We start from the raw sequence: 72089 nt of genomic DNA on the forward strand, positions 1-72089 counted from the left end.
TATTTCGACTCTCACACCCCTGGTAATCAATACTTTTTTCATCATTAGAGTGTTGTCAACAAGACTACCAGTAACTAACCACATGACATCCTCCTTTATTTCCTTCTTTTCATCCATGCCCATCCAATGCATTTTCTTCTGTGGTTAATTGAATTATTCCGGCCTCTCATGTATTACCAATCAAACCGTAGATCTATATCACCCCCTATCTATCTGGGTATTCAGACCTGCCCACTTGAGAAATATGTATAGCCAACCTGTGAGTTTTATCATTTATTAATGTTTCTTTAAACATAAATTATGCCAGTAACGCATGATCTAATAGTGAGTTAAAACAGAATCCAAAATGATTGCCTAATTATCTCAAGGATAACAAAATTGTGCCAAATTATTATGGTAGAAAAAGTTTAATTGCCGAGAAATGAGTGACAAACACTGAAAAGCATTGCATTCCTGCCAGGTGTTGGGTATTTTCCAAGCAATAATAATAGACTGTCCCATATGTACATATCTGTGTTAACAATATTTAGTGTTTTTAACTCAGATCTCATGATTTAAACAAGTAAAGATTAAAGTAAATGTACCAGATCTAGATCTAGTACAATTGTGACAATAAACCTTGAAGACTCGTGACATAATTTAATGCTGAAGAAAACTTTTGTTGAGCTTTGAAAGTTCAAAATACCTACTCATTTCCAAATTTACATATATCAAAAGAAATTAAAAGCTCCTATAATTCATGAGTGTGGTTTGAAATGTTCACATTATTTAATAAAATTAACATTCTTAAAACCTCATCTCACTGATAAATTGATAAAAATAAAAGTTAAATTCATTTTTAATAATAAACACCAAGTTACCTTTGAGAATTCCCTGTGATATTCTCTGATTTATTTATTTATTTTTTTACTTTTGATTTGTATACTATACATGTATTTCTTTTGGGGAAATCATTAGTTTCTTTGTACACTGGCAAAATACTTGATACTTTTCTTCATCAGGCCAGTGTGATTGCAGCTTCTGTTCCTTACAAGAGATGACGCATACTCCTCAGTCATTATAAAGAAGAAAAGCGCATAACAGCTCTTGTCATTTTTTCATGATCAAAACCAAGATCAATTCTTGAATACCACAATTTGAAGAGCTGCAATAGCATCTCGCCTTCTGCAGAAAGATGTTTATCAACCACTCTCTTTATTCAATGATGTCACAATAGAACTAGATGAACGTAAGAGCTAGTGTGACAAACATGTTGACGTCACCTCACTCACATTATTAATACTTACACTTATTGCAGAATTTGTAATTTGTTTAATTTCCTTCTGCTTCAAAAACCCATAGATATTTGGTAAAATTCAGACATCACAAATGGGGTCAATGTCAAATTGTATATGTATGCAGAGTACATGGTACATACAAGTAGGAATACTGGCCCATTCAACCCTGGTGTTAATTGCGTATGCCTCACATTTGCTGGAAAACTCCTCAGGGAGTGAAGAAAGCACCTAGAATTTAATGACGGAAAGTTTGCACAGTCGGTGTCACTGAGTGTATTCGTAGTGTTTCAGTCATTGGACTACTGGTAGATGTGTTTCACACTAGTAGAACAGTCAAATTTTAAATTGTGAAGATGATCTCACAATGTAGACACCTCTTTGGTGTGAGTATTCAGTTTTTCTGCATCTAGGGGACTATGTGAAGATATATAAATGTTAAAATGCTCACATTTAAAACAGTATGAAGACGAATTACACACTACGAACACACTGAGACACATTGTGAACACACTAAGAACACACTGTGGTCACGCTGTGAACATAATGTGAACACACTGTGAATTCACTGCAAACAAAATATGGGACACACTGAATACACTATGATCATGTGTCATTCCTGTGGGACAATGTGAGCAGACTGGGAACACACTGTGAATACTCTGTGAACACATGAACACACTGTGAACGCACTGTGAAAACTCTATGAACACATGAACACACTGTGAACGCACTGTAAATACTCTGTGAACACATGAACACACTGTGAATACTCTGAACACATGGACACATTGTGAATGCACTGTGAGCACACTTTGGACACACTGTGAATACTCTGTGAATACATGAACACACTGTGAAAGCACTGTGAGCACATGAACACACTGGGAATGCACTGTAAGCACACTGTGGGACACTGTGAATATAGTTATCACATTGTGTTCTTTCAGCATGTAATATTATATTAAAAGATAAATATTGTCCCACCATATCTACACTGGAAATAAACAGGGTCACACAGTGTGTTCACACGATGGATTATGTGAACCAAACTGTGAAAATGCTCAAATTTATCAGCGTTAAAATAATTTCACACCTTGTACACTGATTCATGTTAAAATACTAAAATCTATCAGTGTTAGGATAATTCATATTGTGTGTCACACTGTGAACTCACTCGATGGAAACTGTGTCCTTTCCAAAACACTGCTCCCCCCCTCATTGCTCTATAATTTCATTTTACACTGCTACATTGTCAAAAGTGTGGTGTTAAAGCTGAAACCAATTGACAACCTCATGCCCCTGACCCTGAGGTGTTAAAATTGCGCCCTAGAGCGTGAACAATCCGACTCCAATGAGTGTAATAGTAACAACCGAAGGTGTTGTAATACCCAACCAACCAAAATGTAACACCAAATCAAAATGAACGGTTTTGGTGCTCTATGCACACCATTTACATGTAACACCACACAGTTTCTTGCTGTGTACATGTATGTGTATTCACTCACTGTCATTTCAACACTAAAGCAAAAATAACAAACAACATCTCTTCTTCTGAGATAGATTGATGAGACCATCAAACCACACCGTCCACAATGCAATGCAAATGCAGCCACATTCAAAGTATCTTCTTTCTATTGGGTAGTGAAAATAAAGTTAGTCATAAAATATTGCATGTTGGGTGTCAAAACGTCATATCTTAGAATTAACCAATGTTGAGGGCTGCACAGAAAAAGCTTTATTTTATATGGCAATGGTGGAAATATTATTGTCCGAAAACAAGCGCCTAGTCCGCCTACATTTGTAATTTCCGTAAAAAATTATTCCTCAGAGGCAAATAAAAGGTTGTAAACGTGTAATGTTGTCATGAGTCTATTCTGAGCTGTCTTAATAATTTTCTGAAATTTGAGATACAAGCTTTTAACATTCCAACAATGATATGCTTCTCGTAACCTGAAACTAACTGCAGTGGTATTTATAGTCTTTTATGTGAACTACGTATACATGTTATGTACCAACATGTGCATCAGTATGAGAAAATTGTATTTCAATTTTTACCACTTCAATAAAATGAACATCATTTATAGAGAAGGAAGAAAAATTATTTGGTGCAATATAAATGCCTATTATCATTATTAGAGCCCAACTGAAGCAGCTGAGTGATAATGACACAATAAAATCTTTAACAAAAAGATGAATCATCAATCATCATAGATCTAGATTTAGAATATTCTAATACCGCTCTAGCAAGCCAAACATTATAAATAATAAAAAACAGTAAAATATCAACCTAAAATTGCATTATATTCCATACTCAAGAAGATATTCCACCAAAAAGAAGAAAAATCTATTTGTCTGGGAGCCACTCATATTCAGACATTTTGATTGTAATTTCAACCTAGATTAGCTAATACTACATCATATCTTTCACACAAATTAATAATTTTCACAGTATTATGAAATGTCTGATTATAAATTCAAAGTTTGAAAGTGAATACTCTTTGGATCATTAAACTAAATGCAGACTTGGGTACAAAAAAAAACATGGGCCCTGCAAAAAGAAGTAGAATTTGATAACAAGCTTTGAGACTTGGGGTAATCACCAATGATGTAATTTTGAAAAAATATGAAAATTGTCAAGCCTCTGAAACCAATCAACATTTGTTGGTATGAAGTCAAGGGAAATCAGGTCAGATATTTCAACAATAAACATCTTTTATAGAAGGGAGTGTCTGAGAAATAATGAGTGTTAGTTACACCCACAATAAAGAGGCATCAAGTGTGCAATTATACAGGATTAACTCTATTTAATCACATTCATCTGGTCTTGCAAGTCGCATTAGTGGTTTAAGCTTTAAATCAGCAACTTGGATGCACTCTACGTTGAGTCACCAGGGAGTTTTTGCGATTGAAATGGAGACGGATTCTGTTAAAATGGACACTGTTTAAAAGTTCTCAAATTTAACAGTGCAAAATCAATTTCACACTGGCTACCTCTAGATGGTGTGGACGGTAAGTGTGTTGGAATAGTAGTCTACATGTATGTGGATTCAAACTGTTGAAATGCTCAAATTCAACAGTGTAAAGATATTTTCACACTGTGAACACCTCGACAGTGTGACTGTCCACAGCGTATTCACAGTCGTCTCTAAGATTCACACTGTTTACATTCAAATTCAACAGGGTGCAGATATTTTCACACTGTGGACACCTCGACAGTGTGGCTGTTCACAGCGCGTTCACATAGTTGACTATGTGAATACGTGATTCACACTGTTGAAATGCTCAAATTCAACAGTGTGAAGATATTTTCACACTGTGGACACCTCGACAAATATCACTGTTCACAGTGTGTTGACATGGTCGACTATGTGAATATGTGATCCACACAGTTGAAATGCTCAAATTTAACAGTGTGAAGGTAGTTTCACTATGTGTTCCACACTGTGAACACACTGTGGGACAATGTGTTCTTTATGGCTCTATGCCCTTCTTTCTTCCCCTTCTTTTTTTTCTCCTTTCAATTCACTTATTATAATACAGTGTGATTAAGTTTGATCACTGGTGTATTTATGAATTGTAACAATGTGAATTAAATGGAAATTATAAACTGAACAAAAAACTTAATTTCCTGAATAGAATACTGTCGAGCTCATACCACATTATTTTTATTTTTTTTAATGTTTTTTTTTCTCAAGATTTTTTCTCTCATAACCACATTATAATAACAACCTATCTAATCAAAACAACATCCTGGAGACTGTGTTCAAGACTATTACACTCTAGAAAAACAAAGAGCTTATTTAGCTCTTAAAGAGAGCGTATAGTGACTGCACTTTGGAGTGCTGATTTGTCTAGTTCATGCAGTTACTATACACGCTCTTTAAGAGCTAAATTAGTTCTTCATTTTTTAGAGTGTACTAGAAAAGAGGACATACTGTACACATGTACAAGTACCATGATATTTGCTGTTTCTGGAATTGAAATTATGAATTCATTTCAGAGAAAAGGGCAAAATGGTAGGCCTACCCTTATCTATGGCTGTGGCATTTGGAATGTCATCCAAACCACCAAAAGCCACCGTTTGGATAAAACCCATTAGCATAAAGTAGAGATATTCCAGCATTGCAAAACTGTTAACCATTTTAAGAACTGAAATTCATTATAGGAAAAAGGAGTAGGGTTCACAAATGATATTGAATTTGTGTCTTTCACAATGCTTTAATCCAAAGAAATATCACCATATGTACATATATATATCCATTGAAATAATTTACATCATGAAGAGAAGGAGGCTTAGCAGAGGATATGGGATTAAGATGTATTACAAAGAAGAAATAGAGAGTGGTGGTGGGGGGGGGGGGGGGGTTGTGAGAGAGAAAGAGAAATAAAGCCGCAAATAAATGATGTGTAAAATATTTCAGTATATAGAATGATGCATTGAGCTACATGTAAGAGGTACAAACCATACATATTGTATTTGCTAATAATTTTTTTTAATTGAGAGCAAAAATATTTGCAAAACACCCCTCCCTCTCACGTCCCTGGTATGACAGAAGATATTTAAAATGAAACTACCAGTAGTGCTTTTCCAAAGCTCACAAGCAATGTCTTCTAATGTTAAAAAAGACTTTAAATTGTGTGAATGAATGGCCAGTCGCTCTAAAAGAGGGGAAATATGACCTCTGCTTTAAAATAAATCAAACAAACCTAATTTCCTATATCCAAACTAAATTTGTATCTCAGCAATCTCATTCAATAACATCCTTGATCTTCAAGTACAAAATATTCATATTTATGCCTTTTTACTTCAATGGCATGTTTTTTTTTAGAACAGCACCATCAAACCGAATAAACAACATCAAATTTTAAAACCATTCATCAATTCAGAGAGTACTTATTATGAAACTATTCAAACTTGTAGGCCTATATTACATGTATCAACATAACATTGACAAGACTATTAATTAGCTATTAAAAATTCAGCCAAATTTAAGGGTATCAATAATCTTTATTGCATGACTTATAGGCCTACACCTTATGTGTTTAACTTAAAAGCCCTGTGGAAATACAGCTGTCTATTAGAAATGGAGCTATTTTTGTTGTTGTTATTGTTGTTGGAGATGAAACATTATTTCAATCAGAAAGGTGATTTTACAGTCAAGTTCAGTTTTAACAAGTTTATAAAACTTATAAAAGGCCATCTTTAAACGTGTATTTAGGTGGGGTTAGGAGTCTTTGATTTAAGTGATTAAGTCAATAATAAAGGTGGGGGAAAGGGGGCTGCTCATCATTAAGGGGCATTAAGGGGCAATTTCTCATCAATGGAAAGGGGGGAGGGCTGGGGTGCCTCATCAACCTATACTAGTATTTACATGCTATTTCTTCAATAGCTGTGTAGTAGCGTAACAGCACAAAATGCTAATAAAAGGGATAATCGATCTTTGTAACATTTGATTTATAAGCCACCATAGCTTTTAACAATTATAATCAATTGTTTCTAAGTGTGTGACATACATGTACATGTATGCATGCATGGCATGTACAGTGTAATTGGCACATCAATGGCATCAATATAATTATTCACATGTATTTCCCATCCATGATTGCTGTTCAAAATTACTCTGAAAACTCCACTCACACAAATCCTGAAATTAATCAGCAATCTCTGAGAGTCTAGTTTACAATGAAGGAAGCTACTGAGAATGGTAATCATAACAAAACTGATGACAAAAAAGGCAACATTGCAGCAGCAACAATCCACTATCATGGCAGGCTTCAGCAGTTTCTATATCTGTAGTATATTACATGTATGTAATGCAATGCAACTATTTCTGTCTCTTCTTTTTCTCACACAAATTGTGTAGACCAGTCTTTATTAAAAAGCTCAGCTTACGCTAAACACAAAAGGAAAAAGGATGGAAAAAGAGTGGAAAAGGACCTAGTGCTGACAGTGTTTTCCATACTTATTAAAAATGCTGTCACTCCTAGACCATTTTCAAAGGAGATTTTCCACTTTCCACCCTTTCATGTTTGAGAGTGTACATTGTATTAACAAAAGGACATTAAAAATTGTTGAAGTGACAAAAAAATGACATAGCACCATCACAGCAAATTTCATCACCATCATAATCATCAATATTTATAGCAACTACAAATACAGCAACGTACCTTGTTCCCTGTTTGGACCTGCTATCAGAATTAGGTCCATTGGATTGGTCCTGGTCCTGGAACGAACTATTGGTCTCTCCTCCTTCAGTTGCCATGGTGATATTCACTATCCAAAGGTTACAAAATTGATGATCGAAAAGTTGTATTGCGAAGTAAAGCTTTTATTTTCTCTGTCCTTTCTTTCCCTCCTAATGCAGTCGTCTTAATGCTGATGTTTCAATAACCACTCAAATCTGTATCATTGTTACGAGATGTACATGTAAATGATGCTTCAACATGAAATTAATCCTTTCATATTCAAGCTGCATGCAATCCTCCTTCAGGAGTCTAGGTAGACGATTTCCTTCCAGGTAACTGTATCTACCGCAATATAGAGTAGTAATATATATGCCTCTTATGCAATAGCAAAAACTATCAACCTGTTTTGGGATAGTTGCTTCCTGTGCTATCTGCCCAAGTAAACTATAAACGTTTGGTAGCCAGATGAGAGGTTTTAATTGGTTTATTGAATCTCCTGGGTGGTTGTTATCCTATCCTAGCCAGCTCCTTGATTGCTTCATCACGACTTGCTTGAGAGGTGGAGAAACCCTTCTTGTAGCGAGGATGTGTGGCGTACACACGGGAGCCTGGATAACACTCGCAAGCACAGCAGCTCGCCTGCAGACAATATTAAACGATGACAGTCAACGGTAACTAGGTATAGACACACAGGGCCTACCGGTGTACAGAGTGCAGTCTGCTGCTACACGGTGGGGGTGATCAAGGGAGGGTGGCACTGCGTGGGTGTGTGTCTGTGTGGGGGAGTGCATCCGCGTTCTAACTGAGATGGGTAAATCAAGGAGCACATGTTAAAGCTCCTTTAAGGTAAATGTTTTGCGTCTGGGGAAGATGCTCAATTCCGGGATTCGGTGAAGGCTTCTTCCTCGAAGGGTGATGACAATCAAAGGGGTGTGTTTAGCGGCGGTACGAAGACACCCTGGAGAAGGTCAAGATTTGCTGTCTCCAAAACAAACAAACAAAGATGCTCGAAGCAACGCAACAGACAGATGCAAACATTGGTTCTTTTCCGCACCTGTCACTCAGCTCTGTGATTGATAAAGGATAAATGATAGACACAAATTAAAATCTTACTGAGTATTATCAAAATTAAATCTTCTATGAAATCTTCAAATATGATGTACATGTGTATGTTTTTGCAGGGGTTCTCTGGGTGTGTCAAGACAATCTAAAACCATTATCCTTTTTCCTCTACTCCCACCTCCTCTTTCTTTCTATTTCACTCTCTTTCTCACTATCCTTCTTTCTCATAAATATAATCATTTTTAATAGTTTCCAGGATGTCATCCTAAGAGAATATTACACATGAAACTACTACCCTTATAATTACATGTATGTCTATAAAAAGTATATAGGCCTATAATGCATACTGTGCATTCAAAATCATTCAAGGAAACAACAACAGTCAAGAGCAGTTTTAGTGCTTGGCTACTGGTACTAGTAATTGGTTTGAAATAATACATTGCATGATAATCATGCTTTCTCCCCCCTTGTTTTTCCTTTGAAATTTCTTATTCTCTGTAACATTTCCTCATTAGGTTCTTATTTCCTTCTTCATCCTTCTTGCTATCATCATCTCTCTGTGTGTGTCTCTCTCTCTCTCTTCATCTATTCTTTCCTTTCTCAGTCTCCCCTTCTTGTTCTACCTTTTTTCACCTTTTCTGTTTCAATTTTTTTCTCCCTCCTCCACCACCCCCTTTCTTTCCTGTCTCTCATTTCCCCCCTCTCTCCAATCAATTCCCTCCTTTCCTATTCTCCATCTCGCTTTAATAGTCCTATTCTCATCTTTCTCCTTGCTCCCATTCCCTTTTCCCCTCCTCCACATCCCCCTTTTATCTCTGTCTCTCATCATCCCCCTCTCTCTCTCTCCCCTATCTATCTATCTATCTATCTATCTATCTACATCTATCTATCCTATCTATCTAACTATCTATCTATCTATCTACATATATCTATCTATCTCCATCTCTCTCTCTATCTATCTATCTCCATCTCTATCTATCTATCTATCTACATGTATCTATCTACATCTATCTATCTACATCTATCTATCTATCTATCTATCTATCTATCTATCTATCTATCTATCTATCTACATCTATCTATCTATCTACATCTATCTATCCATCTATCTATCTATCTATCTATCTATCTATCTATCTATCTATCTATCTATCTATCTATCTCTCTCTCTATCTACATGTATCTATCTATCTACATCTATCTATCTATCTACATCTATCTATATATCTATCTACGTATCTATCCACCTATCTATCCTATCTATCTATCTATCTATCTATCTATCTATCTATCTATCTACCTGTATCTGTCTGTCTGTCGCGCTCTCTCTCTCTCTCTACACCATTTCACACTCCCATTAGGCCAAAGGTTATGCCAGTCTCTTAAATCTTGTGAATGCCAATAGCAGGTTCAAATTGTAATGGGAATAGTTTAAAACAGGGTTATCACATTGCTGCACCTGCTTCTATAAAGATTGATAGCTATGTGACAGAGGATGCTAAAATAAGGATTAAAGGAGGGTGGGTTAGTTTTCATTCTTAATCATCCCTGACATGCTGCCATATGGTTCAGTTTTGTTCAGTTTAATATCAATTGTATAATCAAAGAAGTAGGCCATATATAATAATAGTTCTATATATAAATGAAAAATAAATACAAAATTCATAATTTAATTTGTAACAAATGGACCACTCTGGATGTTTTTCCTTGGTGGCTTTGGATTCAGGGCCCTTGGAATACAAATTAGATGTAGATCTATAAACAATGAAAATATAAAAATGAAACAAACATACATGTATCAATATTATTTTGCATTATACTTGATTAATGTAAAAAGGGGGAAGCAATGACAATATTTCCCAACTTTTTTCTTTTGAATTTATACTTTTACAAAGATTGAAAGCTTACATGTATGTACATCTATGTGACAGGGGATACTAAACTAATCTTTGGAATAAAGGGGCATTTATGATCAACCAGGGCCAGGTTACATAAAGCTTTATGATTGATCATGGGGCAGATTCTTACAATTGATCATACACAATAATCAATGCAATCAATCACAGAAATCGGCCAGGCTGTAATCAATCGCTAGGCTTTATGTTACAGGACCTTGACATCCTCCTGTTCTTCACAGGATATTGATTTGTACATGTTGATGATAAAAAGGTTAGAAAGGAATAGGAGAAAGGAGGGAAAAAATACAATTTAGGGGAATAATTTTCCTTACCATATTTGATGAGCATTTCTTGAGGAAAGCTCTCAATTATGTTGTGTGCAGTCCTACAGTGTACATTGCAAAAAAAGCTGGTGTTAAATTAACACCAGCGTGGTACATGTATCTATATCGGAACACACCAGAGAGGTGTTGAAGCAACACCGGTTTGGTTTGAGGCTAACACCATTTGGCACATACAAATCACACACATAGATCCTGTTCTTCACAGGATATTGATATAAGTACATGTATGTTGATGATAAAAAGGTTAGAAAGGAATAGGAGGAAAAAATACAATTTATGGGAACTCAGGAAATAATTTTGCTTACCACATTTGATGAGCATTTTTTGACGAAAGCTCTCAATTACGTTGTGTACAGTCCCATGCTGCAGAACAGATTAACACCAGCGTGGTATCTATATCGGAACACACCACAGAGGTGTTGAAACAACATCGGTTTGGTGTTAGGCTAACACCATTTGGCATTTACAGTGTTAGCAACACTAATTAGTGTTCAGCCAACATTGGTTTGATTCTAAAGTGGTGTTGTGTCAACACTTCTTTGGTGTATTCCGATATAGATACCAGGCTAGTGGTGAATTAACACTATAGTGTTTTTGCAGTGTATGAATATATCTGATACACAAAAGTCTTTCCGTGTAGCAGTCTTTGAAAATTGTGGAGCTACTAGCGATGAGATACCAGGAAAATTATTCCCTGAAACTACAGAATGTGAAGGTATGAAAGAAAACTAAATATCACTATACAGTGCGTATCAAAAAAGTTTACACTTTGAAAAAATCCTGTAAAATTATACATTTGTAATATCCTGAAGATTTTTCCACATTTTGACATTGGTACAGATCCATTAAAGCAAATGACGATATAACTGTCGAAAAATATTTCCGCTTGAGTGAGCACTACTTACTTTTGAAAATTTAGTGAAAAGTGATTTGCGCAGAACTTTGAAATAGTTATGCAAATAAAAGTAGACCTTAATCATGAAGAAAACATGGAATTTAGCTAGTAAAATTGTTATCTCAACCCAGACAAAATACACGAGAGGCGAGTAAATGCATTTTCCGTGGAGTTTAATAAAAATTGTTTCTGAAAAGCATCATCCAAATGATGTATACCAAAATGCAAAATGATGTGTTGTCAAATAAAGCCAACATAATATAATGCAACAATCAAAACATAATAATATAAACGTAAAGCCTCCTGAGATGTGTCATATGCGAAAAATTAAAGTTATTAAACCAATCTCCTCAATTGACAATTAAAACAGTCCATCCACATTCATGACAAAGACACCAGTTTGTCATGTTGGCCAAATGTGGGCAACGTAAAATTCCATCTGCAAAGCTACGAAGCAAAGATTCCCGTTTGCAACACGAGCTTATGCAGGAAAACTTTTAAAACAGAAACTAGTGCTCAGAAGCCCCACCAACGGCCCTGAACTAGAATGTGAACGAGGCAACGTTAATGTTCGGTCCGAAATGGAATTCGCTGGTGGCCTCATCCAAATCGGGTGACGAACCAAGCCCCGTTCACATTATAACATGAGGAGTGGAATATACGAAATTGGTCTAAATAAATGAAAAATATTATCTCAGGAAGCCCAAAATAAGTGAAGAATCATAATGTGATAGGAAAAGGCCGAGCTCCAGCAAGGGCGAAAACACCCCCCTGAACACCTGATGATAAATTAACTAAACTGGTAAACCAAAGTAAAATACAAAAAGGTATCCAAAATTAGGTGAACAGGTTGGATGGAATTACCTTGCGGCCCACTTTGGGTGTGCGACCAGGCTTAAGGCCCGAAGCTCACATTCAGGTTAGAATGAATAACATGAAACAAAACATCTTGACGTTGAAAATTAGTGGGGGTGACAAGGGGATGGAGGAGGGAAAAATACAGGAAGTATGTTGCACAAGACAGGTGAATTGAGATGGAAGATGCTTTCAAATCGACTCCACGAAGAAGAATGCTAACTTGTTAGAAATTGGCTTTTGCCCCCCCCCCCCCGAAATTACCACGTCAGCTAACGCGACGTAGCATTTTTAGCCACGCCTCCTTGTAATGTCCGAAAAATACCAAAATTCGCAACGCAACATTTTTTGGCCACGCCTCCTCGTGAAGTCCGACAAAATACCATATTTGGCATCGCAACATATCTCCGCCAGGGCAAAGGAATTCGCCTGACCAGGCTCCTTCCTTGTAAAACACCTGTTACGTACCGCTGGCGGGCTATGTTGTTGTCCAGCTAGTCTGACCTGAGATAACCTCTCATTAACTCGCTTCGCGCGTTAAGAGGTATTATCTCAACCCAGACAAAATACACGAGAGGCGAGTAAATGCATTTTCCGTGGAGTTTAATAAAAATTGTTTCTGAAAAGCATCATCCAAATGATGTATACCAAAATGCAAAATGATGTGTTGTCAAATAAAGCCAACATAATATAATGCAACAATCAAAACATAATAATATAAACGTAAAGCCTCCTGAGATGTGTCATATGCGAAAAATTAAAGTTATTAAACCAATCTCCTCAATTGACAATTAAAACAGTCCATCCACATTCATGACAAAGACACCAGTTTGTCATGTTGGCCAAATGTGGGCAACGTAAAATTCCATCTGCAAAGCTACGAAGCAAAGATTCCCGTTTGCAACACGAGCTTATGCAGGAAAACTTTTAAAACAGAAACTAGTGCTCAGAAGCCCCACCAACGGCCCTGAACTAGAATGTGAACGAGGCAACGTTAATGTTCGGTCCGAAATGGAATTCGCTGGTGGCCTCATCCAAATCGGGTGACGAACCAAGCCCCGTTCACATTATAACATGAGGAGTGGAATATACGAAATTGGTCTAAATAAATGAAAAATATTATCTCAGGAAGCCCAAAATAAGTGAAGAATCATAATGTGTTGTGGCAAAAAATGGAATGCCGCCAAACGGGATGACTCATTGTCAGCCCGCCGCCACAACACAATATGATGCCAATAGTTCAAACCATGCTGTATTTACAAGGTCCACGCTAAGAAGCGGGGAAAAGGGGGGGGGGGGTGCATTAAACGAACAGGGACGCACAATTAAACCATCTAGGAGGATTCATGCTCATTCAGTCCACTTGCGAAGAGTCTAGTGCACTAAGATAAAGGAGAGGCGGGGGGGGGGCGGGGCTTAGTCAGTAAATAGTGAAGTTTGTAGTAAGGACGTGAGATCTGATGATACCACGTGTGAGTTCTGGATAAGGTATTCAGGTCATAACATCTGCTCATAAAAAAGTTCCAACTGTTCGCGACGTCCGAGCCAGCGAGTCCTCGACGGAGGTAAAACAGCTGTTACTCTAGTGATTTCGCTCCGCGACAAAGAAATCAAGCGTTCTCCTGTTCGCGGATGTATTGAGTTTTAGGACCCGGCCACGTGCCGAGTAGTGAGGGCCCGCCCCCAACTAGAGCGGGACTGCCCGCGTCAGCGAAACGTGAATTGTCCCCTTCCTCTCTTACGATTCCGTGGAATGCTGACACAACCCACGTTGAGACTCCAAATAACTGCACATGGAAGAGAGAAAAGGAAAGAAACAGCGGCACCAATTGTACATTCTAAAAAAAAAAAGGGGGGGGGGTACATAGTTACCATAAACACGATAAGTGTAGCAAAGACCACAATCTACTAACAGTGGGCGAGCAATTCTGCCTGCGCCCATGGAACTATTAACGGGTAAGATAACTATTGCGTCACCATGGCAACAAGCGAGAGAGAGAGAGAGTAAGGTTAATATTTACTGCTCGTTAGGGGTTGTCAAAAAACAAAAACAAATAAACATTAGGTCGATATTAAATTGTGCACAAACTGGTATTAAACATAGAAGGGTGATAAACATACTGGCAAAATTGCTTAAATTAAGGGGGGAGAGGTTGTCGAATATACAATCTGTGTGTGTTGGAAGCCCAGCGCCCCATATTTTGAATGCAAACATCGGGAACACCTGCCATGGCTGCAGAAGTTGCCGCCCCAATACGGAAAGAATGGGAAGAGAAATGAGCAACGGGTAGCCCGCAAAAACTAATGGCACGCTTTAAAACTTGGCCAAATTGGTGCCTCGTTAGGGGTGACGAGTCAAAGTGACGGAAAAAGGCAGAGCCGACCGAGCTCCGCAGAGCGAGGTAATCATTTACAGCGCGAAGTGGGCATAAATACGAAACAACATTCTGTGGAATTAGAATCGAGCATCCACGTCCAGTTTGATCTGTTTTAGACCTCGCAATCACAATGCGCAATTTTGCTTGATTACCCATCCCTTGAATAATAACATCTTTTTCTGATAAAGGAACGGGTTCATGTCTAGATCGAGACGTGAACTCCCCTACTCGAAGAAAACCAAAGAAAGCGATTAGAAAGGCAGCCCGAAACAATGCCAGATCATACGTATTAACGCATACGTGAGTCAATGACTTTAGGATGGATTTGAGAATAGGCAGGGTTATGGGACACCGGGTATCACGGCGAGCATTTTTCCGCCTGCACCCGTCTACCAGCCGCCGGATTACAAACGCGTCAGTCACATCAGGCCAACCCAATGTTTGCATCGTAAAAGCCAGGCCTGATATATATGTACTTATTGTTGCCCCCGCATACCCATTCCAGGAGAGATAAGCAATAAATTGAGCGACCTGCTCAACGTCAGGACGTATACTTATATCATAATGATATTGCAGCCGAAACTGCTTAAACACAGACCAAGCGTTCCTATAAGTATGATGAGTGCCGGGCGCCCGCGAAGAAAACAACAGATGCTCTCTCTCTATATGAAGCTGCTCCAAAGATGGGCGGGAAGCTTGCTGCCAGCCAGATCTGCGCCTGGTGCTAACCTGCGAAACCTGTCCATCTGAAAACGAGAGAGGGCATCAGCCTTTTCATTGCGAGAGCCTGGCACGTAACGTGCTTTGAACATAATATTATGTTCCAAACAAAGAACTACAAGCAAACGAACCAGTTTCATTACACTAGGACATTTCGAAGTTAAGGAATTAACAACATGAACAACTGTTTGATTATCTGACCAAAATAAGACCTTAGAATTAGCTAGAAGAGCCCCCCACATACGTATACCGACTACTATTGGGAAAAGCTCTAGAAAAGCGATGGAATAATTCTTCTCCAGTATTTCAGCTGGCCATTTCCCTTGAGCCCACTTATCCTGGAAGGATATACCAAAGCCAATGCTACCCGCAGCGTCAGTAAAGAACTGAAAATGAGCATTAGTTACCCATGTTGAGTGTGAAAACATAACTGTGCCATTGAAATCGGACAGAAACGTAAGCCAGGCCTGCATGTCCTCTTTTGCGCCGCGTGAAAGCCTTATCCGGTGGTTTGAGGTGCGGACCCCTTTAGTAAGATCGATAAGTCTCCTTAGGAAGGCTCTTCCGGGAGCCACGGCTTTACACACGAAATTAAGGCTGCCAATTAGCGACTGCAACTGCCGCAACGAGAGCTTATCTTTCTTAACAAAATCAATGAGCATTGCCTGTAACACGTTTACTTTCTCGTTGGGTACCCGAACTCTCTGCTCAGCCGCGTCGATTTCAAGCCCTAAAAATATGATAGTGGGAACGGGCCCCTCAGTCTTCTCCTCCGCTATCGGGACGCCAAAAACCTCGCACATCGCCTTAAAATGATACATCAAGGAACGACATTCCTGCCGTGTTGCGCCAACAAAAAAGAAATCATCCAAATAATGCAAAATTTGCTCTGAATTCGCAATTTCACGGCAACATGACTCAAGAAAAGTGCTAAAACGCTCAAAATGGGCACATGAAATTGAGCAGCCCATTGGCAAGCATTTATCAAAGTAATACGCGCCATCAATGCAAAACCCCAGAAGGTCAAAATCGGAGGGATTCACTGGTAGTAAGCGAAAAGCGGATTTTATATCGGTTTTTCCCATGAGAGCACTAGCTCCCAAGCGAGCAACGAGATCAACCGCCTTGTCAAATGAAGTGTAATTCACGGAACATAAATCGGAATCAATGTGGTCATTAACCGAAGCCCCCCGAGGAGAAGATAGATGCTGAATTAGACGGAATTCTCCCGGATTTCGCGTGGGGACGAGCCCTACCGGGGAGCAGCGAAAGTTATCGAAAGGCGGGTCTTGGAAAGGACCTGACATTCTCCCTAAACTAACTTCCTTACCAACTTTCTCCAACAGCATGTCCCTATGCTCCCTAGCAGATTTCAAATTACGCGAGAACACAGAGCGACGCTCGCCTGTGAAACCCAATGAAAAACCCAACCTAAAACCAGAAATCAGAAAAGCTGCATTATGTTGATTATGGTGCCGTCTAAGAAATGGGAGCATGCTGCCAAGTTTAATTGGAGTTGGAGCTAGGCTTCTGTTTGGCGATTGCAGCGGCAGAGTTGCAGGCGTGTGAGCCATGCGCTGCTGAGGAGCATTTTCCGCACCGGTGAGCATAACGACAGGCGGTGCGTTGGCATGACCCAGCGTTAAAGGCGAAACAGACTGGTGAGGAGCGGAAGGGGGCAGGCGCGGCGCCAGGGGCCCGAATTGCCCCTTGTCTGTTGGCATATCCTGAGGATGGGAAACTACCCCGCCGAAACGACCGGTCGTATGGCCGAAAGGGCTGGTTACCCCCAAAAGACGAAAACGCTGCTCGACCGGGCGTCGAAGCTACTGTCAGCCATAGCTCGGTGTCTATGACAGCCCAGGAACGATGTGGATGACGGGCCTGACGTAACCGAAATTGAATGTCATAGGCCCGCCAATTGAAACCCCCAAAACGCACAATAGAGCGAACGATATCCATATACTTGAGGAGCTCGCGCGCACGCATACAGTGTCGCTCCAAGTATATAGACGCGTAAATAATGAACGCAGATGTCCACTGTTCTATGCTGGCGATCACCGGAGCCTTGCTTTGGGGGCGAAGCATTAAAGCGGACCCGGTGGCACAAAGGCTGAAGGCCTGCAACTGGGAACTTTCCTCACTTAAGCTTTCCCTTTTTAGTAATCCACCTAACTCTACAAATTCACCTTTCCAAATCTTCTCCTTAACACTGGAAGGCACCTCCCCGCCCAAATCATCACACACACAGCTAAGCATATCTGGCTGCGCAGACAGCGTAGGAAAAGGAGGGTTGGGGGCTGGTGTAAAATTATCATGACTATTAAGCCCCTCAACTACATGGGCAGGAGGGATAGAAGGAGAAGCTTGGGATTGAATTTGGGGAATGACCGGATCTTGTGGAGAAGTCACAAGAGGCCAGGAGCCCCCCATTGTCCCGAACTCACCGTTGGTTGTCGACGCCGAACTTCCAGCAGCTGGGCTCTGCGTAGAAGTAAAAACTTGGCCGACGTCTGTCTCGAGGTCGACAGGAGAAGGCTGGCTGGCGGCATCTCGGACAGAACGACGAGTAGACTTCCTCTGACTTAACTTTTTGCCTGGCTTAACCTTGGGCATGATTGAATAATGCAGGGGTGGCGAAATTGAAAAGTCCTTAGAGCAAACTGTGACTCCTAACAGCTCAAAAGTCCAACAAACGGATATAACACAAATATACAGGTATGTTCCTAGATAAAAGAATAAATTCTCAACTGCGAAGCGTTCTTTAAGATATATGAATGGGTAAGAAAGACAATTAGAAGGATCACAACTAAAGAGTTCAACGAACGAATAGCAAAAATACAGGAAGTATGTTGCACAAGACAGGTGAATTGAGATGGAAGATGCTTTCAAATCGACTCCACGAAGAAGAATGCTAACTTGTTAGAAATTGGCTTTTGCCCCCCCCCCCCGAAATTACCACGTCAGCTAACGCGACGTAGCATTTTTAGCCACGCCTCCTTGTAATGTCCGAAAAATACCAAAATTCGCAACGCAACATTTTTTGGCCACGCCTCCTCGTGAAGTCCGACAAAATACCATATTTGGCATCGCAACATATCTCCGCCAGGGCAAAGGAATTCGCCTGACCAGGCTCCTTCCTTGTAAAACACCTGTTACGTACCGCTGGCGGGCTATGTTGTTGTCCAGCTAGTCTGACCTGAGATAACCTCTCATTAACTCGCTTCGCGCGTTAAGAGGTAATTTGAAGATATCTTTTACCTTTTCAAACTTGTTTCCTTGCCCAAAACACTTTGAAGAGTGCATTGCGCCCCACCCCACTCCCCCACACACCGAGGCCATCAAGACGATATTTGCTTTACACTGAGCTGTGATTTACATGAAATTGCTTAGGCTTGATTTTCATTTTGTTAATCATTGTCAAGCTTGGGGAAAGTGTGGAGAAACAAGTATTAAATGAAAAATGAAATGTAAACTCACTTTAAATGATAAAAACTCAGTGAAAAAAATGCTGGAGATGTCTGATATGAACTCTGATATGAACTTTTGTTCAGATTCAGTTATGTCCTCAGATCCAGCTGGCACAAAAAGGGTAAATGTTGTGTTTACTAAATGTTGAAATTTCACTTTGGGTGGCAAAATTGTTACAAAATGCTTGAATGTATCCGTTTTATTTCATTTGACTAAAAGTGCAAGGGAAATGTATGAGAAATGTTTCGCAGGGTAAGTTTAATTTCGCCCTTTCCCCTTGACACAGCGTGAAAACAAGCATTTCTGCGCAAACAGATTTCTGCTGGCTTTACAAAAATGGACAGTGCACACTCAAGTGTAACATTCTGTCAAAACCTTTACTTTCATTGGATAGATAAGACCCAAACCCAAGATTATATGTGAAAAAACTACCCACATGTATATTTTTGAATTCCCAGGGCTTTTTCAAGGTGTAAACTTTTTTTTGATACGCACTGTATATGTAGCACATCCATTGTTGTAAAATTTATTGACAGTGATTGCATGAAGATTGCATGGAATTTAATAGGGAGGGAAGTAAACTGGATACTATATCCATAGAGCTATTACAGTATTACAGTTACAGTATTACTGTAATAGCTCTATGCTATATCTGAAGATAGGTATGAAGAAGAGAGAGAGATGAATCAAAGACATGCAGTGGCATACCTTAAATCTAGAAATTAGTACATGTAGTTACTGTATTAGTTCAGAAAAACACACAGCACACTTACTCATCGCATATACATGTAGCAGGGAGTTGACTTCCTGCATAATACACACCAATATATCACAAACAATGAGTGAGTATAGGGTAAGGTTTTTCCGAAAAAAAATAACTAAAATCTAGAGAGAACATAGTCATAGAGAGAAGAATGAGTAAGAAAGGTAGAAAGAAGAAAACCACTTCACGCTCATTAACCCGATAAATACTGAATTCTGTAATTCCCAACTAGACTTTGTGCAGGTATCACCCAGTCCCAGTTGACAATGGGTTAAGAACAGACAAAATATGAAGAAAAAAAAAATCTCTGCCAATACAGCAGCTTGTCAAGAAAAAGCTGATACAATTGTAACAATTTCAATTGATTTTGTAATGATCATTTACTAGTAGCTCAATGCTGTATATTGAATTGACTTGATTTACTTTAGTAAGTACTGTAAGCACTTGATAATTTGCATTTGGTTGGAAATGAAATATACTGAAATGAAATGAAATCAAAATGAAGTGCAGAGGGGTACAGGTGTATGTCAAAAAAGAAATAGTTGAGATCAGTGGCAGATCCATGGGGGGGGGGACATATACGACCCATGCCCCCCCCCCCTTGGAGACTCTGAGCCATAATACAAACTTTTAATGTAAATATGCCGGTCTTACACATGTGTATCCCCCATTTTTTGCTTGTCAAATTTTACGTGGACGAAATGACCTTCAATTTTTGTTGAAAACCTTTTTTTTTTACTTGTCAATGTTTTTTTCTGGAAAATGTGCCCCTCCCCTTTTGGAAAATCCTGGATCTGCCCCTGGTTTAGATATACAGGATAAATGACAAAGACAAATACAATAATGAATTATGTTTTTCCTTTTACTTCATCTTTAATCATTATCATGATATAGGGTGAAGTGAGGAACAAAAGCCAGTGCTGGCTGCAGAGAAACGTTGTTAGCCTAACTGAAACTGAAACTTTATTCTGTCGACCCCTTTCGGAGTATGAGAATATACACAGTTATACATACATCATACATTCATACATAGTATGCATACGTACATAAATACATACATAACAAAACGTGAATAAATATAAAAAGCTATAACAAGATGGCAAAAAAAGGTGAAGAAAGCCTTGAATGCAAAAGATAATACTGTTGAACACATGAATAACAAAAAGAGATAGAAAAAGGATATAACAGATTAATATACATGTATATACATTTGGTACTTATCTACAAAACTGTGTTATAATAATATTAACAAACTTGGCAAGTTTTTAGTGTTTTGGGAATTTTGGGAATTAAAAAGACTGCATGTATGCATTTTTAAAGTGTTTGGACATTTGGAAAACTGAGAGGGAATATATTTGCTTCTGTCTAATTTGAAGTTAGAACTGACTCAAATAAATAATGAAATTCATCACCAATCTTACCCAGGTTACAAAGATTACATAATCTATTCTGTCTAGGAATACCTTCATAACGACCCTTCATAACATAGCGCTAACAGTAAGCCCAGTCACATCTTATGGATTGTGAAGTCAAAACATTTATTTCAATGTGTAAGTAATGCATTGTTGTAACATTAGCAGTGGCGTAGACAGGTTCGTACACCTGGGGGGGATGACTGGGCTGCCAACGCTAGTGAGGGCGCGAAGCGCCCGAGCGAGGGAGCGAAGCGACCGAGCGGGGGGAGGGTGTGGGAGGGGGGTGTCCCCCTCCCACGGTAGGGAGCTTTTGCAATTTTGAACTTGAAATCGTGCAATCTGATGCATACTTAATGAGGTAAAATAACACACACAAGCGCGCACGCACACACACACACACACACACACGGGTGCGCGCACCACACACATACTACGCCTTGAATGGACAGACATACATCGACAAGATCTACACACCATGGCATACGAATACAGAATGGACTGACACATAGTATTGCATATTGAACCACACTACGTATTTATTTATCTCTGTGAATTTTGCTGTTACACCTCTTCAGAAAAAAAACCAATGTCAACTGTGTACACGCAGGTATAGTCTTTGTTGTCTTGATATGGGTATGTCGTTATGAATGAAAACAGCCTCTGTGGCCATTTGTGAATAGAACACATAAACAACAAACAAATAACAATATGTCTGTTCATTATAAAGCATAATGAATACGTACATACTATGCTTTTTTTTTACCTCAAAGAAACATGCATAGTATCCATAGATGGATATTGGCTGGCGGCTCATTATCATACAGATACAAAAAACATAAACAGTATCACTATGATCCATGGAGTAACAATACTGCTTTGTAAGTTTGTGAAGAAATCGGAACCATAACGGCTAATAACAATAAACACAATTACAATAATGATGAGGATTATTATTATCATCATCATAATTATTATTATTATTAATATTATAATTGTTATCATTATTATTATTACTATTATTATCATCATTATGACTTATTAAGTAACCAAATATCATTCCCCAAAACCTGGGGGGATGATTGTACATGCCATCCCCCCCACCTTGTGAGGTGGGGGGGATGCATCCCCCTCATCCCCCCCGTTGTCTACGCCCCTGAACATTAGGCATCGCTGCCACATTACTGTAACACTGCAGGCCTCTGTTTAAGCACATTGCTAGCGCTCACAGCGTTTCTGTGCCGTCAGTACAGATAGACTTTGATCAGGATGGTTCAGATTCAGATTTCTGTTGGAAATAAATCAAAATCTGATCATGATGGTACGGTATAGTATTGAAAATCATTTTTAAAAATGGTTCACATGAAAGTAAGCAATGGGGCAGGAATGGAGAATTAAAAACAGAGAAAGATGAGGAAAAGGAACAGGAAGAGATTTTTTAGACAACAGATTGGATTTCACAGCTATGCAGGAAAAACTCAGTTCAGCACCATATATGCACTTTTTAGGCCTAAGTTATTGGATGTGGGAAAAACAGAGGAGAAACATTGAGTTGCATGCACATTACCCTTTCACACTTTCTTTCAGATTTATTTTTTATCATCTTTTTCTCCTATTCTCTCTTTTGTTTATATTTAAGTGCTTGAAAATTCTGGGCGGATATCCAGGATTTTCCAAAGGGGGGGGGGGGGGAGTATTTGATGAGCCCCCCCCCCCCACAACAAAAAGTGTAAAAGAGAGGGGGGTTGAAAGAGAAAGATAAGGGGGCTAAAACAGCCTACACAAGAATAAAGACTACCCCCTCTCATCCGCACCAAAAATGAAATAAATTAGATCTAGAGGTTAAATAAATGAATGAATAGTTCAAATAAAAATAAATATAACTAATAAAAACAATAGTAATTAATAAAGCTTCATTTGGTTATGCGGTGAAAGTAATAAATAAATAAATACTGAGGTTATTGTTGTTGTTTTAGATCTATAGTTTCAGAGCAGACCTCGGAATCGTAACTTCATGATCTTTATTTAAAAATAAAAAGACAATGACACTGTCTGTCAGTAAGGAATGAATTGAAAGATATAAAAAATTAAAAAGAATTTCGCACTCACACTTTAGTGTACTCCTCTCTTCAAATAGAATCTTTTTCGTCTGGATCAGGAAGTCCACGCTAATTTCTTCTTATTTCATGAGATTTTGTCAATTCTGCAAACTAATCATGCGGCAATTAATATAATTATAAACGTACGCAATATCACCACTCACTGCTGCACAAAGCTGTCAAATCATGAGCTAATAAGATACTTTCGCTGCTTCGTACCGTAGATACGTACCAGGCAAGGATGACACAAAATACAAAGCATGCAGTCATCGAAAGCACTCGTGCCTGGACAAGCCGAGGGGATTCCCCGACTAAACTTTTAGTGCCACGCCCCCTTCATGAAGTTTGGGAGGATTGCGGGAGGATTGACTCCGAAATCCGTTTATTGATACTCACACGTTTATTGATTCACACATGTATGAATAAATGAATTGATTATGATTTCAATTAATAACTTAAGAAGAGGTAAAGTGGTGATGTGACATCATCAGCACATCGGGTCAGCACACCTTCTGAATATTCATGATGACGTGCATATAACTGTTTTCACAAATTCCATTTAACTTTGTTATTTCTTCATCAGATTTTAATGAAATTTTTAGCATTTTGATCTGTTAATTTTACTGTATTTATTTAGATATGAATATTTTCAGCCCGGAGTATTCCTTTAACAAATTCTCCTCGCACCATTTTCAGGCGTCAGTTCCCATTCCCCAATATCATGTTAAATTCCAGTTCCCAAGCAACCCCATTAGCAGAGGGTCATCTAATTTGTGAGTTCTTAAGCCCCTCATTTCACTAAGCAACGTCTATAAGGGTTTGGTTTCAGACAGGGCCAGAACCCCTACCCTTAACCCCGGGTTTTAAACTGCCCACTATATCTCACTCTCTCGCACCTCTCCCTTTTCTTTCTTTCTTTCTTTCTTTCTTTCTTTCTTTCTTTCTTTCTTTCTTTCTTTCTTTCTTTCTTTCTTTCTTTCTTTCTTCTCCCTCCCCCTTCCTTCCCTCCCTTCCTTCTTTCTTTCTTTTTTTTTTCTTTCTTTCTTTCTTGCTTTCTTTCTTCCTTTCATTCTTTCTCCCAAGACAACCACCTCCCTCTCCCTCTCTTTTCTTCCCGCCCACAGCCCCTCATACCTAACCCCACTTGTTACTATACAAAGTCTGTCTATAAATTATCTCACGAGCTATTTATTCATAGATGGAGAGTAATTAGGTACACAGATAGTTTGATTCATCTCAACCCGTCCTTTCCAGCGCATTTTGAGGGGGAGGGGGGGGGGGGGGGGCGAGATGACCTAATTAAAGGCGACCTTTTTTCAATTTATACTTTGTTTCTATGTAATTTTTTTATGTTGTACTTGTTTTATTTACGTTGTTTTAATTGTAAAGCGCATAAAACTGTATTGTATTAAGCGCTATATAAAAGTTCCATATTATTATAATAATAATAATATGTCCATTTATATAGCGCAGTTACTATGTGAATATACTCAACTGCGCTTTAATATTTGGTATTATTACCCCGGCCGTAGCTGAGCCGCCATATTAATAGGCGCTCAAGCGTTCAAGGAAATAAATCCTACCGGGTACCCATTGACCTCACCTTGCCTATTATTATTATTTCAATAAAAAAATGAATAACAAGATAAATAGGGTACAAGACTCAGAACTCAAACTTTCTCTCTTTTTGCTCTGCTTTCTTCCATTTTCTTAGTCCTGTTTCTGTTCCCCTCTTTCCCCCCTTGTTTGTGATACTACTAAGAGGGGTGGCTAAATACCGCCCCTTGCCCCCCGCCCCCGCAGCACTGCCACAAATCTTAACAATCCATGAAAATATAGAAAGTGATTGATGATTGTTTTGGGCCCATAGGCGGTGCAATATGGGGCAGGGGCGATTGACCTTTGTGACTTTACAAAAAATTAACAGATAGGGAAAAATGGAAGAAATAAGGATGAAGGGTATAATAGGTGATGTCTGGGCTGTAAAAGTCTACAATATTTTTATGATTAAACTAAAAAAAAAAACAATGACGTCAACTTTAGGTCATCTTGACCAACCCCCTACCGAAATAACCCGACACCGCCCCTTTCTGGGCCGAATTATTTTTTTTTATATTTTAGTGATGAAGTGTCTAAGAAATGCATATAGTTATACACGTTTCCTGGGCAACCATTATACAAAACTTATAAGGAATTACAAAATTCAGCATGGGCCTATAAACGAAACTATAAACGAAACAAAACACAAATAACAATCAGATTCTAGATTTTTACCGTTTAATAAATCACACATCAGCCACAATAAAAGCGAATCTAAAATTTGCTTGATCTATAAAAGATAAAATCTCTGAATAATTAGTGCGATATTTTCATCTACAATCATGTATAAATGTGAAATGATTAATATTCGTTGCACTCTCAGTACGAAGTAGACGTAGTATACAACTAATCATCGATGTAAATAAAGTATGGAATGATTGTTTCAGCTTTAATAGATGACATTGCACGCGAAGAATTAAAAGTAGGCCTACCGTATAATTCACATTTTAGCGAATGGAAAAATAAGAAAGTTTGATTCAATCAAATACATGTAGTAAAAATATCATTATTTTATGTTTGACAATAAAAGAATGCTGTACTCCCTTATCAAATTATTTCTGAGATTGCAATTTTATAACAATGGTTTCCATGGTGCTCGTAAAATGTGGAAAAGTCAGAACCAGCAAGTACATTTTAGATAAATCACATCTCATTCGAAGAGCTCCCACATATACACTCTTTCTTTTCCATTTTGCAGAGGATACGTCCATTTATCTTCTTTAATGGAATTTTTTTTGACGAACTAAGATCACGCAACTGTCATAAGGTAATATCAGCAGTTTCATATTAAAACCAATTGACCTTGGTCACGTCTGATATAAAAATGTGACGATGACAATAATAATAATAATAGGCATTTATATACCGCCATCTATCTAGAAATATTCTATTCCGAGGCGCGTTGTTATTATTATTACCCCGGCCTTAACTCGAGCTGCCTTTCAGCGCTCATGCATTCAAGGAAATAATCCTGCCAGGTACCCATTCACCTCACCTGCATGGGTCGAGTGCAGCACAATGCGGATAAATTCTTGCTGAAGGAAATTACGCCATGGCTGGGATTCGAACGCACGACCCTCTGTTTCAAAGTCAGAAGATTAATCCACTGGGCCACAATTCAGATCAATCACATCTTCGACTTTGTTCTCAACTCTTTTGCAGTTAAGAAAAAAATCTGGAAATGATGTTGGTATGAATCAATCACAATTCTTCATAAAACTGGTCCCTATACTCATGCGCAGATAACATCTCCATGCAGTCTATTTGTTTATAGTACCCCTGTAAAATGTGCTGGCCCCCGTTTCATAAATCTTGTTGTCATTTACAAGTTAATAACTGTATGTTACTTACATCGTGATTGGCCGAGAGCAGATTTGTTATATTGTCAATGACGACAAGTTCTGTGGAACAGGGCCCAGACATTATTCATTATAATGACATGAGGAATTGTCTACAAAAAATGTACATAATTATTATTTTACTCTTTTTTGTACCCCCCCCCTCGAAGAACCAGTTTTTTATGTTGCTAAAAAGACGTATTTATTTGGTATAATTAAAATTTACATGAATTTAACCACTTCAAAATAAGTGAAAACATTGTAAAGTCACTATGGAATTTAAATTGAGACGTACTATACATGTATAAATACTTAGTATCTACGTACCCGGTTATTTTTTTCGCATTATGGAAAAACATCGAGCACATGCAACTTTTTTTAAAATTCAAACTCTTTACCCCAAAACCTTAAAATTTAATTAATCATTAAAGATTGTTTAATAAGAATCTAAAAAAAAGGAGATACGTTGTACTGAAAACTACAAATTTCGATTTACCAAGCTGTTAAAAACTATTTTGTGTAAGTGGGCATGGTACTTCGCCCCTAAATAGTTATAAGGATGAGAATATTGTTAGCTCGATGAACTCCATATTATTCGAATAGTGTATGAGGAATTATTAGTGAAAACGCCTGCTGCTACATTTATCAAAACTAAGTTCAAATCTTATTTAGTTCCAGTGAAGATCTTATCAAGAGACAGACATATCTTTTGAAGGTGATTATTGGATAGGTTACTTAATGCATTCAAATTTTATACAGATATATCTAGACCGATTAAGTTGTTATGACAACTCTTTATCTTACCACATGCTTGCCTGGTCAGTACAGTATGCAAACTAGATTCAAAGCAACCGCGCCTTTCTGAATTAAGATTTTAATCATCCTGGGTCCCGTAACACAAAGGTCAGCGATTAATAATCGCACGCTTGATTTATACGATTTATTGTACATTGTAGTCAATGGAATCAATCGCAGAAAAAATTTCTACGATCATTGCTAAGCTTTGCGTTACGGGCCCCGGATCATGATAGCTCGTCATTAGTTTTACTCTCTGGAATAACAAAAACAATTTTTATGTGCTTTTATGCTTTAATGTGTTATCCTGGTTTTTAAACCTGGCTTATCTTATTTCTGTGGGAGCATACCAAAAGAGTTTCCAAGTTCGATTGTTAACCACACTACATGTCATAGAGCCTTTAGTACCCTCTTTGTGGGTAGCAAACTTTTAAATTCCGACAAACTTTTTTGGCCATGACGCATGCGCACATGATCATTCAACCGAGACCACATGAATATTCAATACAGAGTGCTCTTCAACACCTGGGTGGAGAGTGGTAAAGAACTGGTATGTTGACCTGTGTTTTGTTCATCAATTTAAGTACTGGCGTACATATGGGGGAGGGGGCTTTCACGGCCAAGAAAAAAAGGAGAGAAAAGGAAAAAGAGAATGTTGAAATATGATATTTTCTGAATATTACGTCGTCGGAAATCTCTCACAAAATATAATTTTTAAAATAAATATGTCAAAAATTTTGCTCGCTCGCAGCTTCCTACATAAAATTTTAAGCGATTTGCCAATTTTTGGCACATTACGCCACTGAATTAAAGATATTTGCACCTTAATAATAATTATTGCACTCAAACCTGAGAACAAAACTTGTCCCAGCATAGTATAAACAATTATTTTACGTCATCAATAATTATTCAAATAGGATGCCCTGCATCACTTGATAAAAATTTTCAGCTATAAGAGTATTACATTCGGAATTATTAGTACACCACATCTAACTTATTTAATCAATCAAAGCATGCGAATATCTTGTAGAAAATATCGTATACGGTATGCTAAATTACTTTCATCTATTTTCTCTCGACATACCTGTACCTTAAAATCTAAAAGCGTTGTGTAAGAAAATATCCCTCAATAAATGGGAGGTCCTAAAGGTAGATGCCCTGCATCTTTTTATAATAATTCAGCTATAATAGAATACATTAAGAATAATTGTTCAAAAATATACCATAGCTCGCTTCTATATGTGATTATTTTATAGAATGTTACAGATATGCTGAATTTCTTTCATCTAATTTCTTTCGACAAACATTAAAATGTGAAATACTAATATCACTTCCGGATATTTTATTTACGTGAAGGTTTGAATACGAGGCTTACGCTATGTACAGTTACACAAAACAAAACCCACCCACACTGTAAAACGTTGTTTAAAACTTAAAGCGAGTTGTTTAAGCCAGTAGCTCAAACAACTATTGATTAAAATTTTAAAGACGTTGTGTAACAGTTAAACAAGTTGTCTAAAAGGTTAAAACAATTGAAAAAAGGTTTAAATAATTGCTAAAAAGGTTTAAACAATTACTTAGAATTTTAAACAAATTGTTAAGAGTGATAGGCTTACACAACGTGCTTGAAACTTTAAATAGGGTTTTTTACAGTTCAAGATTTAAAGGTGGATAAATCAATGCACACTTTTTATATCCGTTTTCCATTCGGTCAAACACGGACCACCTTGTTAACTATGTGAACAACTCTATTGTCATATCCCTCTTGAATATGAATATTAAAACAGTAAAATGTTCGTTATCTTATGTACATAAATATAAATAATTTCTTCTTCAACTGCCTTGCATTGTGACCTACGTCAAGTCATTCTATGCGGGCCGTGACCTTGATCGTTGATGACGTCACCATTTGCTAAGGCACCCGGATGCATGTTAAAAAGAACTCCAACGCTTCTTTAATAGCCAATAATTGTATTCGCCAGCCAGCAAAGTAAATTATTTGTTCTTGATGACAATAACAAATATTGAAACCAATAGCTCATACTAATAATAAATGTCAACCATGTTAACAACATAAGGTAAAAAGATCGAAGTTTATGATTTTGTCAACGATATAGGGGAGGGGTGAAAACAAAGGGAAAAAAAGAAGAAATTTTCGAAAGTTTAAGTGAAATGCTAATCTAATGTAATCAATAAGGGCCATTGTCGGTGAAAAAAGTTACCTTTAAATTGAAGACAAAATTTTCAAAAAAGATGTTAAGCAAATTTATTTTCATTCTTTAAAGTATAGCATATATAGGCTAGTAACACTTCTAATCAACTCTACTTAATGGCAATTATTCTTGTATCACCATATTAAAACACTAAATATCTTTGCATTTGTAAATTCGTTGTTTGAAAGAGAGCCTTGGTTTTTAAATCGCCTTTAGCTTTTATGATTTCTCATCAATATCCTCATCATAGCCAAAGGATTAAACCAGAATAATTTTCAAATGTGATTTGGACCCTTTATATAGTGTGTTTAAGCCTATGTTTCTGTGCCCTGGCCTTCTGTTCCTTTCACACACATACGAGTAAAGTCTTCAAACAGCAAATCCTCATCAGTGTACATGGGGGCAGCTCCTCTGTAAAAAATGTTAATTAAACCAAAATTAAAAAACAAAAATCATAGATATGATACACATTAAATTCGTTCTGAATTTACCACCAAATCAAAAGCAGATCCAACAAATCATAATTCACGAATCTCTGAAAAAATTCTAAAAAAAAAAAAAAGATGCCCCAGTGCCAACTTAATCTGGTACTGCGCCAAGTACTATTTCATTCAATATCAATGGTTAATCCTGAAATACTATGATCCCGGCAAAGGCGAAATAGCAAAGTTTATAAAATATCTAAACAATTACAAATTTCAATAACAATATTTCAAATCGATTACCGGCTATACAAAAATATTTAGATAAAGGCCTTCATGCAGCATGTTATATTAATGGTTTTTTTTAAATATCATGAATTGGAATCATCATGCATGAGATATCATATTGATACATATCATATTATTCTCTTCATTCGAGTTCTAAGTTTTCTAAATTTCTATTTAACTTGTGGTAGTTGGTGATGTGATTTGTTTTACTGGTCTACTTCAAGATAAAATGGACTATATGTATATATACTTACGATGTATCAAATTTGATGAGATTGGGATCAAGGACTTCTTGTTCATTGCCTAAATATAGTGGAAGGAAAAACAATTGTTTTGATGAAGAAAGTTTGAAACACACACACAAAAAAATACATACTGATATCCACAATTTGTAGGTGAACTTCTTCTCCCCTCTCCACTTCTTTCTCTTTCCTCTCCTCCTCTTTCTTTTCTTCTTCTCCTCCTTCGTCTTTTCTCCTTCTTCTTCTCCTTTCCTTCTTCTTGTCCTCTTTTTTCCCCTTCTTCTTCTCCTACTCCTCCTTCTTTTTCTTCTTCTCCTCCTTCTTCTTCTTCTCCTTTCCTTCTTCTTCTTGTCCTTCTCCTTTTTTCCCTTCTTCTTCTTCTTCTCCTCCTCCTCCTTCTTCTTCTTCTTCTCATTTCCTTCTTCTACTTCATCTTCTTCTCCTCCTTTCCTTCTTCTTGTTCTTCTTCTTTTAGAAGGGTTAACTGGCCTGTAGCCAGGGGGTTCCAGCGACCCCCAGATTTGTCAAAGGCAAGATAAAAGAGAGGAGGAAAAGAAGAAGACGAGGTAAGATATGGGATTGGGCCCCTAATTGAAAATCCTGGCTACGGGGCTGCGTAAACATCACTGCAAATGATTTTAAGGAATGTAGAAAAAAATATATGAATGACTTACCTGATTCGGGTTTCATAACTGGTTCTGGTGCGGGTGGTGGTGGTTGTGAGAGGACAAACGGCAACTCCACAGATAGAGGACTGCAAGATGTCAAAATAAACACAATTCCATTTTACATATCATTATTCACAATAATATCTAAATATTTCAAAATAAATATGCTGAGTAGGCCCAATCTTTACAGAACATCAACTGTCAAATATCCCTTTACAATTCGTTATTCATGTTTAGTTAGAAAACGGATCACATTATGGGTTTCACCTCGGTACAAGTTATCAACAGAAATGTCCTATTGAGATACCAGATGTTATTTTGCAGAGGCCACAAATTAATTTGTATTAGTGAGAAGGGAAGGGGGGGGGGGGTTAAACCATAGTCATTTCACGTATTTGTACTAAAAAGACCCCTTTCAGGTGTTGCCAATGGCGACTGATATTTTATCTGTAAAAACACATATTTTTCGGCCAGGGTGTATTTTTTCCTTGATAATAATCAAATACTTCGAAGCAAGATTGATCCCAATCACATTTTCAAGGTAGACCAACTAGGCCAACAACATTTAATCTGGCTTGATCAGATTGACCTGGAGTAGTTTCATGACGCTATTCGTATTATACATATATTTTGTTAAGAGTTTTTAGTCATCAATTATTTCTTTCTAGGAACCTATTTTTGATAGGTTCCTCATATGCCGCGCCATTCCATGTTGTAGCGGTTCTGACTCTCGCCTCTCGCCATGCTGGCATAGCGTCCTTTGGCAAGGCGTCAATCCACACTTTGCCACTCTCACCCAGGTGCTAATTGGGTACCGGTCCGTCATTGTGGTTGGTTTAGCAAGTGTGCGCCTAACAGGCTGCTTGAAATGCTATGAATCCAGTGTGCGGGTAGTAATAATTGTGAAGCGCTTTGAACAGTCGTAGATTGATAAAGCGCTATATAAAAGCAAATTATTATTATTATCATTATCATTAATATCAACAATTCTGAATGTAACTAAAACAGTCAAATTTCTAGGTATAATTTTAGATGATAAATTAACTTTTACTAATCATCGTTTACATATTTGTAACAAAATATCAAAAAGTGTAGGAATACTGTGTAAATTGAAATCCATATTACCTAAAAAGAATTTAATTATGCTATATAACTCTTTGATTCTACCTTATATTCAATATTGCAACATAACATGGGCCAGTGTTGGAATAACTAAATTGGATTGTATCCACAAACTCCAGAAAAAAGCACTACGCATTTGCACCAATTCTCCATATCTGACACCATCAGGGCCATTATTTTTTAGATTAAAAACAATGACAGTCTACGATATTCATAAATTTAAAATTGCTACACTTATGCACGCAGTTAGATATAGATACAGTATGATCCTATTAATATCATCAATCTTTTTCAATATAACTACGACTTTCACCGATACAATACTCGCTCTGCTAATAGCTTTCATTACCCTAAAACAGCTTCAACCTTAATTCTGAACTCTTTTAAGTTTACCGGACCGCGAATCTGGAATAATCTCAATGTATGCCTTTTTTCATGTTCAACTGTTTCTTCGTTTAAATGCAAACTCAAAAAGATCATTATTAGTACCTATTCCTAATTTGAATTCAAACTCACCTCATCTATATATGTATTATTTTTGTTAATGAATGAACCAAGATGATGGATGTTCGGGTGTGCTTTTGTGTGTGATGATGACGATGATTCTCGGTGGATGTGTCTGTGTGTGAATGAGCATGTTTCCCTCCCCCCTCCTCATCTGATGTGTACATATATTGATTACTGTATTCTTTGGAGGCTTCTTATTTTCAAGTGTAAACTTTTTGATGCCCTCCTTTTCTTGTAATTATATTTCTATATACGAAAGTACAATTTGATGATGTTTTATTATTATCAAGAATAACTTGAATTTGAATTGAATTGAATTGAATCATTATCATTATTATTATCACTTTGTAAACCTGTGAATGTGATTATCACCAACATGTTCTTGTTTGCTCAAGATGTATGCAATTTTGTGGACTTTGAAACAATAAATCAAATCAAATCATACATCACTTTACGCATGACTGGTAACCTTTCTGTGGTGCATGATTTTTGTTTGAATAACTCACTTAGCACCTGTCAAAATGTTCCAGTCATGCATAAAATAATTTGTAACTTTTTGAACAGCTATATGAAACACCACACAGGAGGGTGTTTCATATAGCTGTTCGTAAGTTAAGTGCGACTTTAAGAACGACTTGTGATCCTTCCTTACGGGCCAAATAATCACCAATGAACACTTAATGATGAATATCATTTACAACTAGAAAGAATCACCATTCATTCTTAACGTTACTCTTAACAAAGTTACAAACGGCGTTAGGAAACGGCCCCATGCAGGACGGATGTCGAGATCTAGTATTAAATTCTAGATGAAGAACATTAATCAGTAAGATACTCACGATGATAAGATTTCTGTTAATTCGACTTTGACTTCCACCTTGTATTTCACAGTGATACCCAGCTCCTCATCACTTAATACGTCACTTCGGTCACTATAAGATAAAAAAATAACACCAGAACTTACTTCATTCTGCATTTTATATTCGGGTTTAAATTAATAATAGGTCATAACAAGCGGAACGCCTCTGGCAGTCTCGCCTGCATTACGCGATTTGATATATCAGCAGTGCTTACTTTGAAAACAGCTATAAAATAATTATTCATAAAAGAAAACACTCATATGATAATAAATACTATGTCCATTTACCCAACATGACCTTTGAACATGATCATGTGACCTCAGACATGTGCAAAACAACTCGATTACCCTTAAGTCTATGTTTCATGAACTACATGTGTAGTTCCATAAACTGTCTAAGTTATGATGCCAAGTCAACAAATACCCCCAACACGGCCAAAGTTCATTGACCCTAAATGACCTTTGATTTTGGTCATGTGACCTGAAACAAGCACAAGATATTCAGGGATAAATAATTGCTCCTACGTCTAAGTTTCTTTAACTAGATCCATAAAATTTCAAAGTTATGATGACGATTCCACAAATACCCCCAACATGCTCAAAGTTCGTTGACCCTAAGTGACCTTTGACCTTGGTCATGTGACCTGAAGGATCTTTATTGATACACTTTTACCCTTATGTCCAAGTTTCATGGACTAGGTTTATATACTTTTAAAGTTATGACGACATTTCAAAAACTTAACCTTGGTTAAGATTTCGATATCGATTCCCCCCACATGGTGTAAGTTCATTGACCCTAAATGACCTTTGATCTTGATCATGTGACCTGAAACTCAGGCAGGATGTTTAGTAATACTTGAATATCTTTATGTCTAAGTTTCATGAACTAGGTTTATATACTTTCTAAGTTATGATGACATTTCAAAAACTTAACCTTGGTTAAGATTTCAATGTTGACGACGCCGCCGCCGCCATCGGAATAGCGGCGCCTATAGTCTCGCTCTGCTATGCAGGCGAGACAATAAAACGAGTGTATCAATAAACATACACTAAAATTTACTTCATTCTCATTTCTGCATCTAATGTGTTCGGATTTTAAGATATCAAAGGCGATATATGAATATATCAAACTAGAATAAAACTGAACAAACACCAGAAAGTCCTTCCATTCAAGATGATTTTCCTGGTTTGAGTTCACCAAAGGTAACAATCAAAACGAGCATAACACTAAGATTCTGTCAACATATGATGTAAAATAAGAGAGTTATAGAAATTTAACATTTAATTTACAATCACAAAAAGGCGGGGTGCATAGTATTACTGAGGGAGCATATGTCACTTTAATTTATGTTTGTATTATCAGATTTTGATGAAATTTGCAGCGTTTTGCTCTGTAAATTTTGCTTCATTTATCTAGATATATTATTTTCAGCCCTTTAGTTTCCTTTTGTGGCTCAGTCACATTTCCCCTAAGGTTGCCGTATGGGGAGTCAAAATCAGCCGCTTTTAACATTTTTGCATAGCAGCTCCGCAGCTGGTGGTTTGAATGAAAATAAAAGTGACTGCAGCATTACTCACCTCGTTGAGGATGCAAGATTTGTGTCTTCATGTTTCAGTTTGCCATCCAGAGCCAGGCCTCGCTTTTCAAGATTTTTGTTATTCTCCAGCACAGGTTTGACTTTGAACACCTTGGTCAGAACTTGATTCTGTCTGACTGGCATTCCGTCACTTTCGCTTCTGTTGATTAAGATAAACAGGAAATGGGTTTATATATCATCATCAACTCAAGTGTCATCTACATCGTCACCCCTATGATCGTTGTCCATGTCGTCATCATCATCATCATCATCATCATCATCATTCTCCTCCTCCTCCTCATCATCATCATAATCATCCTCATCATCATCATTACCATCATCATCATCATCATAATCATCGTCATCATCATCATCATCATTCTCCTCCTCCTCCTCATCATCATCATCATAATCATCCTCATCCCCGTCATCATCATCGTCATCATCATCATCATCATCATCAAAATCGTCATCTTCATCTTCATCACTGTCATCATTATCAACAAAACTACAATAATTCCCATCATCATCGTCATCATCATCATCATCAACCTCATCATCATCCTCATCATCATCATCCTCACATCTTCATCATTAGTACAGTCGCCATGGCGGCCGTGATAAAAAAAATTACTACGCCTAACTTTAAAACTTACGTAGCCTCGTATTTGGCAACATCACTTTTGAAAGACCCTGTCTCAAAGAGCTGAATGTCTGCAAACTGAAACACGGTCACTGTTACCCTCTTGACAGTTTTTGACGACTGGTTCGAAACGTGGACATTTACCGATATGGTTTCCCCGTGATGATAAACCTATCAGAATAAAATAACATGAATTAAAGATATGTAAACAGCAAAAATAAAATCAACCTGTGAAACAACATCGTTCAACTTGTAAGCAACAAATGTAAGAAAAAATGAACATGGCTATTTAAATTTTGTTCAAAATGTAAACAAACCTGGTGGGTGTTTCATAAAGCTGTTCGTAAGTTAAGAGCGACTTTAAGAACGACTGGTGAACCTTTCTTACGCGCGTAACCATCGCCAAAGAATATACCATTTACCACAATAAAGGATCACCAGTCGTTCTTAAAGTCGCTCTTATCTTACGAACAGCTTTATGAAACGGCCCCCTGATCAGTTCGTAAGTTCAAAACGCTTCTAATGTGTACTAAGAAATCTCATTGGAATGATTTACTTATTTGGAAAACAAAGTTATCGTAATAGACAAGACATACTAAACAATATATTGTTTGTCAATATATCACAACCATTTAATGTCAACAATGCGCTTGGATGCAAAACATGAACAAGGCCATCTAAATAACTTCTGTAGAATATTTTCAATGTATTCTTGTTCTTCTGCCGTATGGAAATACACTTCGAAATTGCTGCCGAGTAAAAAAAAAAAAAAAATCCGACGGAAAAGTTCATCTATATACGGAAAATTGTAGACTCGAACGTTATATGGCACCAAAACTTCAGCTTGATTGAGCAATTTTCGGTTTATTAAAGGGTATGGAACTAAGGTTCATTTTATTAAAAAGAGAGGGCGCCCTTTGATACTGTTCTTGTACCTACATCCTTATCTAAGGTTGCTTCAAGCCGTAGAGGCGCTTTGCTGAACAGGAACTCTTTGAAAACCTCTGCACTCGGTTGTACACCCTTTCGTCTAGGAGCATAGGAGACCTTGCGTACAGCTAGCTCTACTGATCGTCGCTTGCTTGGAACCTCATTTATATGATCTACACAATAAAAGGAAAAATTAAATAAACAAGGTATATCATTTTGATACAAACTTTTCTCTTTGAACTTACGGTCATTCTTCGAAAATTTAACTAGTTTTATGCTCAATTCTAAAGCGATAAATATTAAAAATTGATCATTGCTATTTATATTTCTTAACATTTTATTCAAAATTTAAATTTTATTCAATTTTTTTTTTATTCAATACCTCATTAACCGGTGTGTTGGCTCAGATGGTAGAGCCTCAGTCTCACAACCGGGAGGTCGGGGGTTCAAACCCCGGCCGTGTCAGACCAAAAGACGTTAAAAGATGGGAGTTGCTGCTACCCTGTTTGGCGTTCAAGGGATAGAGCAGGGATTATCAAATGGTGGCGCGCGCGCCACTTGTGGCGCACCGAGCCTTGCGGAGTGGCGCTTGGAAGCCGGTATAAAAAAGTAAAAATAAAGAAAAATTAGGGAGATAAAAATGTATCTACCAGTAACCTGGAAATAAGGATTTGGTGATCATTTTGATACAAAGAGAAAACAAAAACTCTTTACTTGACACTTAATTGATTTCCTCAAATTTTGTCCAATTTAGCACTCGATAACCTCTATTATAGAGGATCGAAGTTGTTCTTTTTATTTATTCTATGCTGTACAAAGTTTATGTGCCACACAAGTGATTTGAAAACCCCGTTTGTAGGATTTCTTTTTCAACGGCGAGAAATGTTGCATTTCCAGAGTATCCTTTTTGTTTAAGAGTTAAACATCAAATAATGTGATATTCAGAATTTGGGGCATAACAAGCAGAAAATTTGTTTCCGGAGCCGATTAAAATCCGAAGGTGTAAAGTGAAATACATGTATGCTCAGATGTATTGCCTGCCGTGATTGCCTGCATGCACTCTTGCTTAACACGAACTGAATGAATGATACTGCACGTGAGTTGTAGAGGGGCAGTTTGGGCGCTAGTGCAGTGCAACGCCTAATTTTCAGCCCTTGCAAAATCGGGGAACGTAACTTTAGCCACTGGCGTACAGATGGGGGCGGGGATTGGGGGCCCCAAAGTGTTTCACGACCAAGAAAACAAAAGGAGAAAAGAGGAGAAAAGGAAAGAAAAGGGAAATATTGTATTCTCTTAATATTATGTCAAAATATAGATTTTTGTATTGAAAAGTTCAATATTTTTGCTTCAGCTGCCATATCTAGCCCCTCATTTTTTTTTTACTCATTACGCCACTTGCTTCAGCCAATAGATCTGGTGCAGAACAGTCTGAACTAGTGGTATCATTGGTATGTTGTGAAAAAGTCACTGGTCATTTTTCTTTTAATATTGTGTAGTTTGTTGGCATTTGTATTTCTTCTTTTGATATCAATTAGAGCCCCTCTGGGCAATTTACAAGGCCTCATATTCCAAAACTTCTTGGGGCTCTGCCCCCTCGACCCCCACGCCACCAGGGGCCTCTGGGCCCCCCATCCGCGGATACATTGCTGGTTTGCGTAATGGATAGTGGAGCATTACAGATTCTCAACAAGAAATGTGGCGCTTCCAAAAAAGTAATTGAGAATGGCTGGGATAGAGCCTCGTCGATCTGGCGCTGCACAGCGGCTGACGGGCCCACGATCATTTTGGGCAAAGCAAATTTTTTGAGTTTTTCATTTCATGTCTATTTCGAACAATAAAATATGGATTTTCATTTTCATTTTTCATCTTTAATTAAAAATTATCCTTTGCATTATGTTAGTTAAAGAATGAACTTTTGACCTCTTGTGTCTATATCTTTATCTATACTGTATAGTATTCTCGAAATTTGAATGAGGCATCATCGGAGACTCGAAAATATATCGATATGGCTTAACTACAATTTGCACTAAACACTTCCAAAAAAGTGATGTCGTGTTTGTGATAAGGTAGATTAATGTTGTAATATTGTGAATCCGTTCTCATTGGACACGTGACCTTTCATGAAATTGAAAAATCTGATCTGACATCACATCAATCAAGGATCGGTATTAATATATATCAAGGATAGGCGGCAATCACAGGGAGAGAGATGGGGGGGGGGTGTCCAACATCTCCTGTTTTTTTTAAGCTTAAATTTTCACCCTGTATTTACAGATTTTGTATTCGCCCACCTGTCAAAAAGATAAATGTTATGGGAACAAACTATCTTTCTTTTATTACGCCTTAAGAAAAAAATATATATTTGACGTGTACCCGTCATTGATCAGCCTGACATTGACAAGAAGCTTCATACATAAAATGTTATCATTTTAAAAGCGATCATGTTCTTATTTTTTTTCAGCTAGTTTGGGAGAAAGATAATTGGTTCTATTTTTTCCCCTCAAATTGGCGAAATGATATTTGTTTTCTTTCACAGCTATAATTTATTTCTTGTGTTGGGAAATAGTAATTTAACGTTAAAAAACAATGCCAACTTTAATGATTTTTAAACATAAAATATATAATATATATGCCTACTACTTGACATGTTCATACTATTAACATGTTGAGTAGACGTATCCATACAGCTCTCAATCAAATAATCGTCAATTTCCCTATACTGCCCCCAACGGCAAACTTTTTTCTGCTCAGTAACAGTACTGAAAGCTATGGTTATATGGTGATGATTCTCGGAATACAGCAATTTATTGAAAGGACCTTACAAGATTAAAAAAACATGAATCCCGCATTAATTTCTTTCTCGAGTTTCTTTGTCAGTTTTCATTCTTTTTAGCGTTAAGTTAGGACACTGGTAATATTTTCAACAGTTAATTGTCAAAGTTTTAATACAAAAAAATCACATAAATGACGGGGGGGGGGGGGGAAATGAATCATAAAAAATACCAACAGTGGTTAGCATTCTCATCATTCGATAATGCAACTTACTATATTGAAGAAGGAAAAAAAAGAAAATATAATGCAAAATCTCAGGCCTATAAGCCGAATTATAGGTAGCCTGCAAGAATGAGAAAACGTACCAAATATTTTGTTACAATGTATAGTTGTTATACTCATATTTTTTTCTTGTTATTGTGTCGAAGCAACATTTTTTTTGTACTGATAGAAAAACAATTTCTCGGTAAAAGAGTTGAAGCAGGCACTCCACAAAAGCGTGGTCTATAAGTTAATCCTCATGTATGAAAGCCTTTTAATTCAATTGATTTATAGTGTGTATCATGTTTGAATGTAAATGAAGTATTGAAATGTCTTGAAGATCAGTTTACTAACATTTACAGCTACGCCTGCATTTACAACTCCATCTAGACGGGCTCATTTCAAATTCAGAAGCTGGAAGCAAAGGTGCCGGTAGACTTCCAAACAAAGAGATAAAAAGAGAGTCTGAAATTCTGAAGGAGGTAAATTAATCTGCAAATAATTCAACATGTAACCCAGTTTTATTGACGATCATAAAGCCCACGCTGTCGTGACCAAGCTGAAGTTTATTGTTCATGGTATATACAACCTCGCAGTCCTTTTTTATCATGAACTAGCAATAAAGCGTGACACCAGTGGGGTATTATAAGGTAACATAATTACGGGGGAGAGAGCTGAGTTCTGAAAACGACGTACTTATTTGCAAGCCCTCAATAATGATAATGATAAATGAATAATTAAATAAATACAATAAAAAATGAATAAAAATAATTATTATGATAATAAATGAATGAATTAAAAGTAAATAAAAAGAAGTGAAAAACAAGAAAAGGATTACGTTAAAAAAATAGAATGCCATGATGACAAAAAATCCCAGCCTAATTCCCTCGTGTGTAGCAAGTTGGGAATATATTAGGCCTATTCATTTGCGGTGAAAATTGATTATCATTTTACAATACATATTTTACCTCATCAGGTCCACAGAAAGGTTAGCGATTTTGAAAGAACAATTCTGATTGGTCCCTTTTCGGTATTCTGAGCAAAATGCGCATGCAACGATGATCTTGATAGGCTGTTCGATTTAGCGAATAATCTGAGGTTATTTATTGAGATGAAATGCATACGAAGATCCATTCACAGCCTTTTATGATGATATACTTACCGCCAATGAAAGTATGGAGTGAGTACTCGACCCCACAAGGCTTCCTGTCTATGTCAGACTGGGCTGGTTGAAGGCAAACTGAGAAAGGAGAGTTCTTTGTCAGCTAGAAAAACAAAAAGACGACAAAAACCCACATGTTATCCAATGATAATGATAATATTTCACTGTTATATGGCTTATTAACACATCGGAATAATGCCTCTAAGTGATTTAAATATATATATTACCCCAGTCATCAAAACCTGATATGGCTGCGTACCATGTATGCACTGTCTCCACTCCCTGCGGAGCATTCCAACAATATTTCCAAGACTCAGTTGCTAGGCTTAATACATAGGCTTTTACACCTTACCTGGTACCCTTTCAACAGATACAGAAATACTAGTTATATCAGAAGTAGATATGGAATTACTAGTTATATCAGAATTAATAATCAATCAATAAAAAGATAAATAAATATAAAAAGGAGATATGGAAATACTAGTTATATCAGAAGCAGACATGGAAATACTAGTTATATCAGAAGTAGATACTAGTTATACCAGGTGTACATATGGAAACACTAGTTATATCAAATGTATATAAAGAAATACTAATTATGTCAGAAGTAGATATAGAAATACTTGTTGTATCGGGGTACATATGGAAATACTAGTTATATCAAAATATAAAGAAATACTAGTTAAATCAAAAGTAGATATGGATACTAGTTATTTGTAGATAAGGAAATACTGGTTATATCATAAGTAGATATGGATACTAGTTATATCAGAAGTAGATATGGAAATACTAGTTATATCAGAAGTAGATATGGAAATACTAGTAATATCAAAATATGAAGAAATACTAGTTACATCAAAAGTAGATATGGAATTACTAGTTATATCAGAATTAATAATCAATAAATAAATAGATAAATAAATATCAAAAGGAGATATGGAAATACTAGTTATATCAGAAGCAGACATGGAAAGACTAATTATATCAAATGTATATAAAGAAATACTAATTATGTCAGAAGTAGATATATAAATACTTGTTGTATCAGAAGTACATATGGAAATACTAGTTATATCAAAATATAAAGAAATACTAGTTATGTCAGAAGTAGATATGGTCATACTAGTTATATCAAAAGTAGATATGGATACTAGTTATTTGCAGATAAGGAAATACTAGTTATATCAAATGTATATAAAGAAATACTAATTATGTCAGAAGTAGATATAGAAATACTTGTTGTATCAGAAGTACATATGAAAATACTAGTTATATAAAAATATAAAGAAATACTAGTTATGTCAGTAGATATGGACATACTAGTTATATCAAAAGTAGATATGGATACTAGCTATTTGTAGATAAGGAAATACTGGTTATATTATAATTAGATATGGAAATACTAGTAATATCAGATGTAGATATGGAAATACTAGTTATATCAAAAGTACATATAGAAATACTTGTTATATCAGAAGAACATATAGAAATACTAGTTATATCAGAAGCAAATATTAAATTATGAGTTATATCAGAAGTATAGACGGAAATATTAGTTATATCAGAAGTAGAAATAGAAAAACTAGTTATATCAGAACTTGATATTGAAACACTAATTTTACCAATAGTATATAAAGAAATACTAGTTATGTCAGAAGTAGATATGGACATACTAGTTATATGAAAAGTAGATATGGATACTAGTTATTTGTAGATAAGGAAATACTAGTTATATCAAATGTATATAAAGAACTACTAGTTATATCAGAAGAAGATATGGAAATACTAGTTATATCTGAAGTAGATATGGACATACTAGTAAAATCAGATGTAGCTATGGACATACTAGTTATGTCAAAAGTATATAAAGAAATACTAATAGTTATATCAGAAGAAGATAAAATACTAGTTATATCAGAAGTAGATATAAAATGTCAGTTATGTCAGAAGTAGATATGGAAATAATAATTATATCAGAAGTAGATATGGAAATACTAGTTATATAAAAAGTATATAAAGAAATACTAATAGTTATATCAGAAGAAGATATGGAAAAAATGTAGTTATATTAGAACTATAGACGGAAATATTAGTTATATCAGAAGTAGAAATAGAAAAAACTAGTTATATCAGAACTTGATATTGAAACACTAATTTTACCATTAGTATATATAGAAATACTAGTTATATTAGAAGTAGATATATAAATACTAGTTTCATTAGAAATAAATATGGTTATAGTTTTATGGATATATAGTTTTATCAGAATTAGATATAGAAATACTAGTTATATCAGAATTAGATAAAATACTAGTTATATCAGAATTAGATAGAAATACTAGTTATATCGGAAGTAGATATATGGAAATACTTGTTATATCAGAAGTAGATATGGAAATACTAGTTATATCAGAAGTAGATGAAATACTAGTTATATCAGAAGTAGATAGAAATACCAGTTACATCAGAAGTAGATAGAAATACTAGTTATATCAGAAGTAGATATGGAAATACTAGTTATATCAGAAGTACATATGGACATACTAGTTATGTCAGAAGTAGATATGAAAATACTTGTTATATCATAATACTAGATATATCAGAAGTAGATAAAATACTAGTTATATCAGAAGTAGATATGGACATAATAGTTATATCATAATACTGTTATATCAGAAGTAGATATAAATACTAGTTATATCAGAAGTAGATATAGAAATACTAGTTATATCTGAAGTAGATATGGACATACTAGTAAAATCAGATGTAGCTATGGACATACTAGTTATGTCAAAAGTATATAAAGAAATTCTTGCCATCAGAAGTAGATAAAATACAAGTTATATCAGGAGAAGATAAAATACTAGTTATATCAGAAGTAGATATAAAATGTCAGTTATGTCAGAAGTAGATATGGAAATAATAATTATATCAGAAGTAGATATGGAAATACTAGTTATATCAAAAGTATATAAAGAAATACTAATAGTTATATCATAAGAAGATATGGAAAAAATATGAGTTATATCAGAAGTATAGACGGAAATATTAGTTATATCAGAAGTAGAAATAGAAAACTAGTTATATCAGAACTTGATATTGAAACACTAATTTTACCAGTAGAAGATATAGAAATACTAGTTATATTAGAAGAAGATATATAAATACTAGTTTCATCAGAAGTAGATATGGTTATAGTTTTATGGATATATAGTTTTATCAGAATTAGATATACAAATACTAGTTATATCAGAAGTAAATATGGAAATACTAGTTATATCAGAATTAGATAGAAATACTAATTATATCAGAAGTAGATATGGAAATACTTGTTATATCAGAAGTAGATAGAACTACTAGTTATATCAGAATTAGCTATGGACATAGTAGTTAAATCAAAAGTATATAAAGAAATGCTTGTTATATCATAATGCTAGTTATACCAGAAGTAGATAAAATACTAGAAATGTCAGAAGTGGATATACAAATACTTGTTGTATCAGAAGTAGATATGGAAATACTAATTATATCAGAAGTTCATATGAATTCTAGTTATATCAGAATTATATTTGGAAATATTAGTTATATCAAAAGTAGATATGGAAATACTAGTTATATCAGAAGTAGATATGGAAATACTACATCAGAAGTAGATATGGAAATACTATAGTTATATCAGAATTAGATAGAAATAGTAGTTATGTCGGAAGTAGATATGGAAATACTTGTTATATCAGAAGTAGATAGAAATACTAGTTATATCAGAAGTAGATATGGACATGCTAGTTAAATCAGAATTAGCTATGGACATAGTAGTTATATCAAAAGTATATAAAGAAATGCTTGTTATATCATAATGCTAGTTATATCAGAAGTAGATAAAATACTAGTTATATCAGAAGTAGAAATGAAAATACTTATTATATCAGAAGTAGATAGAAATACTAGTTACATCAGAAGTAGATATGGAAATACTAGTTATATCAGGAGTAGATATGGACATACTAGTTATATCAGAAGCAGATAGAAATACTAGTTATATCAGAAGCAGATATGGACATACTAGTTATATCATAATACTATTATATCAGAAGTAGATAAAATACTAGTTATATCAGAAGTAGATCAAATACTAGTTATATCAGGAGTAGATAAAATACTAGTTATATCAGAAGTAGATATGAAATACCAGTTATGTCAGAAATATATATTGAAATAAGGGTTATATCATAATACTAGTTATATCAGAAAAAATATAAAACTACTATCAGAAGTAGATATAGAAATACTAGTTATATCAAAAGTAGATACGGAAATACTTGTAAAAGCAATGGTAATAATATCCAAGTCCCTTTCGAATCGCATTGAGACATAAATGGTATACTCTACCATGCACCTATTGAAACAATGGGTCCATGATTCTTCACAAGAACTGAGTGTTATTATTATCATCATCATCATCATTATTGTCATCATTATCCTTATCATTATTATAATATTATAATTATAATATTATCATGAATGATAGCTATATTAACCCTTTGCGTGCGACGGGCTTCCACAGAAGCCCAGCGAGTCATTCACTTAGCTACGACGGGCTTCTACAGAAGCCGAGAAATGTTTGGTTTAATTCAATGAAGTTTTTCAGCTTTTTCGTAATTGTTATGTACTAAAACCTCTGCCAATATTTACTTTATAAACCTATTTCGATAACAGATTGAAAAAAATATACAGCTACGTGGGGAAAAATCCCGAAAATAGGAAATCATTTCAACTTTACCCGATTTTTTCGTTGGAGTCGGACGGGAAGGATAAATTTTGTGACGAGCACGTACGCGCGCGCATAAGGCCTGATCACGTGATTTTTTTCCGATCACGTGATTTCATCCATATCGTTGTTCTGATAGATATACGCTAACATCTTTTCTGCAAGATCGTCACGTAATAAGCTACGCGTTTATTCACCATTTTCGTCTTATTTGTTTAATCAAGAAGATATCACTCTAGGTAGAATGATATCTCCTTGGTTTCATCGATTGATTGCATTTTCAGAAAAGCAAAAAGCTTGTAATGTCTTAGTACTTTGAGCTGATCTCGGTGCACTTTTGAACTTTTTCCCTCCCCATCATCCCTCTTCTTCTCATTATTTTGTGTCTACTATTATGAAAAAAAAGAGAAAAGAAAGCAGTTTAGCACACCATTCATCTTCTGCTCTTTTCAAAAGGGGAACGTCATGTAGTTCATGATATCGGCACTACCCGAACAAAAGAATGTCTGGGCGGCCACTCAAGCAAATTCCTTCCGAAAAGAGCAGGATACAGATGGTCAACGCCCCGAACAAAAGGAAGATTAGTGTTTATCCGCAGGATGACCCATTGAACGCTTTTCGTACTTAGCAATACAAAAAGCTTTTATGAATCTTTTTTTTTCGACCAACATACCGCATCTACAAAAAAAAGGTATCGTTTACCGACAACACAGGTGCTTATGACATCCGTCAGTGATTCATATTGCATAAAGGCGCTTCCCCTGGGTGATGATGCATATAAGGATGAACGAATAATTAGTTAGGGAAATTATCGAAAAAATATGTTCAAATGTCAGGGATAACGAGAGAGAATGAGATACAGTGATAAAAGGGGGATCAGACAAGTGCGCTTTTGCTAAAATTCCATGCATGAATATCTACTTAAACGAATTACAACATGACTTTATTTTTTGGTTAGATTACTTTAAAAAATCCCACAACGTTTATTTGTTGCAACTCGGTCCTCAGACCCTTGCCAAACTGATGACTGTTTATCATTGTTCTTGTTTGACCCCCCCCCCCCCCCTCCCCCGATGGAAATGTTCTGACCTACACTCTAATATATATTGCTTGTTTGTCTCCTCTCTCCGATTTTCTGTTTTTTAATTGCGAGTAACGCGGTGGAAAAGATAAGAATAAAGACCGTCCTGGCCCCTTTTTTCCCCGTTACGACCCCCCCAAAAAAAAAATCGCATTTGGGGCGCTTACCATGGTTTGCATCTAAACCAAAATGTTTGGAAAAAGATGTTATACAGGGACAGCAATGTTTTTTTTTTATGGTACAGGGGTTGAGCTGTGGGACGGGGATGAAGCGGCTAAAATATTACAATTTGTTAATTCATATCATTTTACAGAATGAATTTATAATAGGTTAGGTTTTAGAAGCTCTTCATCTTATTTCCTTTTCTCTCCCGGATGAAAACTTTTGCATTGAAGAGTTGACGGAAACATAATCACTTCAAATGATAAAACCAATAATGAACTAAAAGTTTCCTCGCGCGAACTTGGAGGAAATAGAATGATACAGGATGAGAAATTACGCTAAGGCACCCCCTACAAAGAAAACACGTTTGTCTGGCGTGTCACCCGATAGAACCCTCTCAATCCTACAAACTTTTATTCATGTGTAACCTACACCCCCCCCCCAAAAAAAAAAAAAAATAAAAAAAAAAATTTGATACCGACCCAAATTTTATTGAATTTCCTACTTTTTTTGCTGATTTCTTTCTCCCTTATTTTTTTTCCGGCGAATAGCGTGGTAGAAAAGATTCATAGAGGGAAAAAAATTGTTTTCGTTACTGAATGTGGGAGGGAGTGGACCGGCCGAAAAAAAATCAGAAATTTATATAGACTTCGGATTTTTTGTACATGTTTGCTGCAAGGGGTGAGGACTGAAAATACCTACCAACTCCGCCGCCTCTGTACTATTAGATTGAACGATTAAAACGATAGAGACAAAAATGAATTCTAACTATTGTGAATGGTTTTTTTTATGATTTATTTTCGGTTGTGAAATCAAGGAGACAATAGAACAGAACGAAAGAGACAATCGAACAAAACGAAAGAACAAATTTAAAACACTTATGATTGCGGATGCTATAATTTATTCAGGAAAAAAAAATAATTTCTGTTACTTTCAGTAATTACTTGGCTCTTTTTGAGGGAATAGTAAGATAAAGAAAGAAACGTAGAAAGTGACAAGAAGAGAGTTGGGAGGTATGATTTCAGACTTACAATTTTAGTCACTTTTATTCTTTTAAATCTTTGAAATAATTTCAGGATATTTCAAATCGAATACCGATGCGCAAACTTCAGGAACAAGATTATTTTATTATTATTATAATATCTGCGTGGGAAATCGAATTAAATGAGACATAACATTTATGAAAAAATCTAAAAAAGAAAATTACTTTTACTGAAAGATTGAGGCCTCTGTCTTGCCATAACCCTAAGCCCCAAGTTCACAAAAAAATAGTTCAGTCGTGCATTTTTATACGATGATGATGATGATCATCATCATATTGTCTTTTGCGAAAGATATCTACCCACGTTATCAATATAGAAAATGGAAGATGATATAATAATAATAATAATATAGGATATTTATATTGCGCACATATCCACCTTGTTAGGTGCTCAAGGCGCTCCTATATTACCCGGCTAAGCTAGGCGTTCATAGCGCACACAGCTTTTTAAGGAATTACTTCCTACCGGTACCCATTTACCTCACCTGGGTTGAGTGCAGCACATTGTGGATCAGTTTCTTGCTGAAGGAAATTACGCCATGGCTGGGATTCGAACCCACGACCCTCTGTTTCAAAGTCCGAAGACTAATCCACTGGGCCACAACGCTCCACCCGATATAGAAATTAATGTGAAATGACAGTTGCAATAGTAATTTTAAAAGGTTTTTCGGGACATTATTTGAGAAACAGGGGGGGAAAACACCAAAATGTTCGACATGATGACCACGATGCAATAGGATGAGAGGCCCACAAATGCAACCATCAATACAAGTTGCCAAAAACGAGGCATTCTCTCGGAACCGTTTCCGATTAAGAGAGAGAGAGAGAGAGAGAGGGGGGGAGACGTTAGATGTAATGTAAAATGACAGGTACTGAGAAGAAAAATCAGAAAGGATTGAGGGGATGGGGGCAGGCATATACCTCGTAATCCAAATCGGGAAGAAAGAAGACGATACAGATATAATTTAAATGAGAAGAACTTAGAGAAAAAAAGATGTAGAAGGGAGGGGATAAAGAAAGACGATAGATATAAAGGAATGAAAGCGATAGATAATACATTCAGTTACAGATTAGAAACCAGGGAAAAGGGAAAACGAGGAAATCTTTAATTGGTATCGTTTTATAAATACATTATACTTGCACATTTTATATTGAAAAATGCGCAATAATAAAAAAAAAATTACCATCCGCCAGTCAAATAGAATGGTTTCAGTAGCTTTCAAGTGCTATTGAAAATTTGTAAATAAATTTTATATAATACGAGCCCCTGGAAAACTTTTGAACCCCCACCCCCCGCTTTCTCTCGTTCTCTCATCCAATATTGCTCTTATTTTTGTCCTCTATTTCAAAGGAAACAAAATAAAGGAATTAATAACACCGTTTATCCTCTGCTCTTTTAAAAATGAACAAAAGAAAGTCATGGCGGACGCTCAAACAAATTCCGTATAAAAAGAGCAGGAGATAAATAGCCAACGCCCTGAATAAAAGGAAGATTAGTGTATTTCGTCAGGATGACCTAGTAAATGCTTCTCGTATTTAGCGATACAAAAAGCTCTTAGGAATACTGCTTTTTATATTACGACAGTAACAATAAAAAAGTAAATGTTTACTTATTTCAAACATGCAGGCGCTTAAGACATGCCAAGAACATTTTCTTGAGCATAACAGTGCTTTCTTTACAAAAAATACAATTTTCCCCTGGGTGATGATACCCATAGGGATGGAAGAAGATGCAAGTGAGATTTTAAAAAAGAATAGAAAATGCAAATCGAGATACATGTATAGGAGAATGATAAATCGACAGAAAGAATGGAAGGGAAAAAAAGAGGAAATAGACCAAAAAGGTATAATGTAAACCATTATGTGCGCTTTTGCTATTGCATAAATATTTACTTATAAAGAATTAGAATACTATAGTCCCCCACCTTAATTTGAAATTCACGTCATTTTATAGAATGAATTTGTCATGTTAGGTTTTGGAAGCTCTTCATCTCATTCTCTCTTTCTCTCCCATGTGAAAATTTTTGCACTGAAAATTCGACAAAAGCATAATTAGTTCAAACGCTAAAACTAACAATGAACTAAAAGTTTTTGCTACAATTTAAATAGATAATTAAATTTACTTTCTCTCATTGTGACGAACAGTAATCGGTAGCATCGTTATTTTGGAGGGAAAAGGGAGATAGAAAAATGAAACGTAGAACGAGACGAGGAGAGCGTTGGGAGGTGTGATTTCAGATTTGAGTCACATTTACCCCCTTCGCTCTTTGAAATTGCAACAGGAAAACAAATCGAACACTGGTATGCAATCTTCAGGAACAAAATTATTTTTTATTACAAACTATAATTTATGAAAAGAAGAAACCAAGGGCGATTTTTAGTGAAACATTGAGGCCACCGTCTTGAAGCCCAGAAGCCAAAAATCACAATCTAGTTTCGGACTTTCGTTGCGCAGCATCATCATCGTACTTGCAAGGGAATATATTCACCCTTTTTTATTCATTCTGGAAAATAAAGGTATTTGGTATGCTGTGATTTCACCCAAAACGGATTATCGTCGTAATTATACACTTTGCGAATGATCTGAATACAAGGAGGTAAAGAGACCATTCATGAGTAGCGTGACAATAGGCAATGAAAAAAGCACTAGAGCAGACAACAAAGCGGTATCGATCGAACCCGACTTGTCCGCGCGTGCTGATTGCCCTTACGCAATTTTGTACACAGTGCCTATTGACTTGGGGAAAAAATGAAGATTTTACAAAATAACACGACTTTTTCCTCGTAAATTTCTTAACTATTCTGTTGATTTGAGAAGCGAGACCTTTAATTCTAGAAAGAAAAATGTCTGATCTTTCATCTTTACATTTACTAAAAATCCTGAAAATACTTCAGTTTGGCGCAATTAGCAATAGATTAGGAAAACACCGCCACAGATCCAAATATCAGCAATGTACAAAAACGGCTCCGCCGCAGGGAGAGGTATCCGGTTTCGCGGGCCCGCACGCAAAGGGTTAACAATAATACCTTGCTTTATAAAGCGCTCTTTGCCTGAGGATACAAAGCATTGTTATTATTATCCTGGCTTTAGTTGTGCTGCCCATATAGGCGCTCAAGGATTCCAGGAATTTTTTCCTATTGGTTACCCATTCACCTCACCTGGGTTGAGTGCAGCACAATGTGGATAGATTTCTTGCAGAAGGAAAACACGCCATGGCTGGAAATTGAACCCACATCCCTCAGCTTGAGAGACGCGAGTCATAACCACTATAGACCATGACGCCCCCACATAAATTAATATCATTAATGTCATCATTTTTCCTATGATCATTATCATTACTTTTTATCATTATTGTCATTATCATCATTATTACTATTATTATTATGATTATTATTATTTCCATTATTATCATGTTTCATTATATTATTAACATTATTATCATTGTCGGCAAGCAGTAGATGACAGCTTCGAATCCCACTGGTTCAAAAGTTTTTCTGACTTATGATTTTCGTTACAGATCGAGCATGCGATCTTAAACACATAGGAGTAATGTCAAACATTTGTTTATATATTATACTTTCTCCTATTAAAAAGACTCTATATTTACCATTATTATCATAATTTTTTTTTCATTTAGAATGTGTTATTACAGCAATTACCTCGAAGACGAATGGATATGCCTTGTCGCCAAGTTTCTTTGTAAGACTAGTCTGTAGCCGGGTCAAAGGTCGTTCATTCTCTGGTAATGGTGGGTAGATTTGTCGCTGCGATAGGAACAGTTCTTTGCGAAATTTCAGACCTAGGACGTCCAGCTCCTCCCGGCCATACCGAAAGATGGCAACCAGTCGAGCGAAGACCTTCCGGTCCTTAAGGTAGTCAGGATCCAGTAAGACGACACCATCTAGTAAGGAATGAAAAAACACGACTTAAGGCCACCGTACACCTCACGACTAGTATACAACTGAAAATACATTATAAAGAATTCAATCTTTATGTTTGAGGTCCATCATAACTGTATGAAAACACTGATAAACATTTACTTTGGATCAAGTCCAAATTCGTTCCAAATCGTTTATAATACTGCTAGACGTCTATACGATTTGATATTCGCCTTTATTTTTCTACGGAATGTAGGATAGAATTTGAATGTAATATGTACAAAATTTGCAATTCAAGACATCAAATTATAGGGTTAAAAAAATGTCTCTGAAAAAAACTTTTACTGATTAGTAAGCAACAAGTTGAATTGAACAGCTGTTCTGAGAAGTGCAAAGGAAAAGTTCTCTTTTTTTGGAAGAAAAGCATCTTCAATTAGGGTTTCTTAATCAGGTCATTGGACTCGGTTGTAATCTATTTCACCAGGAATTATTGCCTGGTATAGATCCTAACACACATAAGACTTTCCTGCATAAGGCATGAATATTATTAATTGAAAGTATAGTGTGAAATTTTTATGGAAGCAAAATCAATTACAATCAAAATGTGGTCTAGTTACCAATAGGATCGATGTGTGTTTTATGGTCCACATAATCTCGCTTCCCGAGATACGTTGTAATCTGGATACAGAGAAAAAACAAAATAAACATTATTAATCACGTGCCTGTTCCACTAACATTTTCATGAAATGAATGACTTGATTATGGAGAGGGAGAGACAAACATTAAAGGGAAGAGAGAGGGGGAAGAAAGAAAGAAGGGAATGAGAGGGAAGAGAAAGAGAGAGAGGGGAGGGATGGAAGGGAATAGAGAATAATGAGCGCAAAAGAGGAAATGAAATAAGAATGTAGTATTGCAAAAACAAAACAAAATCCCGAAAATATAGATGCAGACGGAAAATTTGCGAACACAATTTTTTGGCATTTATGAATCCATACATCAAGCCATAATATAACGCCTTTTCACAGTGACATGTCCAAATTGCTTTCGAATAACATAACATAATATTTCTGCTCTCCAAGTGATTACAATTTTTCAAGAGGATATTGGTTTGGTTTGGTTTGGTTTTATTTACCGTATAAAAATCACAATAAAATACATTTCACAAGATATTAGATTAAATATAAATATATAAACATGCACATAAACATATACGGATGGATCACTCTATTCAGAGCCATTGATATAATGGCTCTGTTCTTCCTAGAGGTCCAGTCAAAGAACATGAGAAATAATATGTCATATATATATAATGACACATTGATGATAACACGTATTTAAAATATTATTAATTAAAAAAAAAAAAAAATACTACACAAAAGCGAGTGGTAAACAAAATAATAATTAATAATTAGACACAATTACACAATAACAGTCCTAAACCTTCCCTATTCCTAAGGATACCTTAAACCTTAACACCCCCCCCCCCGTTCAACCAAAAGTTTAAAGATCAAAGGTTTCTGTCCATTTATCAAGGTCAGTTTTAAATAAAGTGAGTGTGTTGGGTCTGCGAAGATTAAGTGGGAGTTCATTATATATTTTCGATCCACGATAAGAAAATGTCCGCTTACAATAATTAGTCTTTGGTTTTGGCAATACAAGATTTCCAATATTTCTTAGGGCATAAATTATGAGGCGCCGAATGTACCAATATTATATAGAACAATTATTTGTTATATAATCATTATTTATTAAATAATAACTATTATTTATATATAATTTACATTTTATTTGTAAATAACTACTATTATATAAAATATCATTTCTAATTATTTATATATAATTCCAAGTAATACTTCATTATTTGTAAATAATAATAGTTCGACATTCCATTATTTATAAATAATGATTATTTGTTTTTCATTATTTATAAATAATGATTATTTGTTTTTCATTATTTACAAATAATGATCATTTGTTTTTCATTATTTATAAATAATGATAATTTGTTTTTCATTATTTATAAATAATGATTATTTGTTTTTCATTATTTACAAATAATGATTATTTGTTTTTCATTATTTATAAATAATGATTATTTGTTTTTCATTATTTATAAATAATGATTATTTGTTTTTCATTATTTATGAATAATGATAATTTGTTTTTCATTATTTACAAATAATGATTATTTGTTTTTCATTATTTATAAATAATGATTATTTGTTTTTCATTATTTATAAATAATTTGTTGAGTTTTCCATTATTTATAAATAATGATTATTTGTTAAATAATGAAAACGTCTACTTCATTATTTATAAATAATTTTTTCGAGTGCACCATTATTCTCATTATTTATAAATAATCATTATTTAATGTTCGAGTTTTCCATTATTTATAAATAAAGATTATTTGTTAAATAATGAAATATCTACTTCATTATTTATAAATAATAATCTTGTTTCAATATCCCATTATTTATAAATAATCATTATTTATAAACAATTTTTACAGTTTGCCATTATATACAAATAATCATTATTTATATACAAATAACCATTATTTATTAAATAATGCCATTATTTATTAAATAATGCCATTATTTATTAAATAATGCCATTATTTATTAAATAATGGAAAACTCGCTATAACATGCAAATGTGGGACCGCCCATGATATGAATATTCATGATGCGATTTCCTTTTTCGTGATTTTTCTTCACAAATTTTTGTCCATTTCCTCTTCATAATGACATTTCTTGAAGCAATTTTCTAGGGATATGGTCTGATTGTAATATTCTTCATTTTCTATATAACTTCGTCTTCGTAGAAATATCAAAAAGTGTAATTTTATACGATTTTTCCTACAGTTCACAATCCCCATAGGCGCGCGTGTACGGTAGGGACAACCGGTGAATCGACGGAGTGCTCTTCATCGAAATACTACGTTGGTTGGTCCCCGGAAGTGGCGGGCGGAATTTAGCCCGAATCCTCGATGGAAGTCGATCAAGTGCATATGAGCTGAGAGAGTGAAATATCAGTGTACTTGTACAGGCCCTTCTACTTTTTATAAATATTTCTTGTTGCTTTTTTTGTTAAGTTAATTTTTCCTGGTGTAGAGATAAGTTTCAGTTCTAATAATGCACTTCAAATACATTTTGGAGTGTCTGTTTGAGGCGTTTGGGGCGATTTCACCCTGGCCCCAAAATGCTCGCAACGACAATACGGGGGCATGATGACCCCTAATTTTTTTAAAACTTATTTTTCTATTGAAAATTATCACAAAATTCACCAAAAGTGTGCACGAAAGCCTTCGTATTTCACTTTTAAAACTCCAAAAAGTGCCCAAATGACAAGCTTGGTCGCTTCGCTGTGTCGCTTTCAACTTGAGAACGTTTGCGCGTCTGCTTCACCCCCCCCCCTCCTGCGAAAGAAATTCTGTATACGGCCATGCTCTAAAGAGCCTGGCACATTGATTTATGTATACTTTCATTTTCATTATTTTTATCTCATTATCAATATGGCCTTACGCAGAATTTTTTCCAGGGGGGCCGGGGCCGGAGCATGACGCGCGTAAACTTTCTCAAAAAAATCTTGAAAGCGAGACAGCCACGGGACCAAGCCCAAATGACAAGCTTAATTGGTCGCTTCGCTGTCTCGCTTTCAACTTGAGAACGTTTACGCGCGTCTGCCCCCACCCCCCGAAAGAAATTCTGTGAACGGCCATGCTCAAAAGAGCATATGGCACATTGATTTATGTATACTTCATTTTCATTATTTTTATCTCATTATCATCATGGCCTTACGCAGAATTTTTTCCAGGGGGGCCGGGGCCGGAGCATGACGCGCGTAAACTTTCTCAAAAAAATCTTGAAAGCGAGACAGCCACGGGACCAAGCCCAAATGACAAGCTTAATTGGTCGCTTCGCTGTCTCGCTTTCAACTTGAGAACGTTTACGCGCGTCTGCCCCCACCCCCCGAAAGAAATTCTGTGAACGGCCATGCTCAAAAGAGCATATGGCACATTGATTTATGTATACTTCATTTTCATTATTTTTATCTCATTATCATCATGGCCTTACGCAGAATTTTTTCCAGGGGGGCCGGGGCCAGAGCATGACGCGCGTAAACTTTCTCAAAAAAATCTTGAAAGCGAGACAGCCACGGGACCAAGCCCAAATGACAAGCTTAATTGGTCGCTTCGCTGTCTCGCTTTCAACTTGAGAACGTTTACGCGCGTCTGCCCCCACCCCCCGAAAGAAATTCTGTGAACGGCCATGCTCAAAAGAGCATATGGCACATTGATTTATGTATACTTCATTTTCATTATTTTTATCTCATTATCATCATGGCCTTATACGCAGAATTTTTTCCGGGGGGGGGGGGGGGGTGGGGGGAGCAGGACGCGCGTAAACTTTCTCATAAAAATCTTGAAAAAGCGAAGCGACCAAGCTTGTCATTTGAGCTTGGTCGCGTCGCTGTCTCGCTTTCAAGATTTTTTTGAGAAACTTTACGCGCGTCCTAGCTGCTCCCCCCCCCCCCGGTAAAAATTCTGTGTAAGGCCATGATGATAATGTGATAAAAATAATGAAAATGAAAAGTACATATAAATCAATGTGCCATATGCTATTTTGAGCATGGCCGTTCACAGAATTTCTTTCGGGGGGTGGGGGCAGACGCGCGTAAACGTTCTCAAGTTGAAAGCGATCGAGACAGCGAAGCGACCAATTAAGCTTGTCATTTGGGCTTGGTCCCGTGGCTGTCTCGCTTTCAAGATTTTTTTGAGAAAGTTTACGCGCGTCATATGCTCCGGCCCCGGCCCCCCTGGAAAAAATTCTGCGTAAGGCCATATTGATAATGAGATAAAAATAATGAAAATGAAAGTATACATAAATCAATGTGCCAGGCTCTTTAGAGCATGGCCGTATACAGAATTTCTTTCGGAGGAGGGGGGGGGGGAAGCAGACGCGCAAACGTTCTCAAGTTGAAAGCGACACAGCGAAGCGACCAAGCTTGTCATTTGGGCACTTTTTGGAGTTTTAAAAGTGAAATACGAAGGCTTTCGTGCACACTTTTGGTGAATTTTGTGATAATTTTCAATAGAAAAATAAGTTTTAAAAAAATTAGGGGTCATCATGCCCCCGTATTGTCGTTGCGAGCATTTTGGGGCCAGGGTGAAATCGCCCCAAACGCCTCAAACAGACACTCCAAAATGTATTTGAAGTGCATTATTAGAACTGAAACTTATCTCTACACCAGGAAAAATTAACTTAACAAAAAAAGCAACAAGAAATATTTATAAAAAGTAGAAGGGCCTGTACAAGTACACTGATATTTCACTCTCTCAGCTCATATGCACTTGATCGACTTCCATCGAGGATTCGGGCTAAATTCCGCCCGCCACTTCCGGGGACCAACCAACGTAGTATTTCGATGAAGAGCACTCCGTCGATTCACCGGTTGTCCCTACCGTACACGCGCGCCTATGGGGATTGTGAACTGTAGGAAAAATCGTATAAAATTACACTTTTTGATATTTCTACGAAGACGAAGTTATATAGAAAATGAAGAATATTACAATCAGACCATATCCCTAGAAAATTGCTTCAAGAAATGTCATTATGAAGAGGAAATGGACAAAAATTTGTGAAGAAAAATCACGAAAAAGGAAATCGCATCATGAATATTCATATCATGGGCGGTCCCACATTTGCATGTTATAGCGAGTTTTCCATTATTTAATAAATAATGGCATTATTTAATAAATAATGGCATTATTTAATAAATAATGGCATTATTTAATAAATAATGGTTATTTGTATATAAATAATGATTATTTGTATATAATGGCAAACTGTAAAAATTGTTTATAAATAATGATTATTTATAAATAATGGGATATTGAAACAAGATTATTATTTATAAATAATGAAGTAGATATTTCATTATTTAACAAATAATCTTTATTTATAAATAATGGAAAACTCGAACATTAAATAATGATTATTTATAAATAATGAGAATAATGGTGCACTCGAAAAAATTATTTATAAATAATGAAGTAGACGTTTTCATTATTTAACAAATAATCATTATTTATAAATAATGGAAAACTCAACAAATTATTTATAAATAATGAAAAACAAATAATCATTATTTATAAATAATGAAAAACAAATAATCATTATTTGTAAATAATGAAAAACAAATTATCATTATTTATAAATAATGAAAAACAAATAATCATTATTTATAAATAATGAAAAACAAATAATCATTATTTATAAATAATGAAAAACAAATAATCATTATTTGTAAATAATGAAAAACAAATAATCATTATTTATAAATAATGAAAAACAAATTATCATATTTATAAATAATGAAAAACAAATGATCATTATTTGTAAATAATGAAAAACAAATAATCATTATTTATAAATAATGAAAAACAAATAATCATTATTTATAAATAATGGAATGTCGAACTATTATTATTTACAAATAATGAAGTATTACTTGGAATTATATATAAATAATTAGAAATGATATTTTATATAATAGTAGTTATTTACAAATAAAATGTAAATTATATATAAATAATAGTTATTATTTAATAAATAATGATTATATAACAAATAATTGTTCTATATAATATTGGTACATTCGGCGCCTCATAATAAATACTTTCTTTGTGAACGAGATTATTTTGTAAATATTTCGGAGCTAAATCGTGAAAAATCTTATACAACATTACATACATGTGTTTTTTACGCCTAGTTTTCAGGGTTTCCCAATCTAAAAGTTCGTGAATTTGGAATAAAGATGTGTGAGTGTAGGGACTTATTCCGAGAATTATGCGCCCAGCCCTATTTTGGAGTTTTTGAAGTTAGTCCAGAAAGATGTTTGGACATGATTGCCATACGATATCAGCGTAATCAAAATGAGGGAGAATAATTGATTGATAGATTACATTGAGATAGGACTCGTTTAGTGAGTGCCTTAACCTGCCCAAAAAGCTTACCATTTTCCCTATTTTCTTGATTAGTTCGTTTAGGTGGAGGTCCCATTTTAATTTGGAGTCAATGATCATCCCTAAATATTTTATATGATTTACCTGATTTATAACATAATGTCCTATTTTCAAGTTCAAGTGACCTTGTTTATTAAGCATGGTGTTATTCCCAATCAACATTGATACAGTCTTATCATAATTGATAAATAGCTTGTTTTCGGACATCCATTCTGAAAGAAAGAAAAAATTCCCGATTAATTACTGATTGAACTGTACTAGGATTTATATGTGAATAATATATAACTGTATCATCTGCATAAAAATGCAGGTGACAAAATTGAAATACATCGCACAGATCGTTTATGTAGATTAGGAACAAAATGGGGCCCAAAATTGAGCCTTGCGGGACGCCGTGGGTTACTACTAACTCGTCAGAATAACAATTATTTATGGATGTAAACATCTTTCGATTATGTAGATAATTGTAAAACCATTTGAGCATATGATCATTAACACCTACAGAAGACAATTTCTTTAATAGTATCCGATGATCGACTATTAAAAGTCGAACGCCTTACGGAGATCAACAAAGAGAGCTCCTGTATATAATCCCTGGTCAGTTGAATGGAGCCATTCATCTGTTACTTTAGTAAGGGCCGTACATGTAGAGTGCATTGGACGAAAGCCGGATTGGTAATCCGTTAAAATGTTATTTTCCTCGAGAAATCGAATTAGATTTTTTTGTATAATTTTTTCAATAATTTTCGATAAACAGGTCAGTAAAGAGATGGGTCTATAATTATTAGCCACAAGTTTATCTCCTTTCTTATGCAGGGGAATTACCTTTGCAATCTTCCATCTGGATGGGAATATCCCTTCGTTAATCGATTTGTTAATTAAATAGGTGACAGGTTTAACAATTTCTAATGCAAATATTTTTAATAGGAAATAATCAATCCCGTCTACTCCAATTGATTTCTTGTTCTTAAGACGATCGATTTCCTTTAAAACGTCTGATTCAGTAACAATGGGAACAATAAAATTACTATTTGCTGTATTACATGATTCTAATCTATTAAATTCTTCAGAAGTCATACACTCATAATTTTCAGAAATATCACTGTTCAGTTGATTACCAACGTTTACAAAATGTTCATCAAAATCATTAGCCAATTTTTTGCATTTATCTTCACAAAATTGAAAATTAGTAACTGATTTAGAATTAGGTAGCAATGATTTCAACACTTTCCAAGATTTCGTTCTATCTTTGCAGGAACTTAATTTATCAATATAATATTTCTTTTTTGCTCGTCTTATTTCAAATGTCACTCGATTTCTTAACTGTCTGTACTGTGTCCAAAAAAGAGCACCTTGTCTTTTTTTAGCTTTTACTTTCATTTTATTACGTTCCTTCATGAGCTTGAAAATAGATTCATTCAACCAAGGCGAGTGTTTTTTGCGAACTCGTTTCTTTTTCGTCGGCATGTATTTATCAACTATGTCCAGAAAAAGCCTTTCCCATTTATCAACGGCTTTGTCAAGGTCATTAACTCCCTCGATTTCAGCCCCATCTTGTTTTCGAAGTTCAGCTTTCATTTTGTCAAAATCTACTTGATGTGATTTTCTAATGGTTACGTAGTTAATGAATGGGTCATTATTGGTGTGAGCTTTCCAGATTAAGTAGCTCATTGAATGGTCACTCAGTCTATTGTGGAGGACTCCGAATGAATTAACTTTTTCGGGACTAGTTGTCAACACATGATCGATCAAAGAAGAGCATTCATGGGTAACTCTAGTATATTCCGTTCTATTAACTTAACACATTCCATATATATCATTAATATCAGAATATTTGCGAGTATCTCCATTAGTTTGATGTTTCATGATATTATAATTTACATCACCCATTAATATCATTGGAACGTTGAATCCCCCTAAATGGATCAATAAATCTTCATAGGAATGAAGTACATTTGTTTTATTTGGCGGTCTATACCAATTTATAAAAATGACAGGTTTGGAATATTTAATGCGAATAAGAATACAAATAATTTCTAAATTTTCAGCTGAACTAGGTATACACAGCTTTTCAAATATGATATTTTCATGTATATAAATGCTAACCCCGCCTCCATTTCTGTTTCTATCCTTCCTAACAATATTGTAATTTGGTATGTATACTTCACTATCTTTAATCAAGTCATCAAGCCTGGTTTCATTGAGAGCCAGAATATCAATATCGTTCCTACATAATATATCACCAATTTCATCGAAGTTCTTTAATAAACTGACCACATTAAATTGAAGAAATTTCAAACCCCTTCCATGTAATTCCCTGAAAGAATCACCAGAATCACTATGCTTATTAACACAATAAATATTGATACTTTGTTCTTTACTGTTTTGCTCATTTTTGGGGTTGACATGAGTTTTACCCAGCTGATGAAAAGGCAAATGTTTAAATACACAACGTGGACAAATCCAGTTTATAAAGTGTTCAAATGGATCATTGTATGATTTCTGAGGCACATGGGCACATAAAATATGTATCCATTTACAACATTGTGTACATAGCAGACCTTTATGATTTACTTTCACGGACTTTTGGCATATCCCACAAAGATGATCCCTTCCCATGAAAAAAAAAACAAGTAAAAGTTAAAAAGGCAAAATATTAGGGGGGGGGGGAATGTTTGCTTTGTTAAAAAATGTACAAAATAAAATTAATGGATGCAATTTCACAAGAAAATAAAGAGGTGAAAAAGAAATGAACAGAATCAACATATACTGTGTAACGTAGAAGTTGGTTATTCTCTCATTATCGAGCGCTGATGTAATCAGCTGTCAATGTACACCATCCACGCGCTAATTGATTCATTAAATGAATGGATGGCACGCATTGTCACCGTAGATCGCACCAATTAGATCAGTTACGTAATGCGTATCTCCTCCAGTTATATACCAATCTTATGGTATTTTGGTTTCTTCGTCCCAAAGGCATAATAGCATCGAGTCTTAAAGACTGTCTACATCACATAAAATTTGGCTTGTTTACTTCCAGAGTTTACTACCTATTACCTACTACTACTACTACTTCTACTACTACTACTACTACTATTACTACTTCTACTCCTCCTCCTACTACTACTACTACTGCTGCTGCTAATACTACTACTACTACTACTACTACTACTACTACTACTACTACTACTACTACTACTACCACCACTACTACTACTACTACTACCATGCCATGGGCGGAAATCCCAGGGGGGGGGGACGTGTCCCCCTACCATTTTGGAAAGGGGGGACATAATATCAAATGTCCCCCTACTATTTGTGTCTTTTATTATGGAAAAAAATACATAATTCAAAATCGAAATTATGCACACGTATCCTCGAATTTCGAAATATATATAAACAGATAGTTTTTGTTAAGAACTTGGATAGGAAAAGAAAGGCATACCGGCCCGACTATTCTCGAAGTCGCATCTAGTCCTATATGCCAGACAAAGAGTGATGACATCGATGGCCATTGTCAATTTCATAACTAATAAAAATGACGAAAAAAGAAAATCGCCTCTGGATACTTATAAGCGCATAGATGGTAGACGAGAATGTCCCATACCCCGTAAAAACATTCCTTTGTTAAACCAATTCATTTCCCCTTTATTCCAAATTTACTTGGAATATAAGAATATTTTCATTGTTCGCGTACTCAGTAAAGAGAATGGTTTTCATGAGTTATGATTAATCATTCGCAGTGAATTTTTAACTATGTTTAATCCCTCAAAATTTGTTTTTAAATACTCTATTAACGAGACTTGGGGACTTTTATATTCCATTTTTACACAAAATTCCTGCCGTGGGAGGGATCATCATAGGTAGGTCAAGGGGGCGAAGCGGCGGCCCACCCTCTATTGGAGGCGCAAAATAGGAAGGTGAGGAGAAAAATAAGAAGAAAGATAGGACGAGGAAGAAAATTAAATGATGGAAGGAGAGGAGAATAATTGGAAAAAAGAAAACTTTTAGGTCATTGTATAAAAATTAAACAAAATCGATCGCACTTTGCATTAATACACAGCCATGTCTTTATTTCAAAACGTGCTTAAAACCTTTTCACTTTTTAGATCGAAATATATAAAATCAAATCATTTATTTAGGAAGATATCCATCTTTTTCATGATATATAGGTTTAAATCTAAATAAAATTTAATTCGCGCTTTGCGCTCGCATTGTTTGAGATAAAATGCTTGTTCTTTAATTCAAAAGTGCTTGAAAGATCCAGTTTTCAGATCTGAGCGCTTCGCGATCGCATCAGCAATACGGTTGAGTCAGATACTATCCTCTTTATTGCTATAAAGTGAAAAGAAGATGACTTTTTTGGTCAGAAAAAAAATGAGGACACGCTTCGCGCTCACATTAATTAAAATTTGGTTAGATTGCTAACCTGTCCTTGATTTTAAAATATGCTAATAATACCAATTTTAAAATGACAATATCTTCAGCACACACTTCGCGCTCGAATCTAATATTGTTTAGTAAGATTCCTATCGTGTTCATGATTTGAAAAAAATGTTACGATCGATTGTCCAGTTTTTAGGTTGGAAAATACAAAATTTTCAGCTCGCGCTTCGCGCCCGCATTAATTGTTTAGATTCCTATCCTGTTCATAATGGTTTTTTTTTAGTACTAACAATGTCCAGTATTTAGGTTGTAAAATTAAAAAAAACCTTCAGCTCGCGCTTCGCGCTCACATTAATTGATTAGATTCCTATCCTGTTCATATTCTTTTTAAGGTGCTATGAATGTCCAGTTTTTAGGTTAGAAAATAAAAAAACTTTCAGCTCGCGCTTCGCGCTCGCATTTATTGTTTAGATTCCTATTCTGTTCATTATTAAGTGCTAAGAATGTCGAGTTTTTAGGTTGGAAAATCAAAAAGTTTCAGCTCGCGCTTCACACTCGCATTAATTGTTTAGATTCCTATTCTGTTCATGATTTGAAATTTTTTTACGAATGTCTATTTTTTAGGTAATTCCTATCGTGTTCATGATTTGAAAAAGTGTTACGAATGTCTAGTTTTTAGGTTGGAAAATCAAAAACTTTCAGCTCGCGCTTCGCGCTGACATTAATGGTTTAGGTAGGTTCGAATCTAGTTCATGATCACAAAAAAAATGTTCAGAATGTTCAATTTCCAGGTCACAATTTATGGAATATTAACATATTTGGGCTCGCGCTTCGCGCTGGCATTATTTATTGAGGCCTTTCATCTTTAGTTAGGAATACCTCCCCTCTTCGAAATATGTATATATATATATAATGTGTGTGTGTACGTGTGTGTGTTTGAGTTAGTAATTCTGTAGAACGTACCTAAAAACGGAAAACTCAATTGTGTCCCCCCTACCTTCAAGGAGAGATTTCTGCCCATGACTACTACTACTACTTCTACTACTACTGCTACTACTACTAATACTACTACTACTATTGCTACTATACTACTACTACCACCACCACCACCACCACCACTACTCCTGCTAATACTACTACAAATACTACTACTAATACTACTACTGCTAATACTACTACTACTACTACTCCTACTACTACTACTACTACTACTCCTACTGCCACTACTACTACTACTACTACTACTACTACTACTACTACTACTACTACTACTACTACTACTAATACTACTACTACTATTGCTACTATACTACTACTACTACTACCACCACCACCACCACCACTACTGCTGCTAATACTACTACTAATACTACTTCTACTCCTCCTCCTCCTACTACTACTACTTCTACTACTGCTGCTAATACTACTTCTACTCCTCCTCCTCCTACTACTACTACTTTTACTACTACTACTACTGCTACTACTACTACTACTACTACTACTACTACTACTACTGCTGCTGCTACTACTACTACTACTACTACTACTACTACTACTACTACTACTTCTACTCCTCCTCCTACTACTACTACTACTGCTGCTGCTAATACTACTATACTACCACTACTACCACCACCTCCACCACCACTACTCCTGCTAATACTACTACTAATACTACTACTAATACTAATACTACTACTACTACTAATACTACTACTACTACTACTACTACTACTACTACTACTACTGCTGCTGCTACTACTACTACTACTACTACTACTACTACTACTTCTACTCCTCCTCCTACTACTACTACTACTGCTGCTGCTAATATACTACTATACTACTACTACTACCACCACCACCACTACTCCTGCTAATACTACTACTAATACTACTACTATACTACTACTACTACCACCACCACCACCACCACTACTGCTGCTAATACTACTACTAATACTACTACTAATACTAATACTACTACTACTGCCACTACTACTACTACTACTAATACTACTACCACTGCTTCTACGACGACGAAGATGATTACTAGTATACTACTAATACTTCTAATGCTACTGCTACTTTTGTTGATAATAATCATCTATTTCTACTTCTATTACTACTTGTACACTAGCATTATTAACAGGGAGGGAGAGATAAAAATGGCTTGTAATAGAGAGCGTGTCAACATTCTATTTATAAAAAAAACCCCGCTATTACCACAGAAACGGCATGTTTTGGAGATATTTAAAGATGCCATATTGTTTACCATTTCTATTCCACCGTTAATCCAACCGGGGAACTTTTTGCCTCATTTTATCTATTCATCATAATTAGGTGAATTTCACCACATTTTCAAATAGCTTTCCATTGTAATTATACACTCTCCTTGAATCACAAACATAGCTTTATTGCACATGGATGATTTGACCATTGTATGTTGAATGTTCATTAGTGGTTTCCATCACCATGGTGTTGCCATGACAATATAACAAGCGGGGAAACGCACAAACTTTTACTATGTTTTACGTTTTGAATGAGCGTGTTAAGAAAGATCTGTCACATATTTCATACACACAAGTCTTCTACTTCTAAACAATTTGGCCGACAGATCATAATATTACTATATTCCTTAGTGGTTTTCATTACCATGACAGCATGACAAGGTGGAAAACACAAGTTATACTATATTTTTAGTATGGTGAAGAGACAATATCGGAGGAACTGTCACATATCTTATATACACATTCATACTTCTAAATGATTGGGCTCGCAGAACATATATCAGTATATAAATCAGTATGCATGATGGGTGACTTCAATGTTGATCTGTTGACAGAAAATGCAAACACTCTCCGTTTCCAAAATATACTCGATTCTAATGCTCTTTGTGCAATGATTAATAAGCCAACGAGAATAACTGACAGGTCATCAACACTTCTAGATAACATTTTTGTGAAAAATACCAAAGGTTATTCCCAATCAGGTTTATTCTTTAGTGATATTTCTGATCATCTTCCAATCTTCTGCATGCTTTATGATATGCATTCCAACAAATGCAATAAGGCTAAATATATACTAAAGCGCAACTTTACTGAAAGCAATATTTCTAGCTTGAAGGATGCTTGTCATGAAGAGAATTGGTCTGATGTATTGGAATGTCATGATGTTGAACAGGCTTATGAATTATTTAGTAAAATTTTTCATCACCATTTGGATGAGACTATTTCACTTGTTAGAATAAATAATAGAAGTTCAGGTAAACGTCCATGGATTACAAAAGGTATACTACAATCTATCAAAAGAAGAAATGTCTTATACAAAAAGAGTGTAAAGAAACCTTCTCAATAGCACATTGAAAAATACAAAAAATATCGAAATAAACTGACTTCTATTATACGGTCATCACGGAGTTTACACTATTCCAGACAGTTTGAGAATGCTCGAGGTAACATGCCCTTGACATGGAATGTTGTTAGAGATATATTATGTAAGCGAAATAAGTCAGAACCTGCCAAAAAAATTGTCCATAAGGATAAAGAGTTTACTTCTGATAATGACATTGCAAATGAATTTAACAGCTACTTTGTGAACATTGGGCCTGACCAAGCAAAGAAAATAACTCCCGTAGAAGTTAATTACAAAGAATATTTACGAGACAGGTCCGAATCATCTATTTGCCTTAAGCCAGCTGATCATCTTGAGATATTAAACATTGTTAAGTCTCTCAAAAATAGTAGGTCGTCTGGGCATGATGAAATAAGTTCAGAATTGTTAAAACAAATAATTGGCTCAGTCCTAACTCCTTTACTACATATCTGTAATCTGTCCATTTTTAACTGGTGTATTCCCTTCCTCTCTTAAACTAGCCAAGGTTATTCCTGTTCATAAAAGGGATAGCACGACCATTATAAGTAATTATAGACCAATCTCAATTTTGCCTAGTTGTTCAAAAATACTAGAAAGAATTGTTTATAACAGATTAATTGCCTTTCTTGACAAAAACAACCTTCTTAATCCCAACCAATTTGGATTTCGCAGGTCTCACTCAACGGACCTTGCGTTGTTGAAATGTTATGACTATGTATCTAGTTCTCTGGCTAATCGTGAACACGTTATCGGTGTATTTATGGACCTGAGCAAGGCATTTGACAACCTTGACCATGCTTTATAAACTCCAACATTATGGAGTAAGGGGCATTGCCCTAAATTGGTTTACCAGTTATCTTTCAAATAGAAGACAATACACATGCTATAACTTCTTTAACTCTGGTATATCAGTTTTGAGGTGCGGTGTACCGCAAGGTTCTATATTGGGTCCATTGTTATTTCTGATTTATATCAATGATATTTGTTTGGTATCAAACACATTGAATTATATATTATTTGCTGATGACACAAGTGTTTTCCTATCACACCGTGATATTGATATCTTAGAAAACACCATTAATGTTGAACTTCCGAAACTATCTAAATGGTTTGAAAGTAATATGTTATCACTGAATGTTAAAAAGACTAATTATATACACTTTAAAGGCAGGAAGTCATGTGCTGACCGTGATTTAAGATTGAAACTTGACAATGCTTTGTTGGAAAGAAAGACGTCTACGAGGTTCCTTGGGGTCTACATCAATGATCAACTTAACTGGAATGATCACTTGAAACACATCAGTAAACCAATTTCTCGAAATATAGGTATACTGTATAAAGTTAAGTACCTTGTGCCTTATAAAATACTTTACATGTTGTACAATACTTTTATTCTACCTTATTTATCATATTGCAATATTCTTTGGGCAACATCAACGAGTGTCACAAACCCAATTCTTCTGTTGCAAAAGAAAGCAATTCGTATTTGTGCTGGAGTCGGTTACCGTGATCATACGCACCCTCTCTTTATAAAGCTGCAATGTCTTACTGTTGATGATGTCTATTTTCTTCAAACTTCCCTTATTATGTATCGATTTAATGCCAAAATGTTACCTACCTGCTTTTCCACTATGTTTCAACAAAATAATACTATCCATACCTACCACACAAGACAAGCATCTAATATGCATTTGTATAACCCTCGCACGCTGTTGGCTCACAAATCTATCAGACATTATGGACCTGATGTTTGGAATTCCCTACCTACTAGTACTAGGAATATATTATCAGTGCATTCCTTCAAAAGGGCGGTAAAACGCATACTTGTCTCTAAGATGTAACTTTAGCAAGACACATTTTTGTTGTACTGTACATCTTAAACTTAAAGATTGATATAATTTCAATTATTATTACGCCTCACACACTCCTTGTAAATATTTGTAAATAGTTGTGGCACATATAAATTTTTTTTTTTGTGTGTGTGCGCAATCATTAGTTTTTAATTTTTAGTATTCTTTTATATATCCAAAGGTGTGACAACAGCTCAAGCATCTGCTTATATTGTCATACCACTGCATGTCTGCAGCCTATGGTTTAATCAGTTGTGTAAATGATCATAATCATACATTATTACTATGTAACTTTTAATGTATTTAATGTTGTGATGGTCACACTATGTACATTGTCATGACATGCAGAAACGAATAAATAAATAAATAAATAAATACACTACAAGGAATGAATAAAAACTTGTCATATTAAAATGACAAAAAAGTATTTTTGATCTATGTATAGCCCACTCCTAATAATAAATCTTACGACCGCCCATACCTTCCGAGATACTTAAAAAGTTTTTATCAATTTTACATGTAAACAATAACGTCCTCGTAACAATTATGTATTTTATCGTATTTAGTTTTATATTTATTTTGAAAACATATCAAAATCTTCTAATCGTTCTCAGAAAAAAACGTTTAAGTCACCATCAGGCATTACGTTTATAAAGTCACCACCGTACGTGATGTTTATGGCTGCTCTCTTTACTTTAGACGTTATGATTTTAAAAGACAATGTCTTCCGTAACGTTGCACGACTTTTTACACCATAATTTGTTGCTGGTGATCTTTTAGGTTTAGGGGGTTTTATTCACATGAATTCATGAAATAGTGCTCTTTCAAGCAACTTTGATTTTCTGTTTTAGATTAAAAACCAATCGAAAGATATAAAAACTACACATTAGACGTTACGACTTTGACGATGGACATTGCCAAAAATATGTCGCATAAATAATGTTAATAAAATTGAAATTGTCTTTATTTTCATTTTCTTTTTACCTCGCAGCAAACTAGTATTCAAGAGTTGAAAAAAAAAAGAAAAATGTTTATTAAGGCATGCAGTATCAAGCGATGCACGATGTGACAAGTGTCCTTTTAAGACGTTATTTATTCTTTTTAATATTCCACAATGTCTCATAATAACAATTCCAGGATTTTTTGGAAAGTGGCGGCTAACTTTTTTTACATCGAGGGCTGCGAAACGGGATGAAAGTCGGGGGGGGGGGTCGACCATGCAAAAAAAAATCACAATCAGATGGTTTTTCTGATGGGATAATGCCATCCCAGCCCCCCCCCCCCTGTTCTGCGAACTGGTATCAGCGGCGGTTTGGATTTAGGTGCCCAAATTATGTCAATTTTAAGAAATACTTTCTACAATCATTCGTTTTTTTCAAATTATGTTATGAACGTTCATTAGGATTTAGGGCCTACATTTCCTTTAAAAAATATTTACATGTATAAGTTTCCTCCCCAATATACCCGGTATTATAAACATCGGTATGTTCCTTATACAGTCCAACACCATGGCGTTGCTACGATAGTACAACAAGCGTGCAAAACGTTCAAGCTGTCATTTCATTTCCGTCTATTCTGAAGAGACAACCAGAAAATTAAACTGTCACATATTTCATACACACATTTCTGTTCTTTTTTATTATTGATGTCGCGCCATTACATTTCATGTTCTTCGTATCTTATTTTGTATCCACATCCTAAACCGTTTCTAAGCTATCAATTCTTCTTCTTATTTTTTTTGGTAGTTTCTTTTTGTTTGAAAGAAAATGTTTTAACAGAATGTACTCCGTCACAAGTTTTATGGATTACATAATTTCGTATTTTCAAATATTCGTTTCATTTCTCTACTGATGTCCAATTACCACGTTTTTTTCCTTCACAATCTTCATCAATATTTTGTATCCACAACCTCAATAGTTCATTTTTTCTGTTTGTTCGAAAATTAAATCTCTCCAAGGAAAAAAAAACACATTAAATAATTTGGTTCATTTGGTTCTGATTGCAATTTGAATCATTAATCAGCATTCATTCCAGACTCAAGTCCATTAAGAGTAAGGTAAAATAAAAGCCAGTCTGTTTTGTGATAGGAATCGCTTATCCCAACCATTTGTTTAAGGCCCACGAGCAAAAACCCGTTAATGATTTATTCATTGTAATTGATTCAACTGAACACGCATTTATATCCTAAAATTATTACTTTTGAAATATGCTTTCAATGAGGGTTGTTTATACATGTTCATCGACTCAACCTTGAAATTAGCTTAAAATATTCATTTCAATTCGATTCAATTCCACCCGTATACATCAGCATCGATATATATATATCTTTAAATTTGAAAAAAATATTATTTTTATAGATACTGCAAAAAATTCACCAACGCAGAGAAAGCCATTATTGCTCGCTGTATTTCACATTAGACGTTTCAATAATCATATATGCTGTATGGAGATCGAAGAAAAATGAATCGAAAACGGTGTATTTTTATCATATTTACCATCTCATTTTTGTTATGTTTTTCTCTTTAGAGAATTAAGTACCGCTTTTTTTGTTAATACGTGGGACTACGGATGAATTACTGTAATATTTGGCAGCGTACTTGATGCATCAAAATCCACTCAGCGCAGTTACACAACCGTTCAGACTTTAGATCCAAGTTATAAATTGATTCGCGAGCCGAAGATGTATTGTTGGAAATTATATTCTGTAATTAATCTCCTTATTTAAAATAGTCCCGATGGTGTGGATTCTGAAATGATAGTGCGTTGAACATTATCTAGTCAGAATAAAATCATGATTTTTACATTTTTTTTTCAAGATTTAATATATTTATTTGATTTCCATCATCACAAATATCCATCAAACATTGATATAAATCAGTTTGTCCTCCTTTGCTTCCTTTTCTGCGGCTTGTTTTTTTATAAAAAGTGAAACGGATTCTCAAAGATTATCATTCATTCGTTGTAATAAGTAAACTTTATTTGTAAATAATATTGTAGATTATAGGCCTATGTAAGAACACGAGTTTCTCGTGTCAATGGTGGGGACATTAATCTTTTGTGCTTTTTACCTCAACTTTCTTATCTTTTGTATATGAAAAAAAAAGCCCCACTTGTTGCTTTTGATCCCCCTTTCTTTTGAATTTGTCTCTTAAACAAATCTTTTTTTGTTGGATCGAATACTCCAGGAGTATTCGATCCAACAAAAAAAGATTTGTTTAAGAGACAAATTCAAAAGAAAGGGGGATCAAAAGCAAC

General features: G+C 35.5%; 3 protein-coding genes across 3 annotated transcripts in view; all 3 read right to left on the minus strand.

The window, feature by feature from the left end:
• The window catches only part of LOC135157080 (uncharacterized protein DDB_G0271670-like), a 128474-nt gene extending 120934 nt beyond the window's left edge, over nucleotides 1-7540 (minus strand). Inside the window, exon 1 of the mRNA XM_064111572.1 lies at nucleotides 7446-7540. Within this exon, the coding sequence (XP_063967642.1) occupies nucleotides 7446-7540 (95 nt within the window). The remainder of the gene's footprint in view (nucleotides 1-7445) is intronic.
• Nucleotides 7541-11818: 4278 nt separating this feature from the next.
• LOC135157023 (uncharacterized) lies at nucleotides 11819-18528 on the minus strand. The gene is made up of 2 exons (XM_064111382.1): nucleotides 18063-18528; nucleotides 11819-15641 (listed from the first exon to the last, which is right to left on the minus strand). The coding sequence occupies exons 1-2, from the start codon at nucleotides 18229-18231 to the stop codon at nucleotides 14656-14658; spliced, it is 1155 nt and encodes a 384-aa protein (XP_063967452.1). The 5' UTR covers nucleotides 18232-18528; the 3' UTR covers nucleotides 11819-14655.
• Nucleotides 18529-25620: 7092 nt separating this feature from the next.
• On the minus strand, nucleotides 25621-47286 carry LOC135157081 (arrestin red cell-like). Its single transcript, XM_064111573.1, has 9 exons — nucleotides 47275-47286; nucleotides 41259-41361; nucleotides 37073-37236; nucleotides 36147-36304; nucleotides 35492-35650; nucleotides 33894-33986; nucleotides 31432-31511; nucleotides 30770-30818; nucleotides 25621-30216 (listed from the first exon to the last, which is right to left on the minus strand). Exons 1-9 carry the CDS (start codon nucleotides 47284-47286, stop codon nucleotides 30120-30122), a joined length of 915 nt encoding a protein of 304 aa, XP_063967643.1. The 3' UTR covers nucleotides 25621-30119.
• Between the last annotated feature and the right edge of the window lie 24803 nt (nucleotides 47287-72089).

The sequence above is a fragment of the Lytechinus pictus genome, chromosome 16 (genome assembly GCF_037042905.1).
Source record: "Lytechinus pictus isolate F3 Inbred chromosome 16, Lp3.0, whole genome shotgun sequence".
In the NCBI taxonomy this organism is placed as follows: domain Eukaryota; kingdom Metazoa; phylum Echinodermata; class Echinoidea; order Temnopleuroida; family Toxopneustidae; genus Lytechinus; species Lytechinus pictus.

Bases quoted from the DNA above. Each gene is read 5' to 3' on its own strand.
- LOC135157023 (XM_064111382.1), bottom strand. From the start codon at position 18,231: ATGCCCAAGGTTAAGCCAGGCAAAAAGTTAAGTCAGAGGAAGTCTACT. The intron at 15,642-18,062 runs GTGAGTTCGGGA...TCTCGTTTTCAG, and splicing joins TTCGGCGTCGACAACCAACG to ATGGACAGGTTTCGCAGGTT.
- LOC135157081 (XM_064111573.1), bottom strand. The intron at 31,512-33,893 runs GTGAGTATCTTA...GACATCTTGCAG, and splicing joins TTAACAGAAATCTTATCATC to TCCTCTATCTGTGGAGTTGC. The intron at 30,217-30,769 runs GTAAGTATATAT...CATTTTTTACAG, and splicing joins CTCATCAAATTTGATACATC to AGGAGCTGCCCCCATGTACA.